At 40.1% G+C, this 71,188-nt stretch overlaps 3 protein-coding genes and 1 long non-coding RNA gene across 9 annotated transcripts in view; 2 read left to right on the top strand and 2 right to left on the bottom strand.

Annotated features, from left to right (window-relative positions):
- The window catches only part of FAM221A (family with sequence similarity 221 member A), an 8,160-nt gene extending 1,657 nt beyond the window's left edge, over window positions 1-6,503 (bottom strand). Inside the window, exons 1-6 of the mRNA XM_066325324.1 lie at window positions 6,429-6,503; window positions 4,699-4,872; window positions 4,034-4,224; window positions 1,799-2,005; window positions 881-991; window positions 160-248 (exon numbers count right to left, since the gene is read on the bottom strand). Of these exons, the coding sequence (XP_066181421.1) occupies window positions 160-248; window positions 881-991; window positions 1,799-2,005; window positions 4,034-4,224; window positions 4,699-4,872; window positions 6,429-6,484 (828 nt within the window). The 5' untranslated portion in view covers window positions 6,485-6,503. The remainder of the gene's footprint in view (window positions 1-159; window positions 249-880; window positions 992-1,798; window positions 2,006-4,033; window positions 4,225-4,698; window positions 4,873-6,428) is intronic.
- A 6,173-nt stretch (window positions 6,504-12,676) lies between these two features.
- On the bottom strand, window positions 12,677-28,267 carry CCDC126 (coiled-coil domain containing 126). 4 transcript variants are annotated; one of them, XM_066318796.1, is made up of 5 exons: window positions 28,201-28,241; window positions 20,369-20,448; window positions 17,541-17,678; window positions 16,528-16,931; window positions 12,677-14,267 (listed from the first exon to the last, which is right to left on the bottom strand). In XM_066318796.1, the coding sequence occupies exons 4-5, from the start codon at window positions 16,763-16,765 to the stop codon at window positions 14,086-14,088; spliced, it is 420 nt and encodes a 139-aa protein (XP_066174893.1). In that variant the 5' UTR covers window positions 16,766-16,931; window positions 17,541-17,678; window positions 20,369-20,448; window positions 28,201-28,241; the 3' UTR covers window positions 12,677-14,085. The 4 variants fall into 4 exon arrangements, with proteins under 4 accessions (XP_066174893.1, XP_066174884.1, XP_066174909.1 ...); XM_066318787.1 differs by lacking the exon at window positions 20,369-20,448 and having other exon boundaries at window positions 28,201-28,267; XM_066318812.1 differs by lacking the exon at window positions 20,369-20,448 and having other exon boundaries at window positions 17,541-17,673; window positions 28,201-28,222.
- Window positions 28,268-32,704: 4,437 nt separating this feature from the next.
- TRA2A (transformer 2 alpha homolog) lies at window positions 32,705-58,194 on the top strand. 3 transcript variants are annotated; one of them, XM_066318765.1, is made up of 8 exons: window positions 32,705-32,916; window positions 41,830-41,963; window positions 43,527-43,686; window positions 47,169-47,357; window positions 55,569-55,684; window positions 56,143-56,250; window positions 56,960-57,027; window positions 57,207-58,194. In XM_066318765.1, exons 1-8 carry the CDS (start codon window positions 32,881-32,883, stop codon window positions 57,215-57,217), a joined length of 822 nt encoding a protein of 273 aa, XP_066174862.1. In that variant the 5' UTR covers window positions 32,705-32,880; the 3' UTR covers window positions 57,218-58,194. The 3 variants fall into 3 exon arrangements, with proteins under 3 accessions (XP_066174862.1, XP_066174854.1, XP_066174847.1); XM_066318757.1 differs by having other exon boundaries at window positions 32,709-32,916; window positions 43,521-43,686; window positions 56,146-56,250; XM_066318750.1 differs by having other exon boundaries at window positions 32,710-32,916; window positions 43,521-43,686.
- On the top strand, window positions 32,924-41,325 carry LOC136361092 (uncharacterized). The gene is made up of 4 exons (XR_010743568.1): window positions 32,924-34,048; window positions 34,815-35,074; window positions 35,863-36,007; window positions 41,239-41,325. It is a non-coding gene; the product is annotated as an uncharacterized lncRNA (long non-coding RNA).
- Window positions 58,195-71,188: the final 12,994 nt, after the last annotated feature.

Raw genomic sequence — 71,188 nt, 5'->3', positions numbered from 1 at the left:
CATAACTGTATTATAAATGTAATGTTAAGAAGCTAGCTTTCTCAGGAATTGAGAAGGAATTATAATGCATTTATATGCCACTTAAATCATACATGTATGGGTTTTAGACATCCTCTTCTGAAAGTGTATTTAAATTAAGCAATAAATGTAGTAACTTGCCCGTTCTTGATAACGTTTTTCAAAGTAAGCCATGTCATCAGCTTCTGATTGTTTTCCATAAGAAACTTGCCCTGTGGCACTTGAACTACCTGAAAAACAAAACATAAACAAAAACCAAGCCCCCTTTTTTATTAATGATACTTTCTATTCCATTAGTTATGTTTTACATTTGGCAAAACCCATTTAAAATGGGAGCTCACCTTTATAGACAAGTACAAAACCCAGCATTTGGGATGAAAGAGAAACATTTTAGTCCAGGCTTGCACATACCATAAATTGTCTTAAAGGAGTTTAACAGTTACATTAATTGTTAAATTGTTGTACTAAATAAGGGACATAAAATAAGTGTAAGTGATCCATATTCTACTGGCAGAAGGCAGTTTCACAGGATTGTGCTGAATATGTACAACCCATTCAGATATGATGAGTTTCTAAGAGGAATTAAGAATTTTAAAAACGGATCAAATACGTGACACCATTGATGGGAAAGATAACAAACACTAAGAAAAAAACCAATTTAAGGTAAAAGATATGTCAAGAGCAAAAATGGCAAGCATTAAGTTATTCTAAGCATCTGAAGTACACAAATGTTGTACTAACTTATCACATAATAAAGCTTCAATATTCATTTTAATGCCCTGAGCATCCTTCAATTAATTAATAAAATCAATTTTATATAAAATTCTTTTTATATAACAGTATTATCCTACTTATAAATCACCTGCTATTTGTGGCACGGTTTGAGCGGAACTCGAAGGTCCCTGAAATGCTTTTAGAAATGGATGATCCATGCTAGTAATGGGGGCTTCTAAAAGTTCAGCAGAAGGAGCACCTACCAGAAAATAAGTTGAATGAAAGCAATAATTAACTCCAGGAGATACAGTCCTAATACCTGTGCTGGGGTCAAAACAAGGTTACAGATCAATATCTACAACTCTCAGCGCAGACCCCATAAACTGGAGTTGGCAAAAGCAGTACAAGGATGGCTTCAAAAGGATTGAAAAGCTTTGTTTCTTCAATTACTACAGTAAAGTTTTAGCTTCTAAACTTCAGATGAATCCAGGAGCACAGATCAGAATTTAGAAAATAAATAATGGGTATGTGTCAATAATAGATTAAACAGTATTTCAGGACAAAACGTGTTATTAAATGACACAAAATCACAGAGCAGAAAAAATATCAAGACAAACTAACATATCTGTTAAAAAGGTCTACCAATTACCTCTTTTTTAATGCTGAACAGCTATTATTAACCTCTGAGTTTGGAAACAAAAATGCTGTAAATATATAAACCAAGAAATATCTGGGCAGTAGTAGGCTAAAGGACCAACATAAATAGAACATGGAAGTATTAGGTTACAGGAAGTATTATTAGTTACAGGTTCTCTCTAAAGAATAGGCTGCATTTCAAGCAGAAGCAACCAGGCTGAACACCAGAACTGCTGGAAAATAGCTTTTTATCAACTCACTACAGGGAGTAGGACAGTTTGAACCCTCAACACCAGCTGGAAAGGAACAGTATTCCTGCAGTTCTACTGCATCATCCAATTTGCCATCAAACTTGGAAACTTTATTTTGATTTAATACTTTTCAAAACTTAGAAGGAAAACTAAAATTTCATCAGGTGAGCTGCACATACCTATTCCACTGTCATCAAGCCTCATGTAGCCTTCTGCTAGAGAACTAAAACCAGTCAGTCCTCCCATGGCAGCGTAAGGAACATCCTGCCCCACGGGCTTTCCTTGGGCTAAGCGCTCCTCTTTTGTTTCCACAACTGTTTCGTGAGCATATGCTGGCTGACCACATGCACAGGTAAAGGGGCTGTGAAAGCCTGAACACTTGGAACCTAAGAAACAAATAAGTGAGCGAGATGGTGGTGGGATTTAAGCATCCAGCTGTATGGAAAGGCTGTATAAAAGAGAAAGGATGACTCCTGGGATTAGATCATGGTGCCATCCAGCCACAGGATATCACTGAGCCAAGTTTCAAGTACCTCTGAGGATGGAGATTCCACCTCTCTGAGCAGTCTGGAACAATGCTGCATCAGAAATTTCTTTTCTGACATCTAATTGCATTTCCTGTGTTGCAACTTGTGTTCATTGACATTAGCAACACGCTTCTCCATCCACTTGCAACAAATAAAAAGAAAAGAAGTTCTTACACTGGGTAAAGCTGACAACCTACCATAATTTTGGCAGCATTCCCTTCAAAGGTGTATAGCACGGCTATATCAATGTTGCAGGTCTAAGAAGCTTCACATCTCAATTTATTACACAAATCACAATTTAAATGTCTTTTAAAATTAGCAAACTTTTCTCAGTAGCAAATAAAGACTGTGGAAGCAACAAAATGGGTTCTACCCAGGAGTATCATTAGACTGATCTTCAGCTGTTTTTTAAGCTTACACAGCCACAGGATGTAATTGAAATAGTTATACAAATGTTATGTGACATTCAAAAACAGAGTAAAGTGACCTGTCTGCCCTAGCTACATCTAAAACTGTCATCAAAGCCCTTCTGGAGCAATGATGTGACCAAGAAACTGAAGAAGTGATGTTGCAAATGTTTAATTATACAAATTACTCTGCTTCCAGCTCACAGTTCATTTTATGGAGCCCCATGAAAGATTTCTATACGTCTTTTGTAATATGTTGATCACATTCTTGAAAATGTTAAAGATTTTTTCATATTATTTTGGGTGCTCTTCAGTAACAGAATTCTATGTTTGGACATATAATACAGTATATGCAATATATACAGAGCAACAAGCAGTTAAGTTTTTCAGTTATGACTTATCCGTCACGTTAGATTTATCAACACTGGACAAGACTTATACCATTACATTAAAACAAAACAAGTCCAAAATGGAAGCAATTCTTGGTACTTCACTGAGAAATCTGTGAAGCCCTCAGAAGTGTCCGGTATTTTTGAGAAACATTAAGCAAAAGGCATTATATATACTAATATTGAAACCACTATGTTCTATGGATTCAGTCTGAATTATGCAGCTGCACATCTAAGATTTTCACATTACTCAGTGCAAATTCTTGAAAGGTTGTCATATAGATATTTTATGGTTTATTCCATGGGATATGATTCTCAACCAGCAAAAGCTGTTAACAGTTTTTCTGTACAAAATAGAGACATTCCATGAAATTTAGTAACAGCACAAAAATCCTGAAAAAAAAAATCTTTCTCTTATATAATTTGAGGTTTCAATCATCTTTATGCATTATTTATTTCCTGTGGTTAATAATTGCTGATGTTTCATAACATTAACCTCAAACAACTGTAGCAAAAAGCTTCCTCTTAATCCCTTCTCTAAGATCTTGCTGAAACTTCATTCCCATTTGTATTTCTGGACCCACAATCTCTAGTCATGAAGTGCTTTGTTAGAGTGCTAGCAATAGAATTACTTGGGAACAGAGTACTTCTTCCTGCTGAATTGAGAAAAGATATAGAAATACATTAATGTTATAGTCAAGTAGGCAATAAAGGAATGGAGATCAACACTTCTCTTTCTCAAACTGCCAAGTTCAGGTAGAAAAGGCACGTGCATGCAGCTGGAAGTGACAAACTGCAAAGAGGGTGCTTTCACATTGTCCATCTTCAGGCATCTGTCTCCATAAGCACCAATCTGAGAGATTTAAACTCCTTTGCAGGACCTGGGGAAACTAAGGATGTTGTTCTAAACCCTCCTGTGCAAAAGGTGATGCCTTCTTTCCCACTTCTCACCCTTCCTCAAGGACGAAAATACACACTAGTGACAAGAGCAGCACACACCAAATACCCTGGGCACTACACAGATCCCTCACACGCTGTTCCTGTTGAGTTTCCTGGCAAAGAATGCTGGAAGCCCAGCAGGAGTAACTTACAGGAGTTACAGGGAAAGCCAGGGGCTGCGCTGTGCTGGTCGGGGAAGTGTTTGCAGCGGCAGCGGGTGGGCTGGGTGCCGTTCAGGGGCACAAACTGGTAGGACTGGCACGGGCAGCCTTTCACTCTGCAAGGCACACGGATAGGGCGCTCTTTGGGAAGCACCTCATAGTCTGTTTTGTGTTGTTTATACCTAAAACAGGAAAAGTAGTGACTTTTATTACTTCGTTAGTAGCAAACTACCTGAAAGGCTTACCATTTACTGCACAAGTTTTATTTCGAAGTAGCTTTAATTGTACTATTTACTCTTAATTGTTAGTTTTCAATTAAACAATTGAACCTGCATAATAGCAGGTGGTTTTACATCTATTCATTACATAAATACCACATATCCTTCTGTTTCATTTTGAGAGCACTACCAGAATCAATCTGATCCATGTTAACTCATGCCTTGCAGCTGAATTTATTGAGACTACAAAATAATTTTTGTCTCAAAAATATATTGACACTTGCATTTACAAACAGTTCTTACTATTTAAAACCTTTTTTTCTCAACCCTTACACATTAAATAAACTTGCCTATGTGCTGCTGTAATGTGTCTGGGAATATTTCACACCTTCCTGATTTTCAAGAATACTAAAGCATAAAAGAAGGGAAGCTACCCACCGGTGAGTGCAGAAGCACAGTGTCTCTGGTCCCACGAGCTTACAGTCCATACCAGTTGGTGATCTCCAGCTCACATACAACCTGTTCTGTAGACGAGCTGGTAATACTTTTCTTTTGTACTGCTCATATTCCTCAGGAGTAAAGAGCTTTCCTCCATCATCATCACCTACAATTCTGTATGCATGGCATAAAAAAATCCATTAGAAAATGAAGACAATAAAAGTATTTTTTTTTCAAATAATAGAACTTTTTCTGTAAATGTAAAAAAAGAAAACCTTGTATTTCATATTACTCTTCTAATAATTTAAGAGAACTCTAGCTGATTTTTAGAGAATAATTTTTGAATAATGATCTATAAAAAAATTTGCTCTAATGGACTGAAAATCGGCTCTAAGAGAAAAGGGAAAAAATTAATACAGCAAACTATCAGGGATTCTTCTGGGGGAAAAAAAAAAAAAGGCAATGAGCATCAAGGGTCATGTAACCAGCCAGCTCTGCCTCAGACTTTCTGACTGCCCTCTGGCAAGTCATTTCACCCATCTACACCCAGCTGTACTGCAAGATTGTATCAGGAGATTAATCTTAGTCTAGTCTGAGTATCCAGCTGCAAGCAGGTAACCCCGCTGCCATCAAAGTAACAAACAACAAATCCAAGTTGTTTTCTGATTTTCAAGAAGACTGTGCTAGTTTCTGCAGCTGGTGGGAGCTGTATCCCTCAATTCAGACAGGCCCGTTTGTGTAAGCTATCACCATGTTCAAATTCAAGGTAACTGAATAGCTGCAACTCTGGAGCAGCATCCAAATTCTGCATTTATGGAAACAACTAAGGACAATAAATAAAGTATGTAAAATGCAACAGAGACTTAACTGCAGCGCTTACCTGTGCTGAAAGTGATTTAATTAATGCCTGTGATATTTCAGTTATTTTACATTGGCTATGATAAACATGCTGAACGAGTGATTCTTCGTCAAATACTCTGTGGATTTGTGCACTGGCAGCACGGTACAGAATAATGTGCCAACACAACGCTATCATTTGCATGTCAGCCCAGCCAACACCCAGTGAATCACTGCACATCTTATGTAAGAAATAGCACTGCGCCTTCCCCTCGTGTTTTACTCAAGGTTTTCCTAAACTAAATTAAGATCTCATCTCAGCACGACTGTGTTTATTTTTGTTCAGCCTTTTGAGAGGACCGCCGACAAGATTAGCAAAGACACGCAGCGGTGTGGGGGATTTATACAACACAAAACTTTGAATTCACGACGCACAGAAGTCCGTGTGTTCTGAAAGAGCAGTGCGACTGGCAGACTATCAAATAATGGCTTGGATTGGACGGGACCTTAAAGACCACCCAATTCCAGCGCCCCTGCCGTGGGCAGGGATGCCGCTGATAGACCAGATGGCTCCCGCAGCACATCTCACGCTGCCGGCGCGCCTGGATGCGAGGGACGATGCGTGACTTCACTGCTGACAGCCAAGGTGTGCAACGCGTCCTCAGCAGGGCACACCAGCCACGGCACCTCCGGCTGCGACACCGAACGGCGGGCGGTGCGTGTGGCTCGGCGGAGCCGCCGCACGCCCCGAAGCAGCCGATTCGGGAGGCCCGGAGGCGAGCATCCCTCCCGGAGGGATCCCGGCCCGCGGGCCGGCTGCGGGGGACGCGACCCGCCTGGAAACGCCCGTCCCCCGCCGCAGCGACCCCAGCGCGCCGCCGCTGTGCCCTCACCGCCGGTATTCCGCGTACTCCTCCAGGGCCTGCGCGTCCACCTGCAGCCGCTCCATGCCCGCCGCAGGGCGCTGGGGACGGGCAGGGCCGCGCACCGAGAGCGGGCGGCAGGCGGGGCAAAGGCGGGCGGCCGGCGGAGGAAAAGCGGGGGACAGGCGGGGGAAGGCAGGGGACAGGCGAGGGACAGCAGGGGACAGGCGGGGGAAGGCAGGGGACAGGCGGGGCAGGCGGGCGGCTCGCCCGGCACGCTCCGCAGCGGCCGCTGAGCAAGGTGCGGGTGCGGGAGCGAGTGCGGCGCCCGCGGGCACAGTCGGCCCGGCCCGGCTGCGGTGTCGGCCCGGCCCGGCTGCGGTGTCGGCCCGGCTGCGGTGTCTGCTCGGCCCGGCTGCGGTGTCGGCCCGGCCCGGCCCGGCCCGGCTGCGGTGTCGGCCCGGCACGGCTGCGGTGTCGGCCCGGCCCGGCTGCGGTGTCGGCCCGGCTGCGGTGTCGGCCCGGCTGCGGTGTCGGCCCGGCCGCTCGTCACCGGGCCCGCAGCGGGGCCAGGTGCTGCTTTGTTTTCTTCTGGTTTGCGCAAAGCGCGGAGCTAGGCGGTGACGCACCAAAGGCTGGGTCAGCAAATCTTTACGCTATTTATTACATTTTAACAAAGGCACCGGCATTCCTGGGCTACAAATTGCATAACTTTTGTACTAATTATAATTCAGCCCCCTATCTGCTAGTCATACCTCTCAGTTGTCATGCTAATTAGGACACAGGCAGGTTCTGCCCATTTGAGTCTGGAGCCTGTTCTGAGTAAGTGGTCGCGATCGCCCACAGCTGGAATTACCTTTCCCCCAGTTACTGCTCAGTTCTGCTGGCTTCACCCGTGGCTCTCATCCAGACACTCCATTCATCTTGCAATTGTCTTCTCTTTTCCTTAAAACAAAAAACTTAGCCGAGCATACAACGTTCACAATGCAATTGCTCAATCATAACTGTCCAGCTATGGCTACTGATTAACAAAAAAAAAAAAAAAAAAAAATTGGAGAGTTTGATTCAAATCTTGAGGGGCACAGTATCAAGGACAGAACGCGTGGGGTGTGCACACTCTAGGAAGGCAGTCACTCCTTGTGTCCCTCGGGATAGACACGCTCACACAGTGTGTTTTTAGTGAATCCACCACAGGTTGCTATTTCTGATACTGCACTATTAATGTATCTGTGTAAATTAACTGCTTCTCCTTGATACAAACAAACCAGCCACAAAGTGACCAAATATGTGAAGAAAAAATATGGTACATTTTCCTTATCTGAGCTTTAGGAAATAGGTATTTAAATTGTGCTTTGCCTGCTGGCATAAGCTATGAGCCCTCAGACTGTCAAACTGAGATCCAAGAGGAAAGGCTTTTTCAATACCATACCATATATATATGTATATACACAGCAATTCAGGGAAATCTCCACATAGTTTTGAACTGGGCAAGCCACCAGCAATGCAGCAGAAGGTGAAGAGGAATGTCACAAGGACCGTGGCAATGTTTTGCCAAAACATCCCTCAGAGGGAGAAGAAACAACAGGGACACTCTCAGGTTCCCAGCAGTATCCAAATAAGGTGACAGGGCATATGGTTTGGGCATTTGTCCTGTGGCTATGCCACATGTATAAGAAATTTCAGCCGAGCAGATAGCACTGCAACACGACACGTTCTGACACACTGAGATCTGAACATGAACAGGTCACCCTCAAAGGCAGGAAAGATAGTGGGGGACTGCATGTCCCCACTGCAGTCAATACATCTTCAAGTAAGCTACTGGAAGAAAATAAAATCACACCAAAAAAAGCCAGGATTGTCAGGGAAAAGTCAGGGAAAATTCCTCCTGTGACCAAAACTTCAAAAAAGAAACAGATGGGGGAAAGGGGACCTTGAAAACAGGACTAGAAGCTCTGCAGACAGAGTTTGAACATACTGAGGAACACACTGCTCCACAGGAACTGCACAAAACTGAAGATCTCTGAGCTACCTTATCTGTATGCACATTTTGCTGGTGCCAGAGATCCCAACACTGCCAATAAAGGGGGAGGTGAGGGGGCAGGGGGAAGAGCTCTGGCAAGCCTGGTTCACACAGAATGAGCAGAGCTCCTGTGTCATGGGTTGATGTGCCTCATCTGTGCAAGATCTTTGTTAAAAACAGTCCCTTGAAATACAGTTTGGGTTTAGAGAGAAGAGCCAGATTTCTTAATAAGGCAGCTTTCAGTGAGAGGCACAAATGTTGGTCTCTATGTCACTCATGTCAGTGTTTATGCATGAACAGCCAGTGCGAACTTATTGAGAGTAGGATATCAAGTAAATTTTTTTGTGAGGTGTCTGTCCTATTAACTACTTCCCATCAAAAAAATTGGCGATTTTTCCCCTGGATTTGATCACAGCAAGTGTTTTGCAATACAGAGAGTGTTCAGTTCATTACCCAGTGCTAATAAGATATGCCCTCCCCCACTTTGAGAACTGCTTGGATCCAAATCTGGATCAGTAGACTTACTTGGGAACAGATATAAAAGGCACTTTGTAACTCAGAAATGGAGTTCTCAGCTAATAAATGTATCTCAAATACTCTTTTCACTGTCATAGCATGAGTATTGGAATGCATTTTGAATTTAGAAAACCAATTCCTGTCTCTCATCTGTTCTAGGAGATTAGACATGCAAATAATATCATTATTTAATGTTAATAGACAAATAGACATGCAAAACAAAGTCGTTAAAGATTACTCAAACCAGATTTTTTTTTTTTGTAAACTACCAAATAATTTTGAATAAAAGGGAAATAAAAAAAGAAGGCTTTCTGCTACCCTGAAGAAGCCACGACACAAGGTAAGTAAAAGGAACAGGAATCCAGATGGCATGTTTTACCTCCTGTAGTTGTGATGTAGCATACGGATACTGCTGGCCCAAGATCTCTGAACACATCAAAGTGGGTTGAACATATGGACACATAGTTACAGTACAGCTCTGTGAGACCTAAGGTGCTGCCTACACATCAAAGGCAACAGCTTAATGTTTCCCGGGGTGTTGACAGTCTCTCTCAACACCCTCTGTTAACAATAAAATGTGTGACCCTTTAAATGTTTTAAAACCCTTACAAGTTTGACAAGTGCTTAAAATTATTGTCAGTGAAACATCTATAAATTGAAGATAGCTACTTCACTAAAGTAAAAATAATTAACTTAGGAAAAACCTGTTTTAATATTTTAGACCTCAAGTCATCATTTTCAAGTAGTAGTCAGTCATTCTATTACTATAGATTTGACCAATGACTATCTGACTAGGTCTTCCGAAAACGAGATTTTAAGTGGCATAAAGCATAACAGAAACAGTTTCTGTCAAATTGTTTCCTCCCTCCACATGTGTTATCAATATCTCAATATACTTAAAAGTAAATGCAAGCAGTACTCATTTTTATAAACTTCTAACCATGACCATATACTATGCTACAATAAAAATTAGTTTGTGTATTATTAAACCTAGCTTACAGTATTTAAAAATGTCAACATGTTTTTCTTCAGTTTTGCTATCAGAAAAATGGAACCTGATTAGACACCAGCTGACAAAATAAGCTGATGAATGCCACAGGGAATATGGAAGCTGACGTGCAAGCAAGGATCCATTAATAATTAAAGGTTTTTGCTGGAGGTACTGACAAACACAGTTAGGAAACGTGTAGTAATTAAGATCACTTAGAGATAAGGTAATTCAGCAGCATGCCATTGGTGCTTAAGAGATGTGATTCCATGAATGTATGTAATGTGAATGTTTTTTAAATTTGGCTTCATTTTAATAACCTGAAGGATATTTTCAAATGCCTATGTGCATCATTCCTAACAAACTGAGATTAGTGAAATACCCATTCAGTACCAGTCTTTTCCACATGAAAAACATAACAAAAGTCTAATTCACTTTTTTGGCTGCTATAGAAGGAAGTTTCCCATTTCGCTCTTGTCTTTGAAGGTGGCATGCTATCAAATATTATTCAATATTAAATTGAACCCCAAAGATAGGAGACTCTTTTTGTTTTGTAAATTACAAATTTATGAAAGAACACAACCGTTAGGTAAGGAGGGTCCTATTTGGATTGTTAATTGACATTCTGTATCACCTTTAAAAATACCACATCAATTTTATGAAAGAATGTTTTAGACATTCAGCTCATTCAATGAGTCAGTGTGTTTTTAGAAATTAAAAGGTTTTCAAGAAAATGCAGTAGACTGGGACTTTCAATTTTACGCAATTTTTCTAAATAACTTCTTGATAGAGGTTCCCAAATTTACTCTGCTTCTGCATTCCCACGAACAAAGGCTGTGACAGCAGCAAATACCCCCAGAACGTGTACTTGCACAGGAGGTGCTTGGTTGCTAAAGCAACTTGCACACATCACAAACATGGTGCAGTTTGGAAACCTCTGCATTAGGAAATAATTTTAATTAGAATTCAGATCTATCTAGTCAGCTTCTTTAAATGATTGTATTATTGAAAAACAAGGATTTAGCAGCTATTTGGAAAAACAGACAACTGTGCAGTATGCAATGCATAATACTGGGTGCCAAGGATACTGATGTTTCACCACACTAAACATAACAACTTGTATATCTTGGGCCATGTTTCTGTATTTTTAAAATTAATTCATTTAAAACAGATCAGCAAACTTCTGTGATCTTAACAATGCATAAGCAGCTTGTTAAGAGCTGTCTTGGTGTATTTCAGAGAAGTGTCTGTCCATCTGTCCATCCACTCATCTCGAAAGTTCTTTAATGTGGAACCAACTCAGCACTTCTTCACATACAACTGTGAGAAAATGCTTGGATATCTTCATTATGTTAAGATTACTATACAGAGATTCAAAACTATTTATTTAGCTGAGAAAAGCAACAGAAAGGACGAGAATAAAGACCATTTCCCCAAGATTTTTGCCTGCCAGGTATTTAGTTGTAGAACTCGAGGGCTGTATTGAGACCTGTGCTGTTTCTGTCTATTTAGACAGCAATCAATATACACTCTTCTCTTTCCATTTTTCTTCATTAGAACTTTTGTTTGGAAGTGGATCTTGAACATTTTTTTGCTACCTACATTAAGCAATCACTCAGAGGCACAGAAGTACTGCCAATTACCTAGTGAAATCAGCTGATAAACACTCACGAGGCAAATTACAGCTGGGAAAATTCAAGTCCCCTAATTTACCAAACATTTCAAGAACAAAACCAAAACACCCCCCCATCCCCCAAATCAGCAGTTCTTTATATAAGAGAGGTTACATGTCCTTGTGCTTTCCAAAGAGCAAAAGAAGAAAGAAAAGGAAATAATACCCCAAACCCCATCCAGCCTAAGAACCAACCAACCATAAGGAGATTCCATACACACGAAACTTGAATGAGGTCACTTTGGGGGGCTTGTGATGTCATCTGAAATGGAAAATACACAGCTGCACCATAAAAACTGCAGCACAGCAGAAACACTACTTAAATATTTCTCAGAAAGAAAAAATGTACTTGGCAACACAACCAAATGCTGTGACACTGTCAAGCCTTTTGGACAGGGGGTAAGTTGTAGGCTTTCTCTTGCTTGTTCTTCACAAAGCCCTTGGACTCTTTACACAACCTCCTACCTTTGTAGGGCTGCCACACCTCTCACATGTCCTATATAGGAGACTGCAGGCTAAAACATGGAGATGTTTTCTTACTACTGCTGTTAATAGGAAAGTCAGCTGATACCCTCCCTTTATGCCTTCCATACCCTTTTTTACCTTAGTCTGCACATCTTTAGTTTTGTCTCTCTGAAAAGAATTGTGTGTTTATAGCACAAAGGTTTCGGTTTGTAACAATCAAGTATCTAGGAAATAAATCAGACAGATGGATACGAAAATAAGCTATCTATCTTCATGTTGTCAGTCTGCGGGTTCTGCACATATCTTCTTTACTCTGATGTTATACAGTAAAGTCTTTGCCATCAAAGATCTAAATCAGTTCTTTTATTTTCATTTCTTTCTCTCCTCACCTCTAACCTGAGTAAAGTTTCAGGGCATTAGAATTTCAAGAGCAGAAGAACTCAGTGACTAAGAAGAAAGAACACCAGAAAGGGTACTACTAAAACTCTAAGATGTAAAATTTTCCAATCCAGGAACTGATAGAGAGCATGTAGCAGGAATGACAAGACCATTTAATCACAAAAAAACAAACAAACAAAAAAAAAAAAAAAAACAACAAAGAAAGAAACTCAGGAACATTTACAAGTACAATTAAAAATTTATTTTTCTCTTTCTGCATTGAAGTGAGTACATGTTTACACACAATGTGACAAAAAAAATCATCTGGATACTAACTACTAAGATTGCAATTGTATTTTGCTTTATAATCATCAAGAACATCAGCAGGGAAACAGAAGAAAGGAAAAAACCACATAATTTTGCCTGATGTATCACCCAGTGCCTCCGGTTTTACTCATTCCCATAACCTCACTTACAGGACACTTTTGGCAAAAGTCCCTGAACATTCTGTCCCCCCCAAACATTCAGTACAGTTTAAAAAACAGGTTCAGTGGCACTTGAATATGATTTCAGTAACATTTGAGATACAATGCAGCCACATGGCATGCAATTCACTTTGCTGTAAGGCTGACTTAGATATAAGGCAAACATTACTTCAGCTCTCAAATATTCCATGATTAGATACCCTTAGTACATACACCTCTGTTAAATGCAGAGATGCCTTGATTCCCTTCATTGCTCCTCCTTCTGATCAAGAAAGCAATTCAGAGAGATGGTGTGCTACACTAAACACAAATTGCAAGGCCTTAAAATGTTAAAAAAAAAACCAGCAATGAAAAAAATAAACTGTATTCACATATCCAAAACTTATTTCCATCACTTAAATAACTTTATCTGCAATTACAAAATACATACACTTAAATATCTTTTTAAGAAATAATCATCTAAGATATCACAGATGATGATTTGCTTTTGATAGTCTAACTGCCCTATCTCTGGCATAAACTTGGACAGTGTTACTACCTAGAATGTTTTCCTATTATAATAAATTTTCTTAAATATACAGTAAATTCTCTTTAACTATTCTGACAGATAGTGCAAATAAAGACATTCTTTGGGTCACAATTTTAAAATATTACCACCAATGCTATCCTCAATTTAATATTGTTTTAGTAAATAAGTAAGAAAATATTTTAAGTATACACATCTTCTAACATCTGTTTAGCAACACATTTTCCTCAGTTACCTTGGCTTAATGCAGATCACAAAAAATGAATAAGCTACAATACTGCTCACCTATCCAAAAGATATGTTATATTCATACTTAAATAAATAGATTTAGAAACCTACCTGTAACTTTCCCATTGCTTTTCACATATTGTTATTATCCAATGGCCTATTACATCAAATCATATCAAAATATCCTTATGGACAACAAAGATCACTTCAGAAGCACTGCTCAAAGGCAATGAAATAATGCTTTGAGAACCTAAGCACATGTTAGGCCTACAGAGATCCAAGCACATTGTAGAATACAATAGTTTACACTTGTTTTAGAGTCAACTACTGCCTTGCCCTAGCCAGAAACAAAAAGCTTATCTTAAATATTATCCATCCATGATGCAGCAACACAAAGTGGCCCTGTTTGCTATCTAATGTTGCTTGCTGGCTTTACACGTTTATTTGCAGTCACTGGCACCTGATGGTTGGTTCCATTAGTGGTATTTGTTGCTGAGCCATTCACAACGATGTAATCGACCTTGTTTTCCAATTTCACCAGGCGTTGTAAGATGTCATCCAGAAGAACAGCAATTGTTCTCTTAAGATCAGCTGAAGATAGTGGAGAAAACAAATTACAGCCTGTTATTTACTCTGTGTGGAAAAGAACTGCCATTTCAACATACTCACATCTTAAAACTTGCTATCCTCCCTACCACACTTTTTGGAAAGGAATGCAGACTGGTCTAGAAGAACAGAATTAAAGAGCTGCTTGATTTTTCTTTAATAGCATTTCTTATGGGAAATGGGAAGGGAGATACCACCATAACAGGGAACTATGAAGGCAGCCAATTAAATATTGGAGTGTAAGAACAAAAACACTAGTTGGAACATCAGAAGTGGCTATTCAAAGATATTATTTCAAATTTCATCCAGACAACAGCATTGGAATACTCAGCTATGCCATCTTTTAGCCTTGAATGCAAAGTAATATATCTAAATACTTTCCAGCATAAAAAAGGTGGTTAATAGCTTTCCCCTAAATGAAAGATTTAGCCCATATTAAAGCTGTTATTAGAACGTATCTTATTGCTTCTTAATATAAGCTATAAGGCAAGGGTAAAAAAATCTATTTACAGCTTTATTGGCTGAAAAAGAAGAGAAAAGATGGTAAAACATTCTCATGTTCTGGAACACAAAACCAGTAACATCCTTCAACAAAAAACTATTTATGCTGTTGCAAATCACCACCCTCTTTCAGATTAGAAAAACATTAACAAACTTAACAGGCTTTACAAGGTGCTAAGATTCCCCTTACACATGAAGACATCTACAAACTCTGTTTCTGCCCTCAGCCCTCTAATCAGTTCTTAACTAAACAGAAAGATTGGAGACAAAGTTCACAGGCATCAAAGTGAAAAAACAGGAGTAAAAGAGATAAAATTAAGAATTAGTAATAAATAAAATTTAAAAAAAATAAGTATCTCCTCTAAAATAAACTAGTTCTTGTTCAGTAATATTAACTTTGAAAAATAAAAAAAAATTGCTTAACAGTTCAAGCCAGAGCAGGGTCTGCTGTCAATAACAGAGGGTAGGTCATATACTCTGTAGTATCATTTTGTGCTCAACAATCTGAGGGAGGAATTGTCAAGTTTTAATTCTTATGATCAGCAGGTAGATAAAGAGATGACTTAAGTGTATATTAAACTTCAGACAAAACTGCACAAGATAAGTCTCATTTGTAAATAGACTGTAAGACTTACAGAGCACCAAAAAGCTGCAGAACACATGGAATTTTTTTTAAATGACAGAAAAACTTAATTACACAGTTAAGGAAGGAAGTCCCTAATGTTAAAAAAAAAAAAAAAAAAAAAAGGTGGGAGAAGAAAACAAGGAGGAAAACAGAAGGCAGTCTCTTATTGCCCTAAAAATAATTTTAAGAATGAAAGGATTAAAGCTTTAAATGCTTTTTACTGTCCTACTCCTCTTGGGTTGCTCCTGCACATCTTGTCATCACAGACTTGCTTCCTTCTTCCTCAGCAGTAGCAAAAAGACTTCAGACACATTTTTGCTGCTTGCAGTCTTACCAAATGCCTATAAACAGCATCCTACAACAGGCAGAGCCATTTGAGGAAATTTGAAGGGGATCAAAGTTCATTACTATACATCTTTTGAGATACTATTTTTTTTTAAATAAACACTTTTAGTTATCTTTTCAGTATTTCAGAAGACAGTAAATAGTGGCAACCTATTTATCAAGTTAGGTACATATTCACAAGACAGATAAATCAGAGATACAATGCACCAAGTATTACAGCTCACAAGACAAGGGACCATATCTCTTATGGCTACTTCTAAAACAAGGGGAGATTCTGCCAAATTCATAATTGCCTTGCAGTTTCCAGACTGCAAACTCAACTAGTATGTTGCTTTTTCATTGCTTTTTAAAGCAGAAGAAAATTCCAGAAATAAAAGTAGGACGTTAGCAACGAGGTACTAGAAGAATCTGGAATGTTGAAGTGACTTAATATAAAACTTAGTTCCTGTATCAGGCATGTGATTATTCCTCAAGAGCTGAATATTCAGAAAAAGACAAATGTACTGTTACTTCTGTAAGTAACTGTATTCATGTACCTGAAGAGATCTAAAAAAAATCCTGGAAAGCAAAAATTTCGTGTACAAAGCTTGATTTTGCAACTCATCTTAATCTTCAACTTCATTAAATAAATTTAAATCTAATCAGTTAATACAGAGAGGCTTTTTTTCTGCTGAAGAGCATTTACTACTAAAAAAAAAAAGAGAAAATTTATAACTTTACAGTTTTCAGAAGAATAATATATTGAAGTAACTATTATGGCTTTTTTCCTCTTACCATATCCTGACATAGAGGCTCCACCACCACCATTCATTAGGTTTTTATTTTCTTCTGCCAGTGCTTTGACATATCTTTTACTGAGATCTAATATCTGTCCACGCAACTCAGCACTGCTCTGGCGTCTTGGATACTGAAAAGTGTAGCGTAGCAACATCAAACCCCAAATGATTCCGAAGACAAGTAAAAACATACTCAGTTTCTGGGACATATTTTTCCTTGAAAATGTTAGAAACATTGCTGATGAGGGCCACAGGCGTGTCCTAATTTCAAGAAAAGTAACTGAATTTGGCTTTGTCAAATTGTATTACATATTAAACAAAAAAAATATTTCTATGAAGTGAAAAATCTTCTGGCTGGATCATCTTGAGCATATCTTCTCACGTTTTAGCTGGTCTTGATTCCTGAAATTTGTAAAGAACCACTTTGTTATTCAAAACTGCTACAGTTGTTGAGATCAAGAACAAATATCAGTTTCCAAATACAGTATTATTGCATCATCTAGCAAACAAGTTTTTTTATCTGCTTAGGGGTTCAGTCATATTTCCTTCTCACCTTCAGTGATATTTACAGGGTTTCCTCTTCCTATTTTTACCGATTTTTATTCTCCAAAAATCAAAACTTTTGTGCTTCCACAAAGCACCTTAAGTATTTTAAATACTGGCATCTAAACCAACATTAAACCCAAATGCATTTGAAGGAAAATGCAGCATTTAGAAGAGACCTGTATAACATTTCTGTACAACACTGTGATGAGTTGTACACACACATTGACATACAAGATTTTGTGAAACGATTCACTTAATTCTTATTCTTCGCTTTGAAATACAGCCCAAGCAGACAACACATGGAAGGATGTTTTTTGGTTGGTTAGCTAGTTCAAAGTTTCCTCTCCCGGCTTTGGACACCATTAAGGTTTCTTACTTATTTTGGTGTCTTACTATTGAATAAAGAGAGAAAACCAGAATAAATTGGCAAATTGCATTTTACTTCAACTTTAAAAAATGTCTTACCATAGTACCCAATTCTGATCTTTCAATAGATTAAGGCTTGAGGATGAAAGCAAATGGTAGGAAAGCTTCAGCAGTTAAATAACAAATGTTCAGACAGTTTGAAGCAGCTTGAGCCACACATCTTTGGGGATCTCTGTCCTGGGGAAAAAAAGAGAAATTTAAACAAAAAGTGAAGATATTTTCATTTACTTTTGGAGTAGTTGCAGTTGAAGGCTTCGAGCTATATGCTTTTAAAACAGAACTACATTTTAAAACTTAACTTCAAGCATTTGTTAGGGAAAAACATAGAATCACTCTCCATTTTATTATGGATGCATAATACTGACTTCAACATACTTTCAAAAGAAAGCTTGTTAAGAATCTCACACAGTATCTCCTTGTGTTATAAGACAGTGACAACAGATGTTCTGGATTCATCATATATGTACATGCACATGTATTTACACAGGCATCGTTCTCTTACTAATTTTTACCCCTCGAACAGATCCCACATTTTTAGACTCTTTCCACATGTATACCTCATATTTTACATCCATCTCTGACACTACTCCAATCATTCAATACTTTCTTAAAAGAGAACTTCTATTATTTAACATCGTCTGGATAAAGCTACTCATTTTACACAACTAATTTTTCCTCACTATTCCCAGTTCTTCCCTGCATACTACCTGACACAAGCACTTTTTAGACTGAAATTAAGTATGTAATAGAATTCCTCACCAGAATTTCTGTAGTGGCCCTTATGCCTTGGTTTGTATCAGAATATCGCTACCGAGTTTCTCGGGCTGCTGAGCTCTCATCTAAACCTAAATCCGCCTCCATGGCACTTTTCCTAACTCTGCCTCCATGGCACTTCCCATCCTCTCCCCTGACCAGTTCCATCGGCCCTATGCCAACATCCCACTGTCTGGTGCCAGCACAAGTGTCACTGCCAGCACTGAGCCCTGCTTGTCGCCTACCCTCCACTCTTCAGATAATCCTCTCAACAGGGGAGCCAGCGTGCCTGATTCAAGTGGCAAATTTTTGAAGTTCTCTAAAATCAACACGCACTAAATCCTTCTGAAATGATTAACCCAAGGCAGGGGTGGCCTTAGGACTGGGACACTAAAGTTGCCATAAAGTAACAACCAGTTGTGTGTAAAATGCCCCATGGCAGCCACTGCCAGTACATAAACTCTTACTTGTGGGTGCACTAATGGCAATCCCAAGTCAGTGAATGAGGAACAGCTCACCCTCCACTGTGGGGTATGACCGTGCACAAGGACAGACAGCCAATACGCAGTAATTTGAACTCCCACTGTAAATGCAGTAGGATGTACTTTGTTCAAGGAATGTGCTTATCCCCCTCCAAACTGTTTTAAGATACTAATTTGTCGTAAGCACATAAAATCAGTGGGAAAACAGTAAAAACTTACATTCCACAGCATGAATATCTGGAATTGTGTGGTTTAAGATTTCTTGAAACAGATATTCCCTAAATATGCACTAAACAAAACTTCTCTTCCCTAGCTCTTTGCCAAATCCATGGCTCTGCATTCAGACTTATAAGAATAAACTGCACCCACATCATTATATATCTACATAATCTCTGAACAGTATCAAATATGATGGAAAACTTTAGGAAGTCCAGGAGAATAGTATTCATGTGATGGCTCAGAAGACCAAATAGTGTCTCTCAAGAAGAGACCGTAGGTTTCAAATCCCAATCCCATAAGTCTCTACTTTTTCTATTAAAAACAGAAAAGAACAGATAACTCTTGCAAAACTTAAATTTAGTTCAGCCCTCCACAGATCTCCAGCCATATCTCCCCCCAAAGCATTTAGACAGTATCACTACAGTCCTCTGGAGTAGAAATAACTCTGCCATCACACTGTAAATAAGACCACAAGCCAGGATAAGAGGTCTAGCCAAGAGGAAGAGATTGAATAAACTCCTGCCAAGCAGCAGCAGGAATTGCAGACTGGGCCATCGCCATGTATATCTGATTCACAGTGCACACACTGACTACTGAAACTAATGGAAATCAAGGACTTAACCTGCTGGGAAATTGTATAACACCCACATACTGACACGAGGCAAAGGAACTGGGAGCAAGGTATACCAAAATGGAGGGAACTATCTGCACTTGCCACTTTTCCTACAAATTTTTAAAGGCCATTCCCCCTTCATGAATTCTGGTGTAATCTCAAAGTTCTGGTGATTTGGTCTCCTTTTTCCCCCTGAAGTTCATGTACTTCTAGTGACTCATAAGACAATCCAAGCAAGATCCTTGGGGTTAAAAGGAAAAAAAAAAAAAAAAAAAAAAAAAAAAAAAAAAAAAAAAAAAAGGAAGTTTATACCCACATGATTTGGAAGTTGGAAAAAAGGAGTATCAAAGCAGCAGGTAGACATATTAGGAAGGAAATAACACAGTAAGATGGCCAGATTGGAATATTCTTGTACCTCTTATTACCCTGAAGGGTCAGCACTTCTCTACAAGAACACTATGGCTTCAACAAAACTTGGACTCAGAATGGACCTTCGTTCTCAGTCATTCAGAGTAGTATCCCATAACATAACAGCACACATGAAAGAAGGTACACTGCCTCTTGTGATTTTATTCTCTCTCATTCTCTCAAAGCACACAATATGCTGAGTTGGAAATCCTCCCTGAGCAGAAAAATAAGGAAGCTGAGACTTCCTCTTCAAACTGATTTATCCTGGATAGAAATGCTGGCATACTACTCTCTCAACCACAGCTGAGGGACTTTTGTGGCACAGGCAAAGCACTGCAGAGAGCAACAAGAAAAAAGGGTGCATCAGAGATAAACCTTGTTGCAATTCTTACCATCTCTAATCATGGAGACTGAGACAAAAGGAAGACAACCATGAAGATGAAGGAGTACAACCAGAAAGAAATTTGAAAACCTGAGGAAGGAAAGAAAAGGAACAAAACCTCATACCAGCAAACCCAAAACAGAGCAAAATATTCAACAAAACAAGCCCAAATCAAACAAAACCCTGAACAGACTGCAGGTGAAATGGCAATCCAAGAATCCATGAAGAAGAGAATGTCTTCCACATAATCCTTTCAATAAGTAGCCTGAAGTAACCGATTTAAGTGCCAATTTTCTGAAGTACTTTAAATCAGCATGCATATTTAAATTATTCTGAAAGTTACAAGCCCAAGCCAGGAGCAACATTAGAACACGGAGCTACAACCAATTCCTGAATGAGGATCTTACACTAGGTTTGCCTTTCATGTACATATAAAGAGCTTGGTTTTCTTCACTACTGCCACTGCTGATTGTTTAAGAAAAGTACTGCCAAAACCGACCAATGTGAATACAACTTTTTCCAGTGGTGGCACAACACTGACATTCATCTGGCAACAAAAACAATGAACTAAGGCACTCACCCACTTCAAAATAAAATCATGTCTCTATCCTACATACCTGTATTTCAAAATCATCAGACTGCATGAAACAAAAGGAGCAAAGGCAAAAGAAAGAGCTACAGAAAATGCATTATATGTTCCATAATAAAACAAGGTTACCCTAAACCACCACTTAACTAGCATCAGACTTCAGTTTGAACACTGACCCTTCTCTATGGAACTAGCCCATACTTAGAAAACAGTCTTCTTGAATTTTGTTGCCGTCTTCCTCAGATTCTGCTATACTCATTCCCAGAAATACCAAGAGATTATATTAACATACAACACAAAAATAAAACACCATAATGCAAAGGAATACCTCACACATGCTCTGAAACAACCTCAGGTTATCAGGGAAACAAGGCATACCTAAATCCTTAAAAGCTTATTGCACTTCACAGCACTGCCACACCTGCCAGTCAATCAGCTCATGAAAGACTGGCACATATTCATCACCATTTTTCTAGCCTGCCCAAGAGACTCCAGCCTTCCTAAACCACTAGAAATGGTTGTAGGGCAAATTTAAACCTGGCCTGCAGAGATGATTTGTGTACCTTCTAGTTTCAAAAAACGTACGGGACAGTTGACGGTAATTACTTGTAAGAGAAAAAGAAAGCAGCAGGTCCATCAGGTATTTTTGGTAGTTATTAATAAGCAGTTTGCAGATACAAAGAACGCAGAAAACCAAAGCCTGAGAGAAAACCATTACATTCAAAGATTAAAAATAGTTTTAAGAATAAAGCCAAGAAAAATACAGTGAAAAGAATATTGTTAACATACAGTCCAATAAAGTTACCTCCTTGGTCATGTATTTTGAAAGACAGAATCTCAAAGACTAAGGTAGTAGTTCTACAGTGATACTCTAGAGACCTAGACAGGTGTCTAAGGAACTCACACATTAGAAAAATAGGCTCGGTAAGTGGGAATTTTACTCAATCTATTACTCACTACCACAATACTTCTCTGTTCCTCACTTTCAAACTACGATCAACAACAACATGACACTGTGCATTCAAGAGCAGGTCTGGCTTTGCAACCAAATATTAACTGCATAAAAAGAAGTGATTTATCAAGACAGCTTAAAAAATAAAAAGCCATATACAGTCATAGAAGTGTGCATTCAATTAAAGACTAAGTGGAAAAAATCTTGTGATAGAACAGACAGCAGAGAGAAATCAGGACAGTGCAAATAAAACCTGGCACTAATAATTACTATAAAATAATTGTAGAGTACAAAATTGGAATTTATTACCATATCAGTGGGAGCACAAAAAGTTTATGAAATTATTAATGATTTAAAATTACCACACAAAAATTACATCTGTACAAGAACTTACTATTAAATTCATGGCAACAAACATGCCTCAGTACAGAGAGGATACTGTATCAGTAAACACTAAACTGCCTGTAAATATGCAGTGATACTTCATTGCAATAGCCAATAAATATTTCAGGAAGACAAGAATCACTTGGCATTACAGAACACCAGGAAAAAAAGAATCCACAGTAGCATCAAGCTCCATTCCATTATTTTCCCCATTTTTTTGCATCTATTTACAGAGTGCACCCTCTGGCCCATTCACTTCTGTGACCTCCAAAGTATTTTGTTTCCTAATTTTTCAACAGAAAACTTTGAGCATCACTCAGCTGATAGGGACCAATCATGCTGATCATTCTGAGAGTAGACAGCCTGGTTCTATGTTATTTGGAAAACTCTCAGCCATTTCTGTGAAGCAATGAAAATGGGAAGTCTAAAGAATGACTGACACACACCAAAACAGCACAGAACATATTCACTAGTCAGTTAATTTTAAAAGACTGAGACAATTAAATAAGCACCTAGAAGCCCAGAAGCTTACATGCTGGGACTTTCTGGAATGCCAAAAATGATGTTTATGTTCTGATAATTTACAACCTTAGATAGTTGTTGGTTTGGCAGTAGGTGAAAAATCTGCCAAACAGGTGGCAGAAAAAGCTGGCAAACAGGTGCCCAAACAAATGTTTACACAGAGCCCTTATTAAAGCTGGTGCACAAGGAAGAATCACAATCCTCATATTTGTATGAGTACACAGGTTCTCAAGAAGATGCCAATAAACTACTGTCCTGTACTGGCACATCCATACTGGTGACTGTTGGAGATCAACACTGTCCTTTGGTTCCCAGGTTCATTAATCAGGTTCACTCAGCTGCACAGCACCATAAAAGAGCAGGATATTCTATACAGAACCAACCATTAACAGCAAATGCCAGCTCCCAGACAAGTGAAATCACAGTTAGCTGTCTTTTGATAAAATTTTCTCTCAGCCCTTCAAGTATTCCTATTATTGCTGCTGTAAAATTTGGTCAACAGAAAAACATCACAGCAGAGAGGGAAAAGAGGATACTGTACTGACAATGCCTCAGCAATGCCTGACATAACAGAGCCCACCAAAATGTGCTAATGAAACTCAAGGGCCTTTTCAGACTGCATCATAGATGAGTAGATAGAAGAGACCATTTATACTAACAGCTGCTAGACTCAGGTAAAAATATCAGTACTATAAAACATGCTGCTGTCTTAAGAACAGGTAAGAAGGCATACTTCTGGACAAAGAAAGGCTGCGCTATCACTACAAAGGCTGCTGGGCTGCAGGTTTTAGCAGTTCTGTACCATTTTCAGAGCATGCTGCCAAAGGAGTCTGCTTTTGTGTCTTTTCCAGGACATCTATCTTTATACCTTCTCCTGCAGCACGTGTTCCTTCATTCCCTACTTCTACGTGCCCAAAACTTGCAATTATCTTGGCACACTGAAAAAAAAATCCTTTTGCCTTATTGCTAGCTGCCATTTGGGGAACACCTTTAATGGATATTCCAAGTGAAAGAAACGTGAGGTTTAAGGGAATAGCAAAACTTGGCAACTACTAAAAATACCTATTCTTCTACAAAGAAAGATGAAAATCTTGTGTGCTCCAAACAATTCCAGCCAAAGGATATATGGGCCAACATAAGTCCCAGCTCATCAAGCAGACACAGTGCTGCTGCTGTTGAGCTGCTGGGAATACCTCAGACATATCTTAAACCAGGAATGGTTTTACCTCCCACAGGCTTCTAAGAACAGCACCAATTAGTCTTGTAGATAGGTGAACTTCGAGAGCACAAACATATTGCTTTCAACTTGAAAACCCACACAGCAAGCTCACAGCGGCTCTGGTATAAAATTATCTGAGAGCCCAAACACTGTATTACCTTTTGCCAGTATTTTAGAAATACTGGAGAGCTATTTCTATTTAAATGCATGCATTCCTATTTTAATTGGTTTTGTTCTATGCTTTCTACCAATAATTATTTTTCATTTTGCATTGTGTCTAAGAAGTCTCCTCAAGTACCTTAGAGTATCTTTTTTTTTTCAACATCTTCCCCATTTATTTTGCCTACTACTGCCAATGAATGCTTTTAAAATAAACCAGTCATTTAAAAACAGAAATTCTTTGTTCCTTGCCTGTGGGCAGTCAGCCAAGATTCAAGATTTTGAGTGGGGAAATGGCTTGGCAAGGCTTGTGAAGAAAATTAAAGTAAGCAGGTATCAACAGGGACAGGTTATCAATAGGGACAGTATGTTACACTTGCTGAACTTCCCCTCCTCCCACCAAGGCCATCTTGGCCCCAAAACATTTCTCCATCTCTATATCAGATTCTTAAAAATAATAATAGTGAAAAAGTACTTTAAAAAAAAATCTCAGCTTCATTTTCCCTGGGATACTTTCTGTATTTTCTCTTCATGCTTTATTGCCACCATTCAGGTCACGGTAGGACCCCTGCTACTTGATAAGTCACTTACGACAGAGCACAAGGCACTTTCTTGGCTTCTCATTTCCCTGTAACACTGCTACAATTTATTAATTGCAAGCTATGATAAGTATCTCCATAGTACTCCCTTGTGAAATTTTACAGCTGTCTTTGTATCACTCTTTCTAAAGCCCCCGAGACTCCAAAACTTCCTCACGAGATGATAATGTTTAGCTAATTTTGACTAGTCTTACAGAGTGCCAAGCCTACAAGAATGATGCATGTAGGTTACTGGTAAGAGGGAGTCTTTCACTGAGCGTTTTAAAGAGACCTAAAAGGAAGGCAGATGTCATTAAAGAGAATTAAGAGATGAAGGGGGAGACAACTAACAAAGTGACAGCTGCAATGGAGGGGAGATTGCCACTGCTCACACACGTACACACAGTGCACAGCACAAACACCATTCCCGTAGAATGGCAACGAAAAAAGGACTTGTTCCACTGAGGAGAAAAGAAGATTTTAACTTGTCTGGTTTTCTTTCAAGAAATCTGTACAATTCAAACTGAGTATGAATTTGTCCACCAAAACATTTCTATGGCAAAACTGCAATATGGAGGAGGCTTTGGATTCATGCTCCTTCCCAGTAGGCTAACCTAGGTGAAAATTTCAGAAAAATAACACTGGAGGAAATATTAAAGACAAGTGAGTTCTTTTATATACTTTCTTCCACAATCTTATTTCTAGATTGACTTGTCAGCTCAATGCAGCATAACAATGGATTATGACAGACATTAATTAACTGTAACACCTCAGTGGTGTGCGCTGCAAAGTACTTTATTGTTATCATTAAGGAAAAGGTACCCAGAAATTTAACTAGATTATTTATATAATGATAGCCTCCTATTTCCTTAGTATTACTGAAGAAACCAATTTCATTGGAATAAGTTTTACATTCCCTTGTCTAGGCCTCTAGTTCAGGCCCTATTTCACATGGGCAAAGTACTCATTCAATTCTGAGTTAACCAAAATTAATCTTCTCAATTACATAGGCAAATGCTAATATACCTATTATTTGTAAAGTTTGTAAAGTTTTTTTTGTAAACCATAGAAGAAAATTATAAGAGGATGCTATTCTCAGTGGAGAAAACCCAGCTCATAAAACGGCACAAATTATCAACCACAGGTGAAAGAGGTTGTTCCAAAACAAACAGCATATAAAGTACGCTTTAGCATCAAACTTGTACCAGGAAAAACAGACTCATTTGAATGACTGAGCCTCACAGATTTTTGACAGCTACTGGAAAATGGCTATTTTTGACACTTAACTAGTCTTCAGATACATTGACTACACAGCTGACAATTTTAGCTGACAGCAAGCATTTATCCTACTTAAAGTGTAGGCAAGATGCAAGAACTAGTCCCCTTTACTATTTTTGGAAAAAGTACAAGTGCTCATGAACTCCAGGGGAAATATCTTACTTTTAGCAGCTCAGTGACATTGAATCCCCAAGATACGTCACAAGTTGTGATAAGCTGAAACCAATGCCTCCTTCAAGGAGGGAAGAGCCAAAAGTATCTCTAAAGGCGGAAACTACAAAAGCTTTGAAAAGAAAGATGGGGGGGGGGGGAGGGGAGGAAAGGAAGTACCTTTATTTCCAACTGCAAAAAACTTTAGGAAAAGGACCAAAGAAATTCCAGCATAATTGTTTAATTCTCTGGAGCTCTCAAGTACCTATTAAACAGCTACATATTTTAACACCTAAAATAACAAAAAGAGGCCAGAACAACATAAGCTTCATACACATGTGTATCTGCAGTCAAAATAGGAACAAAGGTAACAAAAAATTTCTACATTTGGTCTAAAACTGCAATGACACTGCTTGTGACACTACCACAAGATGCTACTCACAATCTAATATTATCTTCATATTGTCATCTTTCTCTGATAGTCTCATGAGAGTAAAACAATTCATTACATTTATTCCAAAATTAACAGTACAAAATTAAAGACAAATTACATGCACACTTGGATGTACATCATGTTCATATTCTGAGGGTTCTCTTAAAATGAAAAGGTGCAATTCCTACAAAGATCACTTTTCACTGTGAAAAAACCACACCTGTCTGGCCCCTCTTCACCCACTGAGAAGTCAAAACAACAACAAAAAACCAACCCCAAAACAGCAACCAAAAAGAACTAGCTAACCCAATCTGAAGTGTTCTAAGGAAACCCCTCATCATGTCATAGCACAGAACAAAAATTCTCTCTGCTTGTTTTCTGGCACACAGACACAGAAATTACACTCCACTCTCGTTGTCAGTATCTTTTAGATGACAAGAGACATGAAAGAGAATTTACAGGATGCTACCATGTTAGGTTAGGGAACCAAAGAGAGTTTATTAATAATGAATGATGAACAGAGCTACCCAAATAAGGTAGAGATAATAGTATGTCACACATATTAACCAAAATAAACTTAATCGAAGATAAGTGCAGTCAAAACATCATCAGATGTTACAAATAAAAGCAATTTTATTATATTGCAGAAAGGAAGCATTATTCTGCAACTCTTGCTATCAGGAAATTCCATATATTATAATCTCCTAAAACTGAATGTTTCAAATCTTGCAGACTTCATTCAGACCGAGACCAATTTCACTGAAATATTTACCCGTTTGTTTCGTGTTTTTTTTTTTTTTTTTTTTTGTTTATGCAGACCTGTTAGTGCCCGAAGATTACTTAACCCGACATTGTTAAGGATCCTGCCTTTGCCTGAATATGATATTTTTTTTTCCTTCCTGTAAGTTCAATCACATCATTCTAATCACGCTTTACCTTTTCGGAAGTTATGTCCCTAGAGCAGAAGACATCGATCTTGCAGAGTCACTGCAGTCATAGCCCAATACTGGAGGACCGCTGCTAACAGCGAAGGAAAGCAGAAAAGCCCCGTCTGCTGCACCGCTTCCTCCCCACCCAAGGACACCGCATCACGGCGCCGGGACACGGATCCCGGCCCAAGGAACGCCGACCCGCACAACTCACCCTCGGCGGGCCGCAGCGACACCGCCTCGACAGCCGCGCCGGTACCGGGACCCGCCGGCAAGGGAGGAAGCCCGAAGAAGACGAGCCTGTCCCACAGCTCCCGAAGGAGAGGCGGACCAACGCGGGCGGCTCAGGCGCGGTGCGGACCCGCGTGTGCGGGAGAGCTGCAGCCACCCTGCGCCATCCCGGTCCCGCCCGAGCGTGCAGCCACCCCCAGCACTTCCCCCGTGAAAACACGGACGGACGGACGGACGCACGGACGGACAGGCCCCCACCCTTCACGCTCCCGCCGCCTCAGCCCAGGGCGCGGCTCTGGGGCTCTGCCGGGCGCCCCCCGCACAGCGCCCCCCGCCGGCCGCCCCGCACAGCGCCCCCCGCACAGCGCCCCCCGCCGGCCGCCCCGCACAGCGCCCCCCGCCGGCCGCCCCGCGCTACCTGCGCTCGCTGCCGCGCTCCCTCCGCCCGGCCCGCACCCGCGTCCGCGCGCCGCTTCCGCCCGCGCCCGAAGCCCCGCCCCCCGCCCGGCGCCGCGGCCGCCCCCCAGCGGCGGGAGGGAGCTGCGGCGGCGCGGTGAGGGGAGTACCGACAGAACGAATGGCGCCGCAGCGTTTGGTGCTGCCCCGCCACAGGACGGCGGGCAGGGGCCGTGAACTGAAGCACAAGAAGTTCCACCTCGACATGAGGAAGAAATTCTTTGCCTTGAGGGTGGTATGTAGAGCACCGGAACAGGCCGCCCAGGGAGGTCATGGAGTCTCCTTCTCTGGAGACATTCAAAACGCGCCTGGACACATCACCTGCTCCAGGTGACCCTGCCTCGGGAGGGGCTGGATTAGGGGATCTCCAGAGGTCCTTTCCAACCCTAATGATTCTCTGATTGTTCGTGGCTGGGGTGTATATAAACGCCCCCGTGATATACGCCTAAATAAAATGAATTGTGAGTGCAGGACTATGGTAGAGAGTCACCCCAGGCTCTTCCTGCAAGGTGCTGTTTAAAGGAAGCTGGTATCAGTTAACGAAAGGTGAACATAAGGGCAAAGCAAAGAGCACGTTCAGCAGCTGCAGGGCTGATAGCATTCAGAAGTACCTGGTGGTCACCTTATCTCGATCCCTTCAGTGTGCTTTTCCCTCTCTCCCTTGCAGTGTGTGTCAGAGGTCACCTGGCTTCTCCCCGCCTTTTAACCTTCCTATTCTGCACAGGTTAGATGCAGGAAAAATCAGCATTTAAATGCGATGCTCTTCTAGAAAAAGGGATGTTGATACATCAGATTAGTTAGTGGGCTAGACCTAAGTATATAGATAAAAGTCTTGGCAGGTGCTATGTCAGCTGACGAATCTGAGATGTGTGGTAAAAACTACATGACAAAACAATATCAAGCACTGTGTTTCTCTTCAGTGACATATGAAAATCAAACCTTAAAAGTATTTATATAGTCCTTACTTTTGTAGGTAATAATATTCTTGGTATCATTTCAAGGGATAGATAAAAGCCCAGGATTGCAGGTATGTTGCAATGTTCTGTGCTATTTGTCAAAATAAAAACAAAACAACAGAATTAGATTGCTGCTGCAATGTTATTTCATTCCTCTCCTGCCAATCATTATCTGTAGACAGTCCTTTCAAATTTACTTTGCACAGCTATTGCTCTGTCCTTTTCAAATATGTATTAAGAATTTCCTCTCCTGATGTGTTTAAACTGCTAAATTGTAATGGCAGGAGAACAGCACATTAATCAATATGCTCTGTGATTAGCATAGCTTCTGCCTCCTCGCTTAAGCAGTTAATCCTATAATCTGTATATGCAGATAAGAATACATGCAACTTTATGCTTGCCTTACTGCTACTCCTGTTTTTCCTCCTTCCTGATCCCTTACCAGTTTTTATACCCTTACAGTTTAGGAAATGGGCCTGATCTGGGCCTATCTTACCCCCAAAGTGTATTTTTCCCAAAATTGTGAATACTCTATACTTACTACTGCATTAAAGCTAACACTATATCAAACCAGTGTATTGATATTTCTTGAAAAACCTCTAAAAGGCATGCTTGAAGAACATGCAATTATGTCATGTTAGTGTATCCTTTAGGCCATCTCTAGATGTTTTCTGCATTCAAACCATCTTTCATTTAGAAGAGATGCTCCCAAAGACCCAGATTGACCTTGGAATATTACTAATAACTAGTGAAAGCTGAAATATAATGGAAAATAATTATTGTCTTTATGGTCCAGGAAACGATGGTGAAGTCATTGTAGAGAACAATGAAGGCAGTTAGGTTATGAGAAAAAATATTGAAGGCAGCTTGTAGTTTTCAATTAAAAATGTAAAATTGCTTAGGCTTTTGAAAAATAGGTATTTATATTAGCAAATGTCAGTTTTAATCTAGATTTAATTGCCAGAATATTTTAGGATAACAGGAATGAAAAAAAATCTGCTGAAATAATGCAAATGTCTGGAATGTGTGCATCAGGTCTAGTCTAACTCTCAGGAACTGAAATCACAATGTGAACTGTAGTTAGATCTCATACGTGTACATGTTAACAAAAAGGGTATTCCTGTCTTGTATTCTCCTGACCTTTCCCTCCCTCCCCTGCTTGGTTTTGTTTGGGTTTTTTTTATTGTAACCATTATGTATTTTCAGTGGGTCCTTCATATTTAATTTTTTTCTGTGATCCATTCTATGGTAGAAGATTGATTAGTAATTTCATCTCAGAATTTAAGCATGTCCTTCATGCTCATTCCTTTTTGTTCCTGCAGGTAGAATATAGGCAGCATCAGACAGGATCAGAATATGCCAGAACAGTATGTAATCTTGCAGTAGAGCAAGTACTGTACTAATAAAGTTACATTTGAAAAGGGAGATGAACAATTCTATCTACCGGAGCTGAACAGAGTACAGCTGCTATAAAAGACAGATTATGACATGGATTAAGAATTATTTTTGGAAAGTGAGACATCAGAAGAGGCTAAAACTCAGGCCAGCCTCCTGGGAATGAAAATTTAATTGTAATTAAACAGGGACTAAGAAATTGACTGAAACTCATTAAGTAAGTGACATGCAAGAAACTTTTACCCACAAGTAAATATTTTGCAAACCTAGAGGACAAGAACGACTTTTCCTTAATATCACCTTCTTTACCATTGTGAGATAATTCACTCTTCAGTCGATTATTTGCTTCTGAATCACCAAGGAAAAAGAGCAAGGGCTGGGATGTACAGTTCCAGGCTTCCATTTACAACAGAAGCACAAAACAATCGACATCATTTATGGTCGGGTAGGAAGAAACAGAACCATTCATGTAAAGATGAGTGTTTGTCAAGACTGTTAGAAAGAACCTCAAGCTGTGGTGACCACTGACTACCAGTGCTCCTGTGATGTCTCCACTGGGACAAAGCAGCTGTTGGGAACCCAGTGCTTTCCTGCACCAACTGAGCAAGTTTAGCTATTTCATTATCTTGGGAAACTTTCTGACTTAAGGAACTGCATGCCTGGTGTCAAATGCCTGCAAGGTATCAGCAGCAGTGTACTGGTGTATGCTGAAGAAGGAAGCACCAAAACTGCATAGGATACAGGTTTAGGGAAACCTTTCCGAGGTGACTGAGCAGAAAGGATAAAGAATTTAATAAAACCATGGTTAAAATGCAATTATCATGATTGCAAGTCAAAATTTAGGGCTTTGTTTTGTAGAAGCGCTCAAGACTGGATCCTGTGACTTTACCTCCACGTGTCTACAATAAAAGCAGCTCTCCAACCTTGCATATTAAATATCCTCTTGCCATAACAAAACACCTCTGACAACATAGAGCCATACAAATTCATACGGTTGCATAAACGCATTCATATAAATGTTCTTCCTCGCAGCCCGGGAGCAGAACCCCAGAGAATGTGCTGGGGGAGGTGGAAGGTAAGGGGACACAGGAGCAAGGCTGATCATTTTCATGACGTGAAGGAGCAGTCCTGGTAGGAGAGACGAGGAGCGGCAGGAGGGGTGCAAGGCTGCCCCGTGTTGTCCCAAAACAAGTTCCTTTCAGCCGGTGTGCGAGAGGCCAGCCCACTCACGGAGTCGAGGTACTTGATTTATTGACAGTTCAGCACAGAAAGGGGCGCTGGGTGGGAGCTCCACAAAGCCTTCAGGACGACTCCCAAAACTTTTCGCTCATTATACATTTTAGCAAACAAAGGCGCTAATGTTCATTGGCTACAAGTTACCTCGTTGTCTTACTAATTAGTATTCTATCTTCTATTGGTTAATTATTTTCTCACTTCTCATGCTAATTAGCCCGCATGCTGAGTGTTTCTCGTCTTTGGAGTCGGTGGGTTTCTTGAGTCGGTGGTCCGTGAGTCGGTCACAGTCTCCCCCTGCCGGAATTACCTTTTACCCAGCCAGAGCTGCTTCAGCAGAGTCGCAAAGCTGTCTTTAGTAGTTTCTTCCTTGTCTTGGGAATCCTGCCAAATGTACTTGTGGCCGTGAATTCGGCATTCTTTATGTCCACTATCAGTGGTACATTCTTCTTCCCAAGCTTTGTTAACCTCCCCCTAGGTCGGATATCTTTGAAACAAGTCCACCCCGAACATTAACAAGGCAGTTCTACCGACAGCTGTTTTGTCTTTTTAACGCCTGGACATCACTTAACGCATGCTTGTCAGCTGCCTGTTTCAGGGGTTAAATCTCCCTTCTTACTGATTAGGCTTGAAAGCTCACAAATATCAGACATCACAGAACATCCTTTCTTAAGAACTTTTGTTTACACATTCCACGTTCGGCAGGAAGGCGCGCACACCTGGCCGGGCGGGGCGGGCCCGGGAGGGACAGGCGCTCGCTCCCGCGGCGGCGGCGGCGGCGCGCATGCGCGGCGGGTCTCCCCGCAGCCCTCGGCGCCTCCTTTGTGAGGGGCGGGCGCGGCCCCGCCCCGAGCGCGGTGCCGGGCGCAGACGGAGCGGCCGCGGCGGCGCCATTTTGCGGCGGTGCGGGAGGCGCGGGCGGGAGGCGGCGGTGGTAGTGCCGGTAATAGCGGCAGTAGCGGTAACGGCGGCGATAGCAGTGGCCGTGGGTGTTGTTGCTGCTAATCGGGACTAGCGTCCCTCGTTCGCCCTAGTCCCGTGGCCAGGACTCTGCCGACATGAGCGACGTGGAGGAGAACAACTTCGAGGGGAGGGTGAGTGGCCTCCCCTGCGCGGGTCGTGTCGAGAAGGGGATCGGACCCGGGGGCGGTGGGTGGCGGCACTCGGCGTCCTCGGGCCTAGCGGGGATGGGGGCAGCGCAGCTTGGCTCTAAAATGGCTCCTTCAGGCGCCCGAGGCTTGCCTGGGCAGTGTGTGACGGCCCGCGTCCCTCTCCGCTGCCCGCGTCTCCCTCACACTCCTGCTCCCATCATCCCGGCGGGGTTCAGGCGCCGGGTCCCGCTGCTGCGGCCCGCTTCCCATCCCGGCCAGCGCGGGCTGATCCTGGTCGAACGGCGCTGCCGGGCTTCCTCCCCGCTGCTCTGTTTTCTTCCCGCGGTCCCGAGCTGCCTGGTTGCCGCCGGGCCCGGCGGTGGCTGTCCCGGCCGCTCCCGCTCCCCCGGCCGCCGCCGTGCTGCCGAGGCCTCCTCCCGCCCGAAAGAGGAGGGACCCCGCGTCCTTTTGTGCGAGGTGCGCGGTCTCCCGGCTCAGGGGCTGCCTCAGGTCGGGCCCTCTCCGGCCGCTGGGGAGGTCTGGCCGTCGTTATTAAACCATTGAATGTCATCGATCCTGCAGCTGAAGGCTTCGAACGAGCTGCTGTGGCTTTGTAACCTCGTTAGGCCTGTGTCTTCCCTCTGATGGCTGCGGGTTTTCACGTACACGTGTGCCCTTCCATTTTCAGTGTTCTTGTGGTTTTCTTTTTGGTTTTTGTTTGGTTTTGGTGGGGTTTTTTTTTGTTTTTGTTTTTTTTTAGTGATGATCAAGGCAAGCAGGAATTAGAAGCTGCTTGAAGCAGGAACGAAATGTGTGCTCCTCCATCACTATTTACCTTTTTTTTTTTTTTTAATTTTGCAAAGGTTTTCTTTTTGTTCCTTCAATAGATCTTTAGAGGAACACCTGAGCGTCCTCTTGATGACTCTGTCTGATGATCCAGTGACAGCAGCATTGCAGTTATATGTATAGTTACTGTCTGGGGAAACAGGCAATAAAATCTTGGAAGAACGGCATTACTTTCCAAAAATTACTTTTACATGACTATTGTTGCCATTTTTGTGGTGATTTAAGGAATCCATAGGCTGCAAGTTCGTTACCTAGCTGTGCACTAAGTGCTGCTGCTTCCTCGCGTGAGGTAAACAAAACCTGCTCTTGTGTTGATTGCTTGGACAAAAGCTAAGTCTGTGTAGCTAAGCAGTATTGGGGAAAATAAACAGATCTCTGAAGGGGAAACAACTAAGTTTCAGAAACTTGAGCAATGAGTATGCTTGGTTGGTTTTTTCTCCTTTTTTAAGATGACGTGTTAATCGCCCATATAACAGTCAAGATTTATATCCTTAAGGGCTATTTTCTTGTCTGTATTCCCAGTGTGGGTTATAGTTAGGAAAGAAATTAGGTTAATTATCAGAACATTAGTATTGGGCTCTTTGATGGATCTGTTGTTCATGTTACAAAGCTGTTCCAGCTCTGTACTTTCAGTATTTCTGCACGCCACCTCCTGCCAAATATAGAAGTAAAATGTTTTGAGAGTACATGAAGTCTGAAAAGACCTACAGTAGCAGTTTCTGTGACTTCTGCTTATCAGTTGTTCCTTTCTTTTTGTGATAGAAAATTTACCTGTTGGAAAGGACTGCTGAGTTAGTCGAGTCTTCATTTGGAAAATTTCTTTTGTTTTTGCTCTCTACACTGAAATTTCTCAATCAGTATGACATAACTGAGCATAATGGCAGGTACTTGATTGATTTCTAGTTGAGGATTTTGAGATTCTACTGAAGAATATTTGTAAGCCTTTTTACTTATTTTCTTCTTCAGTAATACTGCTTTGTTGTGATGGTACTAAAATTCTTGAAACAAGAAATTATATTTCAGACTAACGTTTTATATTTCATTTCCACTCAAAGTGCTCACAGGCATAAAATTCAGCGCTTGTAACTTTGAGGCTGTAGTGTTGAGTCTGCTGTTGCCATTTGGATAGAAGTCTGGGACACTGAATGTCTTGATGCTTCAGTTTGCTACATCCAGTCACGGAGCACTGTGTAAAGCAGAAGTTTTCACTGGGAGAAAGAGCTGCAGAAATTGGAGGAAAGTTTGTAAAGAAGCTGTTTTCGTGGAAATTGGCACCGATAAGAATTCTAAGTACCCTTTCAGCTCTTCACCCCCTGTCAGTTTAAGTGCTGATTAGTGTGATGTGCTTTTAAAAACTGAATGCTAGAGGGGTAAGGGTGTTTTAAGTTTAGTTTAAGGCCTTTTATATTTCATCTGTGTAGATGCATATTGTCCCAAAAGCTCTTCAGTGAAAGTTGAGTATGAGGAGAATTTTTTAAGTGCTAATTTTATCGACAGTAAGATACTATATTGCTTTTCCTCTAATTTATGATTTTTAAATCATATTAACTAATCTGAACAGGAAATTAATAATTGTGGGAATAACTTTCCAATGAAATTGCTTAGTTTGCACTCTCTTTAAAACTCCCATTTCTAATATATTTGGTGAAATCATTGTAGAGCTTTTTCTTCTTAAACTCACTCCTTTATTGACTTTTTCTTTTTAAAGCCAATGTAAATCAAATATGCTGGGACTAATCAACATCTACTGTTTTTGTGTCATTTCGTTTCAACTTAAGCAAGTTCTCTATTAGGAATGTGGCTGGTCGAACAGGAAAAAGCCTTGTTACTCAAGCATTGTTATTTCATGGAAAGAAATTGACAGAAGAATTAAAAATACAGTGGATGTACTGGAGCTGAGTTTATGGACATTAAGAATAAAAAAAATATTTAAAATTATGCTTCTTATCCAGTGGCTTGGTTTTGGAAACGTCAGTGTTTTGTCATCATTGAATGCTTTTTGGGAGCAGATTAGACAAATGAGGCTTTTTCTATCTCTTATTTCTGTCAGATGGCAGACAACTTCCTTTCATTTTTTTTTTTTTTTTTTGTTATTTTTTATAGGCTACTGTTTATTTGGTGTTCAGTCTGTGGTGCAACTTCAGACGTTACCCAGAGCAATGAACAAAAGGGAGTCTGAACAAACCCACTCTACAGTAGCTCCACTTTGATCAGAAACTTCGATCAGTTTTTTTCTTTGGAGCTTCTGGTAACGTTTGATTTCTGCAATCTTAACAGTTTAGTAGCTTTCTACCAGTATTAATGTGTTGTTTGTCTAAAGAGGCAAAACCTTTTATCAGAACAAAGGTAAAATTCAATTTTACAGCTCTGTATTGATTGTCTTCTTTCTAATGATCCTGCTCTATGCAGGATCCTGCAGTTAATTGACAATATAATCTAATAAAACACTTCAGGAAATGAATGATTTTACACGTGGCCCACCTTGTTGAAGGAACTATTCGTATTTCATAGGTACACAAGTGGCTTTTGGGTTAGTTCAGGTGTGGAAGTGCCTTATATTTGCTTCGTGAAGTTTGGGTGCAAAATACTTAAATACGTATGAAATTACCTGACTGATCAGAGTTGAGATGATTTCTTTGGCAAAAAATTCCCCGAGGGTGTCAGGGTGAGGCTTGCTTTAGCTATTGTATTCCATCTCTCCTGCAGTGGCAGCCTGCCACCTCTACGGAAAGGGTGTTGCTTCGCACACCTTTTCAAACACGAGCACAATGGGCTGCTGATGCTCAGGAGAGCGCTGTGATCACCCTGCAGTGTCCAATGACCAGTGGGGGAGAATTTTGTGGAGGTTCAATTTTTATTTTTTGTTGTTTTAATCAAGCTTGATAAATTCTGCATTGATCTGGACCTTGTCAGCTGGGAAGGATGCTCCTTTTACTGTCTTCCATGTGTGGTAAAGGAATGACTACAGGACACTCCCTGAAGAGGTGCATTTTCAAGCCTCAGTGAGAAGATTAACTAGCAACTTCAAAAAGTTTATTGCTGAAGCCTTTTTTTTTTTTTTTTTTTCCATGAGTGGGATCATTGAGAAATACATAAAGTATGCTTATGAAAGTAACTTAAAATACACAAGTCTTCAAGGTAACAACTTATGAGATGCTTTTTTACAGAAGCTTATTATGTGTACTATTGTAATATTTATAGAAGAGTAGCTAATTAAGGGATTAGTTTTATTTTTAGTATAGTGACAGATCACAGTATGGAGCAGAAAGGATTTAACTTCTCTCATGAGTTTCAAGGAAAGTTGGTAGATTCCTGCCAAAACGTGATCTTGTCCTCGTGAGATGTCACTGGCTTAACAGTTTTATCCAGCAAATGTGGGCTGCTGCTAAATTCATGTTTCTTTTTTGACTGCTTATATTTTTCTGTCCCCTCTTAATATTAAGAGTTCAACTTCATTTCTTTTTTTTTTTTTTTTTTTTTTTAGTTTGGACAGGAGTTTTTAACAGGATTTTTGGAAATGGTATTGCTAGACCAATTGTCCTGCCCTTTTCTTTCACCCCAGGTCAAATGAATTTCACCTGAAATTCCTGTGAGATTAAATGTTTTGTTTTATTTTTTCCCCATGCTTTGCTATAGAAAGCTTAATTTAAACTTACATCATTATTTTTAGTTAGCATCTTGCTCTAAATTTAGGGAAGCCTTTCAGTCATACTCTGAAATTGTGAGATGAGAGTTCAGGTGAGGCATGGCAAGATCAGAACAGAAGAGTGGTGAGAAAGAACCAGGGAGTTGTTTTGTTTGCTTGGTTTGATGGGGGGTTGATTGGTCAGTTGTTTGTTTTGTTGTGGTTCCCCCCTCTGTGCTCTTTATCAGGCCTTCTCTTGATGGGTGGAAAAGGGAGAGAATACTTCTTCAAGACTCTGCAATGCATAGAAGTGTTTTAAATGCTTTTAAAATAGTGATTATATTGGAAAGTAGGATTTCTTTTGAAAATGCAAGGGACTTAAGTGATATATAGAACTTTTGGATCAGTTAAACAGTTTGGATGAAATCCATGGACTGACTGATGCTTGGCTCAGATGGATCATCTAAAGTTGTTTAAGTTGTTCAGTTGGGGTTATGTGATCCTGGTATAATGGGGGAGAAGAGGAGAGGTCCTTTCCATGTCACTTTGGTTTGTTTCTCTTCCTGGGAAGAAAGAAGGTAGCATGGGTTAGAAATACTCCTCAGTACTCTCTTTTAATGCTTCTCGCTGTGCATTTTATCCAGAGAATCAGTAACTGAAGCTGCAAACCTTACATTTTGTGTTTGTCCATGATTTTGGCTCCAAGTTCCAATTCTTGGTGAATCATTAGTCCCAATTCCTGGTGTGTATTTGAGGAGAGCACTACATCTTGCTCTGAAGAAGAACACTGCTACAACTGAGTTGGGTTTTTTGTAGTTACTACTAGTAGTAGTAGTTATTACGATAGTTATTACTACTGTAGTTATTATTTGTCGGGGGAGGGTGCATGTTTTTTCTTTGGGTGAGCGGGTTTTTTGGTGTTTTGAGGAGGGGTGGTTCCTGAGTAAAGTGTTGTTGGCAGATGCAGGATTTGTTTTGAAAGGAAAGTCTGATCTGAAGAATATTACAAAGCTCTGTTTTTCCTGCAGGCTCTGGTGACAGCAAATCTAGTTTGTCTAGTTTGACATGGGGATAGTAAATTATCTGCCTACAAGTTTGTAAGAGTGAAAGTAATGACTGGACAGCTGCATAATGAAGCCCAAGGCATTAAGATAGATACTGTTTGGTAGGAAGCTGGTGGGATGAGGAGCTGAGTTTAAGCTGAGTCTCATTTGTGGCCCTTAAATGACTGAGGATCTTTAGAACAGAATGATAAGAAAGTGCTGAAGATCCAAAGTGCAATTTTAGTCTTTTCTCTGTAAACAGTATTTAGTTTCTGTGCTAAGAACAGAGCTAAGATGAGAACATGTAGGTTGCTTTAAGATTGGTACAAATTTGAGGTATTTTAGTGCTTTAGGGTAATGGAGTTGTCTGATTTCTTCTGTTAAAGATGACATACTAAGAATGCTGAATCCTTTTGGCATACATCTTGCAGAATGGATATAAATAGTTCATAAAGAACAATTGGGTTGGTCAGCGGTGTAGACTAATGTACAGCTTGCTAATTATTTAATAATAGTAGGAAGTAGAGGAGAAAAAGTCTTCAAAATCTCTCTTCGTGACTCCATGAAGCCCTGGTTCCCTTAATCCCTGCTTGTTCTCTTGCTGATATAAATCAGGTACTAGGTACTTTTTCAGCATCATCCTTAAACTTTTGCAGGTTATTGTGATTCCCTTAGTCTCCTTTAGAAGCATTGTAGGAGCTGTAACTAGGCTGCATCAGAAGATGAGATGTAATTGCTTGCCAATGACAACGCGCAACTGCTGTCAGGTGATCTCTCTTCGGCTGCAGTTTACATCTACAGTTACTTTGTTGAGGAAGTCTGAAATCTCTTCAAAGTTTACATGGTCCCCTCTGTCACTGCACTTTTCAAGTTGTGTATTTGGGAATACAGCCCCTAAGGGTCTTGAACAGATACTTCCAAAAGGAGTTAACCTACATGAAATGATGTAATATTTGCTTTTGTCAGCTTTATACAGATTTGGTGTCACAGCTGATATTATTAAAGACTCTATGGGTGGTATTGTAAGATGCTTCAGTTGAATAGCTAAGAACACTAAGCTGACTTCTACATTGTATGGGAGCAGTTGGATCCGTGGTATTTTTGGAACCTCCCAACGCTTCTAGATTGTGCAGAATCAGGGAGTGGGATGTGGAGTTGCCTTTGTTCAAGTTTCCAGAGTTCTTGTTCAAGAATTGATCTTTCAGATGTAAAAAGTGTGGACAATGCAGTATCCTTATGAAGAAGGAGTGTCTGAGGAGGATGAATTCTTTCTTTTTATTTAAGGGTGTTTTCTAAATCTGATGTCACTTTGAATGTTTTTCTTTATTACTAGATCATTTTTACTAGAGAGAGAAATACAAATAGTTCCCAGAGAAGCTGGCAATTGTTGCAAGAGATGAGTTATAAAGAGAATCTAGGAGGCTGTCAAACGTTGAAGAGTACAGAGACAGAGGCGAGGTGATTAGAAAAATCATGTTAGTGGTTATAAGAGAAATTTTTCTTTATTGTAAACAGTGGCTTTCAAATGTCAAAACACCAGATTAAATTTGGTAGCATTTAAAGGCATGCACATAATTTATTTCAGTGAAGTCCTGTATTTATTAGCTCAGTACATAGGCATCTTCATATGGGTAACCTGTTACACAGACCCAGTTGCAGCCAAGCTTTGCATTCAGCCTTCATTGTTAACGCTTGGCAGGCCTATCATCCTAGTGGGTGACATTCTCCGTGAGCCCTTTGTTCTTTTTATTGAGGTAAAAGGGAATGGTAGAGTGGCTGTAATAGTTGTTAGTGAAGAGTCTCTCAGGTTCTGTTTCTGGTGAATTTACTTGAAATATGAGAACAGCATCCTTGAAAAAGAACTCCAGCCCAAAGTAGTGAAGAGTTTTAACTGCAGAAGGAAACACAAGTCTGGACCTAGGCAGAGTAAGAAAGAGACAAACTTGTGAAGACAGTCAGGAGGAGAAATCATGCAAATAAACATGAAATGTAACACCTTTGGGAGGGGAACTTGCTGTGTGTTTTTTCATCAAGTATTTTGTGAAGCTAAAAATGTATGTGGCCTACTATTCTGTAGGGGTTTTTATAGCTAAGCTCCCTAGAAATGCTGTACACTATAAAATGTGAGGAAATCCTAACCTGCTCTTTGTTTGCTTGTTTTCCTAGTTTTTCTCTTGTGTGCCTTACCATGCAAGAAAAAAACTCCTCCTGTTTTTACTTCTATTGGATTGTTTTAACTATATGATTCTGCATCTTAGTTTATATGGATTGTATAAGGAAAACAGGATAACAATGAGGAAGAAAAAGTAGGAAGAATATTAATTTGTGTTGCTTATACCTATGTGCATGTATTATGCAAGTAAGTATGTGCATAGATAGGTTTTGACTGGAAATCTTTGGCCATTTTGTTGAATTGAGAGTGTCTTAGTAATCTGTAGGAGTAAAATTTGGGATATTCAATACTGAGAAGCACATAGTTATTATTTTAGTGGGGGGAGGTCACTGATGTCAATATTTCAATATATTTGTGCTAATTAGTTTTTAGTGTATCTATGTATCTTATCAAAAAAATCTCAGAGGGGAGGAGGGTAGCTTCGCCAATACAGTAAAACACTGAGAACTCAGTAAGCTTATTGTTAGAATATAGACACTTATACAGTTTTAAAGATATTTTTTTAAAAAGTTGTTTTATAAAATAGTTTCTTGCACTTTACCTGCTGGCTTTTCAATTTGGTAGATAACATCTGAACTCCAGCAGAGTTTTATAATCCCCACGTGCTTAAATATACTAAATGTTCTTTTTCCATTAAGGTTAATGTTCGTGAAGAAATTGAAGAGTTTTTTCCAAGAATGTGGAAGATAAATCAAGATAAAAGAAGGCTAATGAAAAGTATTAAAGATCAGAAAATTAAAATTGAATGGGGGAAAAAATTGAACAGAAGATTGGTCAGATAGAAGCACTTGAATATTTTTTTAAGGCTATAATGAATTGTTTGAATTGGGGAAGAATACACGAAGTATGAAAAATGAAAAACTCAATGAAGAATGAAGAGAAGTAGAAAGCAAGAGTGAAGTAGAATTAAAAGAATCTGGAAGAATGAATGGGTCCTAGGTTAAGTAAATGTATGGTTTATGTTCCAGTGTCTGTATGATCAAGTTGTAGATGAATTTGCATGATTACTTAGTTAATAGAGAATTGGTGATCTGGTTCAAGCAGGGACTTATTTGAGGCAAGCATACAATATTAACAGTGGGTTAGCAAAATGAAATTTGTTTTGGAGGGTATTGCCTAACCATTTGTCTTTCAGGAGCAATCAATATAATAGAATTACTGTACTTTAAATGTTAGGAGTTAGGCATTTACACAACCAATACCATTTTTAATACTGTCTTTTTTGTTAGGAGTCTCGCTCCCAGTCAAAATCTCCAGCTGGGAGTCCTGCTCGTGTAAAATCAGAGAGCAGGTCAGGATCTCGCAGTCCATCGAGGGCTTCCAAACATTCTGAATCGCACTCTAGGTCAAGATCAAAATCAAGGTATGTTCACAAAGTTACTCACGTCAGCTGTCTTACTGCTGTTATTTTGGTAGGTCGATGAAATTTCTTTTCCCCTGTTGTAAAAATTACAAACTTTGTGGGATGTATTAACGGGATATGTTAATTTATGTGTTTGTGCACATCTAGTTGGACAAAGTTGGGAAATTATTTTGTGGGTATGGATAGAGAAAAAACTGTAATTAGAAGTAGTAACATAAAAATCACAACTGAAGTATAAAGGTTTGTCTCTTCCAGAAAAGAGAGAATGGATTGCATTACAATTCTGTGAAGCTTCTGCTTCCTTCTCCCAAAATTGGTTTATGGGGGAATTCTTGGGTGGGCCTCTCCTTTAAGGGGGAGAGGAAAAAAAAAAAAAAACCAGTTATGACCTGGTGCAAAAGCATCAGGGTTAGATAAAAAGAGTAAGCTGTCTTAACTGTTAGAAATATTGGAAAACAGTGCTTGTGAATGTTCTTGATGCTCTTTTATTGGAGACTTTAAAAAAATAATCAAAAACTTAAATTATAATCAAAAGTCTTAAATTGGGTGTGGATAGGTTCTTGCTTTATGAGACTTTTAAGATTTAAAATCACTTTTCAATGCTGCATGTGTCCTTCTCCTACCCCAAGTATGGATGTGTGGAGGTAAAGCTTTACAGCTCTCAGTTTTGATCTGCACAGATCAGAAGAGAAAGGTCTTGAGCTTTTTTTCTCTAAATATGCCATAAGTATTACTTGGTTTATACTGCCTATCTTCTCTCTTCCCTTTTACCAGCATATTGATGAAAATGGGGAGAGCTATTGAATCTTTATTTAGCAACCAAGAGAGAAACCAGATAACAGCTTTTGTGGTACTAGAGGGGAGAGAGGAATAGTCTTATGTTGTTTCTTCTTCCCAGTTCTTGGGAGACATCAGTAATACATCTTCTCTATTTATATGCTTCTTATCAGAGCAACTGAAAGAGTTGCTGTGCTCTGAATTGCCAAAGTTCAGCTAATGTTACAGTTTCTCTTCTTGTAGTGTTTAGCCAGATGATTACCTACCTGTTTTAAACAGCTTATTGTCAGCAAGATGTTTGCAAAGAAGTGCTTGAGGAGTAGAGCAGGTGTTTGGGTTTTGCTTTGTTTTTTCTGGAGTAATTTTCATGCCTAGACACTTGTAGATATTGCAGCACTGTAGTCCTGCCAGATTTTTCAGGTTTTCAGTCAAAACAGTACTTTACAGTGTGGCATATCTAGTTTCTGTGTCACTGTGCAGTTATAAGTTAGATAAGCAGCCAAGCTGATACAAGTTTAAACTCTGAAATGCCTGAAAACTGTAGTGAATATGATCCTCCGAGTATGCCGGAAGTGCTCTCAAAGAGTTAAACATGGTGCAACCAAGCAGGTTATTAGAGATCCATGCAGTCTTTAGATGTGCAAGGTAGAAGAAGTTTAATGCCTTTAATTGTAGACATCGTCTAAAAAGAGATTTTTCTCTAGAAAATGGATGATTTACAGTTCAATACATGATGACCTTATGCCTATGAGCTGACTAAAGGCTTTTTGTTTGTCGAAGATCCAGGTCCAGAAGACATTCGCACAGGCGTTACACTCGCTCCAGATCCCATTCTCACTCCCATAGGAGACGTTCTCGAAGCAGATCATACACACCAGAGTACCGTCGTCGAAGGAGCCGTAGTCACTCCCCAATGTCCAACAGGAGACGGCACACTGGCAGCAGAGTATGTCATGTTCAAAAAGGCTGAGTATCAACAAAACAATTGCTGCTTGTTAGTGTAGTCCAGGTTACCTGCAGGGTGTTTGACCTGCTGTTTTGTCACTGGAGTATACGGGAAGTGGGTGGGAGTGGGGGCTGTGGTGTGGAGCAATTTCTGTCCTTAGAGCTGAGCGCTTATTTCTTGGGCCTGCAATAGCCAGAGAAGTTGTAGAAATTAGTTGAAAAACATTCTTTTGCAAGTCACTATGTGCAGATATGATGACATGGTCTTCTGTCAGCTCTAGAAGTTGAGCTGTTCTGATTCTTTTTTTTTTTTGTTTTGTTTTGGGTTTTTTTGTTAGTTCCAGGTATAAATAACCTTTACAAAAAAATGAAACTACCTCTGTGTGTGCTGGCAACCTGACAGTATTTGACATAGGGGTCCATAGAAGGAAATTCTCAAGTGTTTATTTGTTTATAGAGCATATGTTGAAGGTTGCTTGTGATTCTATGCTTCTGATTATTTAATTTGGTTTACCTTGAAGTAAAACTCTGTTATTAGGCAATATGTAAATCTTTATAGTAGACGAGAAAAATTTACAATTGTGAAAAGAAGATGCAGTAAGTCTTCAGAATGTAAATGAGAAGTGTCTCTTCTTGTATGAGCAGGTGAAAGTATAGCTATGCTGACCAAAATCTAAAATACTGATCTTGTCATTCTGAGATTTCTCCCAGTGTCCTTTGTAGCAGAAGGATTTGGGTTGAGGGGGACCTTTGGAAATCAGCTGGTCCAACCCTCCATAAAGCAGGTGCACCAACAGCAGGTTCCACAGGATCTCATGCAGGCATGTTTTGCCCACCTCTAGAAAGGCAGACTTGGCAGCCTCTCTGTTCAGTGTGTTTCAGTGTTCAGACAGCCTCAGAGAAGTTTTCCTTCATATTTAGCTGGAATGTACCATGTTTCAGTTTGTGCCTGTTGCCCCTTGTCCTGTTGCTGAGCAGCACTGAATAGAGTCTGGCCCCAACTGTGATACCTGCCCTTGTGATATTTGTATGCATTGATAAGATGCCTTCTCAGTCATCTGTTCTCTAGTCTAAACAGACCCAGTGCTCTGAGCCTTGCTTTATAAGGGAGATACTCCAATCCCGTCATCATAGCCCTCCACTCCAGTTTCTTGTTTAATCTGTTTTAGTGCTTTAGCTTCTGGTTTCACATCACTTCAGACTGATCTAAATTAATGTCACTGCACACAGCTACACAGCTCTGATTTTTCTTATTGAGGGCAGAGATACGTTTCTGATCCTTTTAGTTTTAATCTGGTTTAATCTGCAGATTTTTTTATTGATTTCTGTCAAAAAGCATCCAGGTTTTTTTGCAGGCCTACCTTGGTGAAGCAGATCACCAGGAGCATGTAATACCAGTGTGACAAAAGGGGAAAAAGGGCAAGACTCCAGCAGTGCTAGCATGCAGTGGCTTAAGCTGTGGTGAAGCAGTGTTCGTAGTAGCTTTTTATGGATTGTTGTCAGCATCTAATCACTATGAAGTAAATATTAAACTAGTAACTTGAAAAACTGGCAGAAATAGCTGAACTTCAAGTGGGTTAGCCATCTTTCTGGTGAAGGTGGAAGAATCCACTTTACTACTTTAGGAAATATTAGGATGTTTTGCTATGTGAAGATGTTTTTCTGCCTTAGAAATGACTTTGTGAAATACTGAGCGTTTTCACAGTGAATTTCTTGGTAATTCTAAGGAGTAGTTCTAGCAGTGTCAAAATGAAACTGAAATTAGACAGATTTGAAATCCCCTTAATAACATGGTCCTAAAGACACCAGGAGAACTGGTAGCGATTTTGACACTTCTTTTCCTGTAGAGAGAGCTTGTATTCTGGGTTGATGTGAGCCAGTACAAAAGTTTTAATACAAAAGCTGCCCTTTAGTCCTCCATATTCAGTTGAGCCTTCCAGTGGTGATGTACTTGTCACTTAGGTGTGCAGACTGATCTCAGTACTTCCCTTGCCTCAGAAAAATTAATAGGGTTTAAGTGTCAGAGGGATGTTAAAAAAGGGCAACAGGTATGGATGTATGGAGGAATTTACCCAAACAATTATTTAAAAGATAGTTTTCATTATACTTACAAGAGTTCAGTAATAAGATGAATATAGTTACCTGTGCCATTGAACTGTCAGATTGAAATATGGAGTAGAAATACGTATCTTGACATGTATAATTAAAACTTTTGAGTTACAAACTTCCTGGTCTTTTGCTCTTCAGCTATAGTGAGGAATTGCAGAATATTCATGTCTTCAAACAGAAGTTTAAACTTTGGCAAATGGAAAGAAAGAAACTTCAAATACATGAATAGTGCAGGCATCTTACTTTCACAATAGGTTCGAGAACAAATGCACTGCAAAAAATGACAGGAAATCTGAAACTTTTCAGTCTTTGAATCATAGGCTCTGAGGCATAAATTGCTATGCATAGGTGACTTATCTGAAACTGAAATACAGATTTCAGCTGTGTCAACTTCCTGTTATTTTGGCAGAAACATTAAATCTCTGTGCTTGTTGCTGGTGTTTTAAATTGCTGCATCTAGTATTGCAAGTGCCAGACAGCTAACTGAAAAACATGCTGATTTTGATCAAAACAACTCTTACAGAGGATTTGGCATTAGATAAAATTCTCTGGCATGTAGAGAAATTTTGAACCTAAAAGACAACTCGTACCTTGTGCTATTACATATTTGACTTTGTCTAGTTGAAGTGAGATTTATAAAGTATTCCACATCATGTTAGGGAGTCAAGAGTGTTGTGCTAAAGAAATACGCATACTTTTGGATTACAGTTTTACAGAACTGGCCTTCAACACTTGTTCCTCTCTAGATGAAAGAAGCAGGTGCCTTTCATCCAGTTAACAAGTGGAAAGATTAACTTAGAAATGTAAATATTGACTTTCAGTATAGTTGGATAGGAAGTACTGAGGTGGAGGAAGTTTCAGTAGGAGCTGGATTATAGTTGAGTTGTGTGTGCTTAGAAGTTCAAGTGCTCACATGTAGTGTGGGCAGCTGGAGGCAGTGTGCGCTCTCTGATGCCTGTGATGACCATGCAAAACGGCTGAAGGCGGGAGTTCAGGCTGGCAGACCTGTTACCAGCACAGATTTGTATGTGGTGTCTGTCCCTTGTTGGTAATTTCAGTATGAAATACTAACAACATGGGTTCCTGTTGTTCTGTAGGTTTGCTGTAAATCAGAATGCCTAAATTTTATCAACTGAGTTTTTTTTACCAACATGAGAAGTTTGTCTTGGTCTTTTTTTCTCTCTGTTAGACTCATTGAAAGTAGTTGCTTTTTGAAACAATCTTACAGTTAGAATGATAACTCTTAGTCTTACACTGTGTTTTAACCAGTTTCATTTTCTTCAGATTAAATTTTTTTTTGTAATTGAGAATTCTTGGTATATTTAATTATTTTTTAAACTAAAATTAACTTCAGTTAAACATTTGTGTTACCAGGCTAATCCAGATCCTAATACCTGTCTTGGAGTGTTTGGTCTCAGTTTGTACACTACTGAGAGAGATTTACGTGAAGTCTTCTCCCGTTATGGACCTTTGACTGGTGTCAACGTGGTTTATGATCAACGAACTGGACGATCAAGAGGATTTGCTTTCGTGTACTTTGAGAGAATTGATGATTCTAAAGAGGTAAATGCATGTTTTGCTTCTATTTTAGGTGTGCTCTTTATGCAGTGTCTTCATTAGTTGTCTGTAAAAATACCCAAGTTTTTTGAGTAGGTATTCAATAGCAGATTCTCACACAGAGATTAATTTAAAACAATTAATCTTTGTTCAAGCAATATAGCACTTCCTAACAAATGAAGCATTTGAGTTCACTGTTCAGATGTGTGGGCAGATTTTGAACACAAGCTGTCTGTATTAAATCACCAATGACCACTGGACTTCAATTTTAGTCTGTTACTTCAAAATGCAAATAAATCTTTGAGGCTTCTATGTCTAAAGTATTTTTGAAACATTTTGGAAGTTAAAATTCTAAGCTGTTTCCTGAATCAAAATTCTGGAGATTCCCCTTGCATTTTCTCCTGTTAGGCATTTCATTGTACATTTGAAAAACATTGGGGTGTGTCTTGATTTGTGCATTGGTCAATTGCTTTTCTGTTTGTTTAACAGATAGCTGTTAATAGCTAAACTGAGTAGTTAGTATAATTGATCTGTAAGGAAAGAAGCAAAGAATATGAACAGCCGCCTGTGTTATGATTCACCTTAATGTACAATAAGCAGTAATTTTTTTGCCCCTGTAATGATACTGTGAACTTCACCACATTTACTGAACTTTGTAGATAAAGTTCTTTTAAAAGTAAAGACATCCTCTAAAAAAAGTCTTTAAGCCTGCATTGTGTGATTATCTCTTTCTTTGGTACAAATATAGTCACAGATTTTGTTTATAGATTATTATGTTTGGGCAGATGTGCTGTTTGATTCTGTGTGCTTTTGATAGGTTTATTTATGAGGAGATATTAAATAGGGCTCCTCTCTTTATAGATCATTTAGCATTGAAGTCAGGGACGATGACACCTATCAGGAGCTGAATAATAGGAACTCTGATGCTACCTGATGATAGTTTAATGAAAAAAAAACAAAAAACCCTGTTTTGTGGATTAACTGATTGAACTGCTTAGTTCTTGTCTTTGACTTCTGGTATGATCCAACTGGGGATCATTTTATGGAGAGAGTAGTCTGTGTGTGGTTGTTGCAGGTTATAGAGGTATGTAAAAGACACAAAACTTCCTTTTATGTCCTTTCTATACTTCCCTACACTCTCAGTTGGACAGGTTGATAGAGAGGTTCATGGGGTGGATAGTTGTATATCCATCTGTCTTTAGTGGCCTGCTGTCTTCTAACTTCTAGCCTTGTATTTGTTTGCACACTGAATGTGTTGTTTTTTTGAAAAAAATGGCTGTTTTGTAAAACATTTCACAACCCAGATATTTGCACAGTATTCCTTGGCACATTCATATACCAGTCTTGTCTGTTTACAGCTTCATATGTCTTTAGAAGTAGGGTTTTTTTTTTCCCTGGTTGCCATGGGCAATGGTCATGCGTGATACCATGCATTTCTTAAAATGTTCCGTGTAAATAGCATGAAGTCATTTGTTTAGTATGAAGCTGTTTTGGCAGATGCTATGAAACTGGAATCCAAAGGAAAACAAAAGGGATGTTACTTGCATTTAGTAACACAGGAGTAAAGATTAGGGCCTTAAGCAGGAAGTGAAATAATTTAGAATGTAATTAAACCCATTTTACTTTTCTTCAATGTTTCGGTGCCTGAAGAGGGGGAAGGATGCAAACTGTCCCAACACCTACAACTTAAATAACTGAAATGCTTTGACAAGAAGGACAGAAGAAAAACTTTTTATGTTTATATGTTATACTTTTTTTAACTGCATATGTTTATTTTAAACATATACATAATTGTATATGTTTAAAAGTTTATTTTTAAAGTTTATTATGTTTATTTGACTTAATTCATGGGCCTTGAGGGCAGATTTGAAGATGGCAATAAGTGGCAGCTGATGTAGAAAAAGGGGAGAAATATAAATGTAGCTGCATACATACAGATAAATAGATATGAGCTGTAGGTGGGAAATTTTGTGATGACAGGCCCTGTAGGAGAACACTGAAGGAAATTAAGCAATTCTCTGTTTGGAAGATAGTCTGAAAAGTTGAGTATGCATAAAAGCAATGACACTTAAATTACTTATGCTCTGAGTAAGTAACTCCTCTTAATAATAGTAATTTAAAGATCTCCAGCCAACCAAAAACAATAACCAGAATCCCAAACCTTCAGCTTCAACATCCTAAACATTTAAATAAAGAGATGAGCTGTTGAACTAAGTTTCAGCTCTTTTAAAGATAGGTGGATTAAATGAGAGTAGAACTACAGAAAAATGAGGATTTTCCATAATCTTCAGTACTGCTGTTCAGGAAGGCTAGCACAGTGAAGCTTCTCAGCAGACATGCTCTGAAATACAGGTAATACTAAAATTTTACATCAGATGAATTGTGAGTAGTTATGTTTGATTGATCTTTAAGTTATGAAAGTTTAGTGTCAGTTGTGCATGGATTCTCTTGCAGCTGAAAGCCCTCAGGATCTTTGTCATCCCTGTTACCACTTTTACAAACTGGATCAGTTACTGAGCTACTTAAAATGTTGCTGTGGGTCATGATTTTGAAACCAAGTTGTACAGTGTCCATATGGTGTAAAGACATTTTGAGTTGTCAACTAGCTCAATGTATTGGAACTCCAAAGCCAATGGAAAATAGCATTTCTTCAAGGTGATACTTCTCAGTGTCCTAAAAGTAGTATGGAAGGGGCAGTTTAAAAGTTTATTTTTACTTACTCTGAAGTTTCAGAATTTCAGATTATGACACCACAGCAGCTTTGTTGTTAAATGTTCACGAGCATCTCAGTTATAAAGAGGAACACAAGCTTAACTTTTGATAACTACTATGCAGAGAAGCTGTCAAAGCGTCACAGTAGCTTCAGGCATTTGACTGTAACGGGACTGAGAAGTTTTCAAAGCAAGTGTCCAATCCAGGCGATTACTTGTAGAATATGTTCTAGTCTGTTTGAAACTCTGCCGAGGTTAAGATAAAACTTCATGATCAGACAGAAGGTTCCTTTTCCTTCAGATGTCTTTTTTTGCAGTGATATAGTGTTTGCAAAATAGCACTCAACTGGATTCTAAGGTTTTGACTCATATTGAAAATACTTGTGGACACTGTCTTTAGTTCAAAGTGTGATAGCAGACGGTAAATGTCAAGGTCTCATGGATGTCTAGGAAACAACTGATGAATGTCTAATGGTTGTCTAGAAACCTGAGGTTTTGCTCTGCCAATGTTCTTGTCTGTCAGCTTGTGCAAAGCCTGTTTGAAAAGCTTCTGTCATTATGTACCTATTTTTAGAATGGGTATAGTAGGTTTCATTTTTTGTGAAGTTGTTTTATTTCAGAAAGTTGTTGGTTTTTAAAAAATACTTGGTGTTGCTTTTTTTTGCCTTGGATGGTGCAGTGTCTTGTCTTGGCCACCCTTTTCCAAGTCCTCAGAGCTACAAACATCTATTCAAGACTTGTTTATCACACTTTCTTACATAGTTTGCAGTATTGGCAACACTGACACAGAGCCAGCATTGTAATGTTGTTTGGCAGTATTTTCACTGAATTATAGAGGATATTCATCTGCCCATCACATAAGGTTTTTCTTCCTGTGTTTAAGAGCATCACAAACTTTTATGTACTAGGATGAGAAAAAAAAAATTAAGTTGATGGGGGAGGAATTGATTGTGTCAGGGTCTTACTTAACAGTAAGTTGAGAAAATCATGACTGAAAAGTGCTGGCTGTTCTAGGGACGTGGTTCTTACGACAGTTGCCAGGGATTTCATATGCTGCTAAACCAGCTTTTCAGTAGCTCAGACTGTGAAGTGTTAGTTGTTTAAACTGAGGCTACTGTGAATGTACTGTCTGTAGGAGGAACTCATCTAAGAAGCATCAGCTATAGCAGCTGTTGGCAATATGGAATTTTCTAATGCTAGTTAGATGTTCTTCAAAAAGTTTCGACCATCTTCCCAGAACTGTTTTCTGAAGTACTGTTCATTAACAACTAACACAAACCATTAACATCCTTCGCTTGCCACAGACCAGAATAATAATGGAATTTATCAGTTCAGTTTGAAAAACATCTAATCTGTGGTACAAGCAGACTAGCTTAGAACCAACATCATTGAATAAAACTCCCATGGTTTGTTGAAAAAATGGTTTAAGTATTGTTCATGGTATGAAAAACAACCCTTGATATACTAGAAAAGAGTACTACAAGGTTTCAGATGTTTGGAATTCCAAGTTACAGACTTCTGGTGAGTCTGAAATACCATGAAATTGCTAATACTTGCAGGAGCATCTAATTCTTCATTCTGGTTCTCTAAAATCCTGTGTTTCTTTACTCTGAAGTTCTAAAGTATGCTTTAAAGATAATACATTGAATCTATCAATGCTTAAGTTCATAATTGTATATGTTTAAACGTTAAAATCGACAATATTGTAATTTTTTTGAAATTTCAAACTAGAGAGCGTAAATCAAGTGTTGTTGAAAAGTGAAATGCCAGCAAGTGTAAAAAGATAAGTTTCTTAATTTCTTTATTAATTCCATCAGATCTCTTTTTATTTTCTTTCAGTTCTCAGTAAATCCAGAATTGAATGAGTAATCAGTGTACTGGAAGGAGGAATCTAATCCATTGTGTCTTTCATTCTTTGCTGTACCTGTGATAGAGTGGAGATGCTGTTTCTATCAGTGGCATTAAATGCAGTAGAGAAGAACTTCCAGTAAAAAACAAAGAACCCCCCAAACTGCAGTTAGGGGGAGGAAAAAACCCCCTTGTGAAGTTATTTTTGCATCAGGAGAACACATTTTCAAAATAAGTCACAATATAAACTGCTCATATTATTTAAGTGTATTCAGTCTGTATGTTGGTAACTTTGTTAGTGATGTCAACTTATTGAAATAGTTACCCAGACTGAAAGTCTTTTAATTTTTTTAGTGGGTTCTTAATTGCTTAACTAAAACCAGCCACTCATGTAAGTTTGTGCATTTAATTAAAAGTTGCATTTCCAAACTTGTTTTACTTTACCTAACTGGTCATACATGTAGAAAACATCACATGCTGTATTAAATATGAAATGACATTGAAATCTTTCTTAAATTTAATGCTTTCTGACTTCTTTGAGCCACTGGAGATGATTGTGTAGTTCAGGAACTGCTCATTTTGTAAAACCAGCACCTTATAAATAATCCATCATCTATAATAATGGATCATTTTCTTAATAATAATAATAATTTTCTTATTATGGATAGTCTGCTGAAGGTTTAAAACTCTAAAATGTCAAAAATGTGATCCTAGATTAAACCTATGTCATTCTCAGTCCTAGTTCTGTTTTCTGACTGCAAACATGTAGATGTGTATTCTGGCCTACAAAAATAAAGTTTTACATAGAGTTTACTACCACAGTTAATATTATATGTTCATAGGAATGCTGTTTTCTTGTTTACTGTCCTCTTGCAAAAGCCGTGCAAGTCTTTTAAATCTTTTAATTCAGCTATTTGGAAAAAAAATTCTGGTTGTAGTAAAAATAGATTATTGACAGTTAAAGACTCCTGAGAGGGCACTGTGTGTCTTAAACCCCAATATAATTTTATTTTTTCCTTTTTAAAGTTTCATTTGATCATCTTAAACAGTATTTGAGAATGTCTTCAGCATTGTTAGAGAGAACGTGCAGCTTTTTTCTTTGACACTCAAATTTTCTTAACACAGCCGTCATGCACACCCAAAACCAGCAACAAAAGGAAAGAGAAACTTGTTTTGAATATGACATACAATAAAACTCTAAAATTTTCTTCTAATCTCCTTTAACTTTCAGGGAAGCATAGAAATTAGTGATTAGGATCACTAAATTATTTTTAGAGCCTTCATACAAGATAAATACTGTTGTATCAGTTATGTGAACAGAGGTTTTCAGAGAGGGCTTTTGGTTGTCTTGCAGCAGTCCTTACCTAATAATGTCAGCTTAAGTACTTACTTCAGAGACTCGAGGTGTGCACATTAAGAGTGGTGCAGAAAATCTGGGAACCTCTTTAGAAGGAATTTTCAGTTGCTTATTACTACATGTGGGTGAGCCATGCTATTAATTGTTGCGGGTTTTGGCTTTCCTGCGTTTGGGGATGCAGTCAGAATTATAAGAAGCTTTATTGTTTTTTGATTATCTATTAAAGGTTTTCTTTATTTTAAATTTTTTAGTTGGCAGCTATTGCTGACAGCTGCTGAACCATAAGAAAATAATGTTTTAATATTTTGTAGGACAAAAGCCATTATGACTTTCGTGTCAGGAGTTCTGTGCAGTCTGGTAACCATGAACTAGTCTTTATCCACTGAAATGTAACACATTTCCTGGTATTTCTAAAACAAACAGGCAACTTTCAAAATAATTCTTCATTTCTCTTGCTGGTATGTTGCTCTTCTCTGTACTGCTCCCTCTGTCAAAGAATTCTTCCTCTTGAAGAGGTGTTTGGCTTAACTAAATAAGACACATATGCCATATGTTCTGGATTTGAGGTGGCTTCTTGTCAGCTAAGCTTACTATTCTGCAAGTTGTTGACTGGACTTGAAAATGCCATACAGCAGAAAAATTTCTTACACCTTAACTTGCTGCATTTCTAGAAAGATGCTTTTCATCCTGAAGGTAATTTTGCAGCCAGAGAGTTGCAGCCTTCATTGTTAGGTTTGTACATATGTATTTTTCCTAGGATGTATGCACAGATTTATTTTAATTTATGTCATCCTTGTGGAAAAAAAAGATGACGTTAATGCTAGAAAACTAAAGCTGAGGAGTGTGTTTTAGTCACAAAATATACCTGAGTGTATGAGGAAAGGTTTGGAGTGCTCTTTGCTGTGCCTTGCAGTTGGCTAAATGTAGTTAGTTTTGTACAGGAACACAAATCACTAGGTGGCGATAGAGTATGGACACAAACAGCATTATTAAAATAGAAACTCATTCTTGATAAATACGTTAGTGATCATCAGTCACTTCCAGTTTGGGCACAGCAGTTAAATCATGTGGATGTCAGGTTTCTGTATCTCCTTTATGACATGTGTGTGAGTTCAAGTAGGGCTCTTGTTAGAGTTGAGATTTTTGAATAAATGTTTCATTATTAAAAAGAAGAAAAAAACCCTCCCTGCTTAGAGGCACCTTCATGTTTTGAGGTTTGGTGTTGTTTCTTGCAGATAAAAAAATAGCAAAGTGGTTATATTCTTTAGCTCAAAATTGTAACCTTATGGCTTCTCCACACATGAAAAATTAAAATAATGTATATTGGACTAAGTGCTGTGCTTAGTGTTGAGCAGTAAGTGGTGTGTGTTGGTATTTCAGAGATCTTGTAGCAGCTAACAAAAACTATTAAAATTCAAAAGCAATTCTGTTAAAATTCTCTCAAGTCCATAATTAGCTGTTAAAATTAACTGTTGTGGATTTGTTGGAGTTTGGGTTTAGGTTACTTTTGCATGAGTGTAATTCTCAAAGGAGTACGCTGTGCTCCTTTGAAAACCTTACTTTGATGGTTTGAGTTTGTGAAAGGCCATTGTATTGATTCTCAGAGTGGAGAAGCTGGGGCTGGAACACCCAGTGAGTGCGTGCAGGGGCTGCGGGCGGCTCTGAAGGCACGGGCGTCTGAGCACAGACCCTTGTGTGTATCACTTAAGCGAGCTGCTGTTGTGAGGGGGAGTGGGGAGGAAGGTTGTAATTAGGTATCCATGTAGGCTGAACCCGCCATTTTACTAAGCTCTGCTGAAGTAGGTCCTTGTAAGGGAGATGGCAGGAGGCTGGGAGAGCATGAAATGGCAGCCGACGAGCAGTAATCCGGCCATATGCACCCTACAGGAAGCCACTGTTTTGCACAGCCTTTGAATCCGCCCATCCCCTCTGGGTCAGAGACGGCAGTAAGAAAGATGCAGTTTTCAGAAAAAAAGCTGTTCGGACTTTCAGTTTACCTTTCAGATGGGTAGAAGATTAAGTCTAGGGAGAGTGGCTGTGTTTGTGGTTAGCCTGTGCTCTCTTAAGAAGGGATTGAAAATCGCATTAGTTCGGCGCCCCAGTGCAGTCCTGTAACACCACCGGCAGAGAGGCATGGGGACAAGAGATGAGCCAGTCGCCACAGTGGGGCACTAGTAACCAGTCTAAACAAGACAAGTTCCAGGCTTGTTTTTCTGGTGGAAAATAATGTGTTTGTACATAGCCTTCCATAGTTACCAGTAGGTTGCAGATTTCACATTCCTGTTCTTGTCTCTCCTGCAGGCGATGGAGCATGCAAATGGAATGGAGCTGGATGGCAGGAGGATTCGAGTGGATTATTCAATCACCAAGAGGGCACATACACCCACACCAGGCATCTACATGGGCAGGCCAACACAGTAAGTTCAATGGATTTAAACTGGATGCTGGATTCTGGTTGAAGAAATTGCTAACATAAAGAATGCAGTACTGTGGTTTGCATACACTTAAATCCTACTGTAGTTTATTGTATGTTTATTTATAAAAATATTGAAGAAGCTGTTTTTAAAAAATAATATCCAGCATGATCAATTAATGTATCCTTAGCCTGCTGAAATACTAAGGTGCCCATTTGCCTTTGATTTTGATGGGAATTAGAGTCAAATCCCTCATTTTTCTGGGAGTTTTTGAAGGTGTTTTCAAAACAATATTTAGTTTGTATATTTTTGTGTCTTAGTCTTAACTGTCTGATTTACTACAAGACCACTTTTTAAAAGATATAAAATAATTTATATTTATTTGTCTAGTAATTTAACTCAAGATGAAGAGTCGATATATAAAGGGGGTTTTGTTTTTGTTCTTTCTTTTCCCCTAATAGCAGTGGAGGAGGTGGTGGCGGTGGAGCAGGTCGTCGTCGGGACTCGTATTATGATAGGGGGTATGACAGAGGATATGACAGATACGAAGAATATGACTACAGATACAGGTACCTAATCTTTATTTTGTTTCTGTAACAGTGGATTTGTTGAGCTGTTGAAAAGTTAGATAGCAAAACACATTATTCAGTTTGTAGCAGTATTCTGCGTTAATGCCTGGTATGTGTTAGAGCCTCATTCCCTTAGGTTTTGTGGGACTAAAGTAGTCAGAATCTTCAGGGTTTATGTAATTTGGTATTTCTCTTGGGCAAGGGGTTAATTTTGCTGCGTGAAGGAGGTGTAGAGCATGTACTCCAGGAATCAAGTGGACAGATAAAAAGGGAACTCATTTTTCTATGCTGTATATAGAACCAGGGACAGCTGATACACACTGCTGTTTAAAAAGGGATTATTTGTAGATGGGATTTTTAATGCTTGACATTTCATAACCATCCTGCTGTTTTGAAAGTTATCTGGTTTCAGAGAATGTTGTTCAACAAGAATTGTAGGCATCTGGAAAAGCACTTCATGTGTTTGTAAGGCTAGTGAGAGTTTATTAAATTCTTTGTTTGGGAATATCTTAGAGTTTAAACACATCAAATAGAGAAATATAAAAGCATTTGTTAAATAACCATAAGCCACAGCCAAATAAAGCAGAAATCATTCATGCAGGCCAAGTCTTTCAGTGCTGAGGAAGTGATTCTGTTCTCTAGAAGTGATGTGAATAAGGCTCCTTTCATAATGGATGTTGTTTGGTTTCTTTTTTAATTTCCTTTAAAGGAGACGATCACCATCGCCTTATTATAGTCGATACCGATCGCGATCAAGATCTCGTTCCTATAGTCCAAGTAAGTAAATACAAGTGAATAAACAGAATCTGGCTGACATAAACATTGTTACATGAATTGATCAATGGGAATTCTGAATGTGAAAGCAAAAAAAGCTGAGCACGGTTAAGCTCAGATAATGTGTACAGTTAGTTTATGATTGTGTAATTAGTAATTGTGTCATCTTTTGTTTTTTCCAGGGCGCTACTGAAGATCAGAAGAGTTACAGTTGAGGACTTGATTTTTAAATACAAAGTTCAGATCTTTAGCATCCCTACTGCTTTCCCTTCCATCTTCCCTTTCTTGTCCTCCTTCCAGCTCTTTCACAAGTCTTTGGTTCATTTAGAATATACATATTTTCAGTTGAAGTATTCCTATTTTCCATCTCTTCTTATTGTAATACTCTTAAATATTGTAATTGTTGTAGTTTTTGTGTAGTAAAACATCTTGAGCAAAATGAAATAGAGAACCCCAAAGTGCTGATACATTTTGGAAGTCATTCCTATTTCGTTTTTAAAACAGTTGGACTCCTGACTAATCAGAAGAGAGCATTGATATTTTTAAAGCTTGCATGTCATATGTAGTATACACACTCGGATACTTTAACATAAACCTGCATTTCCAAGTAACTTGTTAATCTTTCTGTTAAAATGTTTACCTATTACTTTGATAAACAAGTAATGACTTTGAGCCTTTTCTGTAATGATAAATTTGCTTAGATAGTCATGAACCAGAGGAATTTTTTTTTAATTTTTTTTTTTTTTGTCAAGTAGTTGCTTTGAGAGTAGACTATTTGAGCTAGATCAGAATTTGACATTTGACTGACTAGGAGAATAGATCCTTGTACACTCAAAATTAAGACTGTGTGTTTTATAGAAAAAAGTTTCTGGATTGCTACACAGTGGATAGCAGTTTAAATTAAAATTGTTAAATTCCTGGGATCTTTGTGGTACATAGTTGAATTTTTTCCCTCAATTGGTGCAGGAGAAAAAATATTTATTGAACATAGCAATTAGTTATATAATTTGCTGTTCATGAAAGAAGAAAATCACCAACTTTTTGGTATTGAAATAATGATGGAGCAAGTTTTGTTTCCAGTCCTTTTTGAACTTTTGGAAGTATGGATGGAAAAACTTACAGCTACATGTAAACCTTTTTTTCCCTCAATAAAAGTAAAGTCCACTGATACTTTGGCTTCTTGTCTTTCATTCTGCATTTTGTGTCACTTTGGAATATAGGTTAAGCAATACTTGATACTGGGCTTAGATGATAGTCAGCTTTTACCTGTCTTCTCAGGAGCCTTGTCTTCCCTGAGAATCAGTATATGGTTATATGGGATGGCTAGGCAGAGTGAGAAGCCCAGCTTTCTCTTGTGCCATCCTTGTCACTTGCTGCAGTTGGGGTGAGATGGTTGAGTGAGAGAAACTCTATGGACTGTTCAGCTTTCTGGCAAGTGGCTGGTTGAATGTAGATGTTGCCACAGCAAAAGGAATATGACCACAAAGCCCTTGCAGCAGATTTTCATCCTGATTGTCAGGGAAGGCCACCAAGAGAGTTTGCACAATTTTAAGAGGGCAAGTGTATGAAATGTAATTGTATTAGCTCTTTCTGAATGTTGGTGCCAGGAACTGTTAACAAGTAGTTAAACACCAGCACACATCTTCAAATCTGGTAGAATATACCAGGAAAAATTGGTGACAAAACAAGTTCTAACTGATTACTACTCAGTGCCTTTGAATCCATGATGTCTTATCCATAAATTGCAGTTGAAAATTCTTAGTAAATTGAAAGCAAACGAGCTGAAACACTGAAGTTAAATCTTTAAACCCTGCTGAACTTACCAGTATTTATTGGTGATCCAGGCAAATTAGGAAATGTTAAGGAAATTGTTCTCTCTAAACCAAAGTCCCAGTGTTACAAGATAAAGAACTGTTGGTATATTTAATTTTGGTTTTGTTCTTACAAAACATGCTTAGCCAGTGTCACACCCAGGCACAAGAGGGGCTGGAAGGAGGATCCAGGGAACTACAGGTCTGTTGGGCTGACCTTGGTGCCCAGGATGATTATGGAGCAGATATCTAGAGTGCCACCACACATTGAGGACAACCAAGGTATCAGGCCCTACCAGCATGGGTTTAGGAAAGGCAGGTCCTGCCTGACCAGCCTCTACTCCTGTGACATGGTGGCCCACTTAGTGGAAGAAGGAAAGACTAGATCTTGTCTACCTGGACTGCAGCAAGGCCTTTGATCAATACTGTCTCCCATGGCATTCTCCTGGAAAAGCTGGTAGTCCCATGGTTTGGACTGATGCACCCTTCTCTGAGTAAAAAACAGTCTGGATACCTGGCCCTGGAGGGTGGAGGGGAATGGTGCCACATCCAGCTGTTGGCTGGTCACAAGAGGTTCCCCAGGGCTCAGCACTGGGGCCAGTCTTCTATGTATCTTTATCAGTGATCTGGATGAGAGGATTGAGTGCACCCTCAGCAAGCTTGTAGATGATGGCAAGTTGGGTGGGGGTGTTGATCCACAGGAGGGTGGGAAGGTTCTGCAGGGGGATCTGGACAGGCTGGGTCAATGGGCTGAGGTTCAGTAAGGTGGAGTGTCAAGTCCTGCCCTTAGGTCACAGCAAGTCCAGACAGTGCTGCAGGCTGGGGGCAGAGTGGCTGAAAAGCTGCCTGGCCGAAAAGGACCTGGGGCTGCTGGTCTGTAAGCTGGCTGAACGTGAGCCAGGAGGGAGCCCAGGTTGCCAAGAAGGCCAATGGCAGCCTGGCTTAGATCAAGGATAGTGTGGCCAGCAAGATCAGTGATTGTTCCCGTGTACTCAGCACTGGTGAGGCCACACCTCCGATCTTGTGTCCAGTTTTGGGCTCCTGAGTTCAACAAAGAGTTAAACGTTGGAATGGATTCCCCTCCCAGCGAGGTGGCTAGTCACCATCCCTGAAGGTGTTGTGTTCCAAAGTGGCACTTAGTGCCAAGGTGGTGATTGGTTAAAGGTTGGGCTCCATCTCAGAGGTCTTTCCCAGCCATAATAATTCTGTGTGAGTAATGGAAAGCAGTGTGCAGAAACAGCGAGGCAGCCAGATGCAAAAGCATGGGGAAGGTTGAGGGAGGCATTCACGCTCAGGGAATTAGGATAACAGGGAGTGAGAGGTGGCTACTTAGTGCAGTTTAAGGTATTTGTGGCCTGTAATTGTCAAGGCTTGAGAAATTGTATTTGCCAGCTAGGGAGCAGTGCAGCAAGTATGTTGTCTGGAAGCTGAAGGAGTGTTGCAATACTTAGCTTGGAGATTGTTGCTTCCAACAGATAGATCTGTCAACCTAAACATCCTACTTAGCACAAGTCCATATAAAGTTATCAGTGGCAGCAGCATTGTATTACATGGTTCATTTTACATCACATTTGGTGATGTAAGGCAGTCCACTTGAAGGACAGGTGAAAGTGGTAATTCTTACTGTCCTGGACATACTTGTAGATGTCTGAAATGTATGAATAATTGCTGGACTTAATTGGCCATCTCTAAAACTGGCAGTCCTGAAAAGGAAAGGATGATGTGCAGCTGTTTCCTCCTTTGTGGGTGGGGTTGTTTTGATTGGTTGGTTGGTTTGTTGGTTGGTTGGGGCTTCTTAACTGAGATCACTTGGGTAGAGATCCCTGGGTTAGCAGGGTTTTTTTAACTTTTGTGGCTTGCATTCTCATGGGAGTCTCATCTCTGCTTTCTTGCGAATGGATTCAGGAACACTTTCTTTAAGCTCCAGGTTCTGTATATCAAAATTAATCAGCCAAAGTAATTTTTACACTGTTTCTGCAAACACAGCTGAAACATACATTTCTCTAGACATTTTTATACCTTTAGTGCTAGGTGAATTATTAAGTGTAGTCAGAACTCTGAACAAATACTACACTTCTGCAACAAAGTGAAAACAAGTCAAGCTAAGTAAAAAAAACCCTTGATATTACACTGTTAGGATTGCTAAGAAGATGAAGTTCAGAAGGAACTGCAGGGAATATTTAAATACTGACTTTAGACAAACCTGACGTTTCTCTAGGTTTATTATGCCTAGCCTCAATTCTAGGCGTAGCCAAGAGAATGCAAGATATCACTTGCTCTCAAATATGCTGTGTTCCCAAATGCTTCCAAGAAGTGGCCACAAGAAGTTCACAACAGCTGCTACCCAGGCTAGTCCGAGACTGTGTATGTAATGGAAAATTTGCACCCGATGACAACAGTTAAGAGACATACTAGTTTACATGTGGAGACAGAATACCTTCCGAGAGGCGGGGTGTCTATGAAGACAATGTATATGAGATGAAGTTTAGTAAGACTGTTGTTTGGTCATTTGTCCTGTGTAACTATACTTCAAATCTGTAGTGACATTAAGACTTGGTCTTGCAGCAAAGCATTTGACTGTGATGCTACTGGATGTGAAAATGGTGGGGCCCAGGCAGCTTTTTGGGAAATCACCTTCTGCTGCATGGCTTCACAAAGTAGCAACAGGTTAGGCAGAGGTAACACTGCTGCCACCCTTTACTATCAGTCTGCTTAGCTGCTGCAGTCCTTTAGAACGAATGTGAACAACCAGAGAAGAAAAACAATCTGGGATAAACGTTTTCTATTGCTTTAAACAAAAGCAATTTTTTTTCTTTTTGGCTGGGCAAATGAATGAATTTCCCTCATTCTCAGTCACTGTGCTTTTTAAACAGCAGCATAAAGGAGAACGCAAATTGCACTTAAGCCCCCTCACTTGTAGTACCTGTAGATAATTTCTTGCTTGCTGACATTTTACTTCTGTATAAAGTCTTTCAAGTAGCACTGCATCTGTACATGGACTGGTAGGGATTGTTAGCTTAGCTGAGGAACGTTTTTCCTGTATTTCATACCCTTGTATTTGTAAATACAATACTTTGATCAAGTAAAGGTAGAAAACAATTTGCCTTAAGTAGGTCAGTATGTCCAGAGAGCACAAAAAATACCATCATCACACTTCCTCAGTTTGAGGTAACTTGTTATTAAACTGGAACAAATAAGCCCTAATACATTTCCTTCTGTTGCTTTATATACAGAAGTTGAAATGTTCATTAAAACTGACAGATGCACTAGTGGCTTTGGAAAGGCTACAAGCCACTTCAGCAGGTCTGTTGCTCAATTTCCTGAGGAAGTGAGAGACCACCTTGCACAGAATGAGTTCTTAACCTTTGTGGTAGCAACTGAGGCTACTGGGTTTTTTTTTGATATTTGATGGTAGATCTCTATCACATTCAAATAGCAACTAAATTGTTTTGTGAAACATGAATGAAAATCTTTGTCAACAAAGATCTGGAAACCTTTCTTTAAGTCAGTTCTTAACAAGCAGCTATGGTGCAAATAATTGTCCCTGCAAAAGGCTAGTGGTGCTTTCTGTGTAAGATTATTTTTAAGGTCAAAACGTAGTTGTTTCATGTGTAACCCCCTTTTTCTCTTTTTTCTTTTGTGTTTGGTGGAACCTTCCAACTGTGGAGGTATCTGCTACATTAGGGATCAAGAATGGAGAATTGTGATTACCAAGAGCCAATACTGGTGTAACTGTTCCACCAGTCTGATCTGTGATTCCACCCTTGTTCTTCTTCCAGTACTGCATTAGGACAAGGATGCACTCCCTGCACAGCATCTCAAGTTCAGTAATTTCAAATCTGCCAAAACTTGCAGGCTCAATTATCTCATGCTGACCCAGTCCCATAATATTTGGATTATAGGAGCAGTGGTAAGCAGCACAGGCACAACATAATCCTCCACCTTCTTTGTCTTTGTCTTTCAAGATTTACCCCAATGAAAGTACAGAGTACTCCTCAAGTAGCTTTCAGGTGTATCACAGGGGCTTGTATATATATTTGCTTTAAATAAATAGATAAAATCTATAAACGAACTGGGGTAGAACAGTGGATCAGTTCTGTGTGGAGCCCAGCCTTGCAGCTCTACAGATGGAGGAACCATGGGCTGCCTAGACCCCTTTTTCTCACTGTTGCATTTTTGCTGCTGTTCTCAGCATGATAAGTAGCCAGTCTTTTGCCAGTTTGGTTTGTGGATCCAAGGTTAGGAGGGAGATGTGTATTTGCAGTACTACCTCAATAGTTTTAAGACGGTCCTCTTTGTCTCATGGAAGAAATCCCATAAAACTTGTGGAGATAAAGATAACCTGATGGATGGCTGAAGTTAGCTGATGTTTATACCCTGTATGATGCTGGGATTTAATAACTTGCAGTGACTCTATTGTCTTTTACAGGTTCTGTAGAAGCAGATGCCTAACTCCCACAGCAGTGCAGGAGAGAGGAACCATGGAGCATTGATTACTAAATCACTGTTGATGATACATGATTCCTCTACACTAACAACACACATCATTACAAATATTGTGTAATGTCTCATCTCACAATAAACACGCAAACTGCCTTCACCAGGGAACATTCAACTGGCTGACAACTCTCATGTGCACTGCTGGGATATTTTGGTGTGATCTGAACTGCGGTAGGATGGCAACAGAATATGGAGGACTTTGCCAGCCAGCAGCTGTCTCCTGCTTCTCACCTTTCACAGTCTAACATGCTTTCCTAGTGCTCCTATTTCTTGTCTCCTCCTTGATCTAGATGTCAGCTTTCACCAGATCATTGGATTCAGTGCAGGATTGGGCAGAGAGGAGTATCATCTAGGAAAGGAAAAGTTGATCTCTTTCACACTGAAAAATCCCAGATGCCAAATCCCATGGTTATTTTACAGCTGAATTCTGTCTGGTTGGTGATCCTCTCTTCTAGGCACAGCCACTGATTTGGATTTCTGTATCTTTAACAGCTTTGTGTAGTAAATACTTAGGAACTGGTCTCTTAAAAAAACCCCAAACAAACCAAACAAAAAAGCCCAAAACCCCACAAACACACACACACACACAAAAAACCCAAACGAAACTAAACCAAACCAAAAAACAAAAAAACCACCAATAAGAAAAACAAACAAAACAAACCACCCAAACCCAAAAATACCCCAAAACCCCTCAAACACAAACAAAAAACCAAACTCAAAAATCTCCCAAAACAATAATCCTCACCTCCACAACAACAGCAACAGCAACAGCAACAAAACAAAACAAAACAAAACAAAACAAAACAAAAAAACCCAAAAAAACCAAAACAAAACAAAAACAAACAAACAAACAAAAAAAACCACAAAAACCCACAAAAAACCCCCACGCCCCAAGCCCCAAAGACTTTACAGTGCATCAAATACAACTTCAGTCTGACCATTTATAGTTCTAGGAGGCATGAATATTTTTCTTCCTTCAGAGCAATTAATTAACTTTAGAGGAAGGTTAATTACAGGTAGTCAAGCTTCCCATTAGCTAAACACTGCCTTGCCCAGCTGCTGCCCCTAGCCGGGTGCAGGGTTGCTGCTCAGCACCTCTTGCTCTCACTGGTTCTGTTCTCCCCACACTGCAAGGTGTGAAGCACAGGAGAGTGTGCTGAATGCTCTGTTCTCCTTGGCAGAGAGGGGAAAAAAAGCAGAGATAACAGGTCCTAACCTGCATTTCACATTCCAAAGCCTTTCTTCTTCGTGTATCAGCAGACATCTGAACAGAGAAGTGCCAGCCTCATCCCACTGGACCATGTCCAAAGGAACATCTAGCAGACCTGCTGCCTCTTTAGAGCAGGTAAGGGGCAGAGTTATTTTCCAAGCTGAAGATCAGATTCTTGCTTGCGTCCAAGTGTCCTTCATACGTTTACAACAAATATAATAATATTTAAAGTGGCTGATGCCAAATCTTCTGCTTGAGCAGTGACAGTAGCACAAAAAATCATGGCTCCAGCTGTGAATCTAGCGTGGCCCTGAACATCCCTCCAATGCAGCTGGCTCTGCTAAGGGTGTATGTAACACCATCACATCCACTGCTGGCACTTGCGAGAAAAGGCAGCAAGAGCAAAACTTCACTAAAAAACCCCAAAAATCTCTGGTGCTGGGCTCACATGCGGAGTAGAATGTAAAGTGTAGGTAGGGGCTTTTATTATTTTAAAATTAAATATTCTATCGAAGTCTAGATTTCCAGACTGGTTTGTATATAGTGTGTTTAATTTCTACCTACTGGAGGCTAGAAGGGAACCTATGCAGCAACTCATCTGTGAATTTCATAGAAAGGAGTTAAGAACAATAAGTCTTCAAAATATAAAAAGACAAAACCTTATAGAAGTTAACAACTGGACTAAATAGTGATACAGCTGAAAATATTCCCTGGAAAGGAAAATTCAAACTGGGATTGAGTCACCTGGTGTGGTGGGAATGTAGGAGAACTGGATGGGTGCATGGGTAACCTTATAGAGAAGATTTGCTCTGTTTTCCACATATGAAGATGAGGTTAAGAAATGCTCTTCTTCCAATGTTTTTTTATTTTGTCTGTTCCAGCTTTGGAAGATGGTGGGCAATTTGCAAGAGGATCTCTGAAAGATGATTAAACAATGTTATATAATCAAAAATTAAGTTTATAAAGTCTAAGCTAGTACTGACAGATCCAGAACAAGTGAGAGTGGCCTCATGCACAGGGTTAGCCTTGAGGACTGGGCTGTCTGGTCCCAGTCAGATGTCACAGGAGATGAGTTTTTAGAGGATCCAGTTTGGGAACTAAAAAGTACAAGAGGTTTCTTTCTCATGTAGATTCAGAAGATGAAGGAACAGAGAGGTTTTTCAGTTTGAGGAAGGGGTTGAGCCCCATGCCTCAGTCCATGCTTTCCCCACTTGTGATGTCCCTAGCCCAGTGCTGGTGGGAGGCCCCTCCTTGCTGAGCACTCACGCAGTGCCTGCAAGCTGCACATTGCAGAGCAGTTGGAAACACAGCCTCAAAAACCAAGACATTTTCAAAATATTACAGAATCCACCTTTTAATATTTCCTTGAACTTCTACAAAGTCTGGGTCTTCAAAGCCAGAGAAACCTGAGATCTTAACCACAGAGATCAGTCACTCAGGACAGTGGTTATCCTCGGTTTAATCAAAAATCTGTTGTACAGCCCAGTCCAGAGGCTGACCATACAGTCTAAACCTTCCACCTGCAGCACCCAAGTGGGTTTTGGCTCACTCTCCCCTACTGACAACCCCCCAACTCCCCGCTGTCAAACAGGGTCCCTGGGCCACAGCTGTTCCCCACCTTGAGAGCTGAAGGACTGCTGTGAGCAAAACCTGGGAGCTCCTCTACCCACCCCCAACCCTAGGAAAGATGAAACGTTCTCTAATTTCTCTGCTGCCAAATTATTCTCCCATTTCTCTGCTAACAAAACTGGGGGTTGAGGATTTCTAAGCTTGAAGACCTTCTGCAGCTGAGCACTGACTGATGCCAGCCAGGAGCACTTTGGGGTTTCCCCATCCTTTGCCCTGCCAGTCCCAGGTGAAGAGGGAGAGAAACGTGCTCAGAGACTCAGCAGCTCCATTACCTGCTCTGAGGCAGCTTCCAAATCCACCAACCACACTGTGCTGCAAGCCCAGCTGCTCCAGTGGCTGTCTGAGCAGGTAGGACTGGAAGTAACTGGAATTGTGTTTGGGCTGTGGGGAGCAGAAGTGTTTAGAAAGCTTAAATTGTGGCTATCTTGTTGTTTGAGTCCTTTGGAAAGAAGGTGCTACTTGTTCTCAATATTTTAATTTCTTTTTAAATGGCCAGAGGAGTCCAGAAATGAATGAATAAAAAAGTTCATTTTTTCCTCATGAGAGTCCTTGGTGTCCATCTCTGACAGGGGAGCACAGAGGAAGAGAATCTGTCTGCTTCTGCCCCCCCTTCCATCTGTGCTGAACCCCTGCCTTGTCATGCCTCCAACATTTTCTTTTCAGTTCGAGAAAGATATTTCTGTGTTGCCGCTGTGAGGAAGACTCAGTGGAGCCTTCATCCAAGGCACAGCAGTGGCTCCAGGCAAATCTGCACAGTGGGCAGCCAAAATGGGGGCTTGGACCCCACATCTGGGCACTTCCCCTCTGGGCTGTGTCCAGGTGACACACCAGGTGATGATTTGGCACCTTCACGTGTACCTCGAGCTGAGCAAGGTGCTGCTGCCTCTCCATGCCTGTGTGCATCTCAGCTGTCTCCAAAAGCAGAAAGGCAGAGGTGTTCACTCAAACCCTGGTATGGTAACACCACCAGGTCAAATACTCTGTTCAGACAGCACACATGAAATCTTGAGGGGAGAGACAGGAAGCACGAAATTAAAAGGCTGATACCTGGCTGGAATGAATCAAAACCTTAAACTCGGAAAACTTTAAACAAAATAATTTTACCTGAGTTCCCAAACTGCAAAAAGAAACAACTTCTCTCGGGAATAGTGGATTTCCAGCTACTCACAGAGGGGAAATCTTCATTTCCAGTTGGAACTGCACAAGCAGGGATACAAAAGCATCATCTGCCTGCTTCTTTGTCTTTTTTCTTTGTGACTGTTGCACAGTCACATTCTTCTTTGACTAAGAATATCATTAATCAATTTGATTAACTAATAGAAGCAGGTAGCTGGGAAATTGCTAAACCTTTGAAGGATATGCCTGTTTTTTAAATGAACTCCCCATGGCAGGCAGATTACTTGCTTATTTCTTCCTTTAGCATCTTTAAAGTATTTTTTCACAAGTGAACATTTTACAGTTCTCAGTTTTTCCGATTCTTGTTGTGGCCACCAGTGTCTGATTTTTCTGGGGTTTTGTAAGCTGCATAGGAAAGGAGAAAGTGGGCAAGAGATTTCTAATCCATAAGAGGGTTAAGTAAGCAAATATAATGTAGATTAAGTAGATAATAGGGCTGGACTATCCGCAGTGGGGGTAGTGTGGAGGAACCAGTCAAATGAAAACTTTGCTAAAATTTGCAGCAAAATGAGCAAACCAAACCTTTTCTAAAAGGAAAACCTTTGTTTTCTAACCATGGACCTATCCTTCTGCAAGGGATCCTGAGCCCAAACTCCATGGAGGAATGAACAGAAGAGCTGGTGGTTTTGCACTAACTTGCCTCAGAACATTGGGTTCCTATGCAGAAATATACCTTTGAGGAGAATGATAGCTTTAACATCAGCTTTGGAACTTAGCAGGGAAAGAGAGCCACTGTCAGAGAAAGGTTTTGTTTAATGAGATGGGCACCACAGAGACCTGAAGGAAGCAGATCTACAGACAATGCCACGGAGAAGACTCCTGCAGTAAGGCTGGAGATGAGAGTTAGGTTACTGATGGAGATACATGAACTCTCATGTCCTGCCCCGAGTGATATAAGTCACTCATAGTTTTTCTTATTGCTCCAGTTTGGCATGAGGAGAAAAACAGCGACTCCTTTCCCCTAGTGTGTGGTCAGAAACCCACTGACAATCCATAGCAGCTGGGGCTCCTCCTTCCTGGCAGGACACAGCAGAAGTGAGCAGGGCAGCAACTCCTGGTGGCACCTGGGGCAAGACCTCAGCTTTTGCTTGTCTGAATAGGACCAAAATCTGCTCCAGCCTGGATCCAACCCCTCTGATCTTTTAAAACACATCTTCATATTTTTTTCTTGACCAGAACTTCTGGTAATAGCTGAGTAAATTTTTAAGGTAATTTTTTCAAGGTAATTTTTTAAGGTAATCAGGTGAATTTTTAAGGGAATTTTAATAGCAACTCCCTTTGTCTTAAAATAGGTGCAGATTCTTAAATTCCTGTGGCAATGGTTAGTCTGCTTAAACAGAGGTGGTATAATGAGAAAGCAGGACGTGGATTAGGATGAGGAAGAGGAGGATGGGAGCAGGAATGTATCCATTCCATAACTTGTTTCCTGGAGAAAACTGCAGCTTCTTCTGACATGCTAAAGCAATAGACTAGGAAACATGGCAAAACAACGTGTAATGTTCTGTAATTTATGTTCTTATTTTTAAACAAAACTAGTGAGGCTTAGCCATCCTCAACAGACAATTTTTATTTATATCAAATGTAGTAACCTTCTAAATGGCAATGCTTGGTTCCAAGTCCACACTGCCTGGACTAATCACTGGTAGACATTCATCTGCTTTTCCCTCCTCTGCCCTGAAAAAAGCACTGCATGCCACTTTTAAACAGCAAGCTTCCAAGGTGTCACAGGTGTCATCTCTAAAGTAAGCAGCTCAAATATCCCCTTGGAGACAGTGTCACTCTGTCTCTCCACGCAGATGGTCTGTGTTGCCCTGAGGATGAGCTGGGCTGCCTAAGCAGAGAATAAGCAGAGCAGGTCTGATGGCTTCCCACCTCTGCACAGTCTCCTGAGTCGAGACAGTTTTCCCTCTCAGCTTCTGCACCTGGTTCGGCCACTGGGTGTGTGAAGTTAAGCAAAACCTCTGGCACTCCAAGCATTTAAGGTAACTTTTTTGGGTAGCCATGTATTGTTACATTAATATAACCATTCCCTATGACAATTTTTTGGCAGGAGAAAGAGAAAAGTGCCTCAGAAGTGCTCTAGCTGGTGAGTGCTGTGAAGGTGCCCTTGCAGCCTTCACAAGTTTGGAAATATTTGTTTCTTGAAGGTGATTTGGGTACAGGATTTGCCCTTTAGTCCATGAACTCTTACAGGAACAGTGGTTCCAGAGGTGTAACTGGGATGTCTTATGAGCACCAAGTTATTAAGTTATTTGATGGACAGGAAAGCTATGCTTATCACAGGGACACTATAAAAACTCTCCAGCTTCTGCAAGAGCTTGCTCTCTCTTGGGGATTAGTCTGGATGAATTTTTCTGCACCACCTCATTTCTTCCCTCTTCCCCACTTGTCCTGCAAAGCAGACAGAAGAGAGAGAACAGGGAAAATGTCCCTGGAAGCACAGCACAAAGCTCATGGTCCCTGCACTGATGGGTTTCCTGTTTGCCCGGCACAGACCTTCAGTCACAGCCCTCCAACACCTGCGGTGTGTGGTGTCACAATGATCCCAGTCTCACCCAGGAGGAGCATCTGGCTTCCACCCCCTGCCCTCCCAGCTTGTCCAGCCTCACGGTGCCAAGGGAGGAGCTGTGTCTCCCACCAGCACGAGCCTGTGAGCCAGCCCAGCGTGTCGTCCTGAGGCTGCAGGTGATAAATCACGCCTTCCTCCGGCAAAGTCTGTGTCCCAAAGATGAAACCCGTTCCTGCTACAACTGCTACAACTTCTCAAGGAAAACATAAATTGCAGCTGCCGCTTCTGTTGCAGCACACTGCATGGGGAAGCTTAGCAAATCCAAGAAAGGGGGTTGCTCTCATCTGTGGCTGGACCAAGAGCAGCTGTCGATGTATCCAGTTCTGGGCTACAGCACCCACCTACCCCGTTGGGACTGGTGAAATGGATATGGGGAGGTAACCAGGGTCTAAGAGCAGCATCTCTGCTCATCTCTTGCTGAGCCTGGCTAGCGGCAGAGAGGATTTCCACTTGAATACCTACCCGGGGAGCTAAAATCATCCTCTGCGGCATGTGGAAATATAAACCTTCCTTTTCCCGCCTGCTAAAGCCACCTGCTCTTGTCCCCTCCTGCTTTCTACTTTTAGCTCATTAGTTCCACTGCGACTACACTCTGCTGTCTCACTGCCTTTTACTGAAGGCACGTCACAGGCAACTGAATGTATCTGAGCAGCTGTTTGACCTGCTTGCTGCTGAAAATCAGCACGGACCAGCCTTGAGTCCCTAATTAATAACAGCCCCAGGGAAGAAGCAGCCACAAAAACTCCGACAGCTCCAAACACTGCCGAGGTCTTTTTGTCACACTCTCCTTTCTAAAAGTTGGATTTGTTGATCCTTGTGGGTCCCTTACAACGCATGATATTCTATGGTTCTCTGATTCTACGATTTCTAACTTGTTTGGAGTAAGAAAGATGAGCCTCCATGGCTGTAGTGATAATTTTATGGGTTAGCTTCTTAAATATCAGCTTGACAACGGCTCATTGAAACGTGCTGCCAGCTTATTTTCTTGATGGTGATATCCATGCAAAAACTTCCCATAATCTTCTACTAATCAGGAGGAATGTGAGTAGAACTCTGAGGAGGTACCAAGAATTCCCAAAATTTCACCAGGTGCATTGGATCAGGCTTAATCAGGAAAGGCTCCACTTTGATTCTTCTCCTTTGCCGGGAAGGTGGTTATGCCTTCTAAGTAGAGAAAGTGTTGTCTAAACCAGCATCACCTTTATAATCAAAGTGCAGTTCCTCCTTGGCAAGGATAGAAGAAGAAAACTGTCGCGTTTAAGAGACAGA

Source organism: Sylvia atricapilla, chromosome 1 (genome assembly GCF_009819655.1).
Source record: "Sylvia atricapilla isolate bSylAtr1 chromosome 1, bSylAtr1.pri, whole genome shotgun sequence".
Lineage (NCBI taxonomy): Eukaryota > Metazoa > Chordata > Aves > Passeriformes > Sylviidae > Sylvia > Sylvia atricapilla.
This window is presented reverse-complemented; position numbering and strand designations above follow the sequence as displayed.

Excerpts from the sequence above, each read along its gene's own strand:
- CCDC126 (XM_066318787.1), bottom strand. The coding sequence starts at position 16,765 with ATGTTTCTAACATTTTCAAGGAAAAATATGTCCCAGAAACTGAGTATG. Across the intron at positions 14,268-16,527 it reads AGCCTCTATGTCAGGATATG|CTGATCTTAAGAGAACAATT; the intron begins GTAAGAGGAAAA and ends CACTATCTTCAG.
- TRA2A (XM_066318750.1), top strand. The coding sequence starts at position 32,881 with ATGAGCGACGTGGAGGAGAACAACTTCGAGGGGAGG. Across the intron at positions 32,917-41,829 it reads AGAACAACTTCGAGGGGAGG|GAGTCTCGCTCCCAGTCAAA; the intron begins GTGAGTGGCCTC and ends CTTTTTTGTTAG. Across the intron at positions 56,251-56,959 it reads GAATATGACTACAGATACAG|GAGACGATCACCATCGCCTT; the intron begins GTACCTAATCTT and ends TTTCCTTTAAAG.